The sequence below is a fragment of the Humulus lupulus genome, chromosome 4 (genome assembly GCF_963169125.1).
Source record: "Humulus lupulus chromosome 4, drHumLupu1.1, whole genome shotgun sequence".
Lineage (NCBI taxonomy): Eukaryota > Viridiplantae > Streptophyta > Magnoliopsida > Rosales > Cannabaceae > Humulus > Humulus lupulus.
Window position 1 is genome coordinate 204,071,072 of NC_084796.1, and position 72,089 is coordinate 204,143,160.

Genomic DNA, 72,089 nt, shown 5'->3' on the forward strand with positions numbered 1-72,089 from the left:
AAGTTCGACAAGCAAAGAGTGCTGGAACAATATGGATGAGGCACATTCAGGTTCGTTTGGGATGTGTTGATCTACTCCCCGGTTAGAAGCAAAATGCAGACGACTACTACACTGATGAAACTAAGACTAAAGTAGCAGGATCACAGGTAAGGCTCCAGAAGGTATCAGCTTCATTTCTTCAAGGGTATTCAAGGTCACTCTATAGGAAGAGAAGGGATCAGTCATGAAAAGATTCAATCAGAAGCCACAAAGAAATTACTGAAGAACATCTGAGGGATAAGAGGCACAATGAGATCATTGAACATGTCATCTACTACCTAAAGTATCTTCAAAGACAGCTACACCAGAGATTGGGTTGGTAGAAGAACCTAAAGTTGGACTGAATGGATAATCTTGTACTAGATTTTCAGAAGACAGAATAAGGATTGGTTAACATTCCATGGTATAGGAATCCATGTGTAATGGATGGATACCGAAGGGTAATTTGAAGGACGTTGTCTTTGTTTAAAACATGAAACTATAAGCGGTGCATCAAAGTCTGAGATGCGCCCAGTTATAGATTGAAGGGATGATGGTTTGAGCCTCTTGGTAGGTGAAAGAATGGGAACATGGTCAGTATACAAGGAATATTAAGTTGACGATGAATACATAGCGTAAGGGATTTGAGCACTTGGTCATTTGTAGTGGAATAACCTTGAGACCAAGATTCAGTGAGACTTAATGGGTGATTCATGTTAGAAACCCTTGATTTTACAAGGGGAAAATTAATCTGGAAGCTGATCTCCTATTTGGGAAGATTTGTGTTAGTTGGATATGACGTCATGGATTACAATAAGGTCAGACAAGGTAACGACTGAGATTGATATAACACCTATGATTGGTTGTGGATAGATATATATCTCTAAGGACAATGAAATTCAGAAAGAGGATCTTGTGAGAATGGTTAAGAATCCTACCATCGTAGTATGGATTAAGAGATGGAGATCAGATGAGTGATCCGATGGAACCCGGTGTTGAGATGGAGACCCTAAATGAACATTGTATTACCTCCTTAAGCATATTGTAACCAGGAAGTTTAAATGGATGATAAGATCTAATATTCTGATATTGGAAGGTAAAAAGGTATAGTGGGGGATCATAGGATTGGACTACACTAGACTATGAGTAAGATGATTGGATATGGAAGGTTGCGACTCAGCAGATTGAGTTAACACACTTGGGTTCGTGTGAATGGGTGACGTGGCATGGTAATTGGAAGTGCTGGGTTGAGACCCTTAAATTTTCCATGTTCTGGAAAGGAAATAGAGAACAAAGGGAGTAAGGTTGAAACCTAGAATTATTGGCTGACGACAGATGGAATGGAAACCTGAAGAAATAATGGTTATTTTAAAGAATTATGCATTGAATGTGCAAGTATTCGGGATATTAAGAAAAGTATAGTCCCTTGATGAACAGTCACATTGATGAGTGCTGGCTTACGGCTAAGGTGACACAACATAAGATATGGTAAGATAGAAAGCATGAAGTTCTGGTTCTAAGTAAGGAAATAAAAGACAATGAGTATTATGGCTCAGTATTGGTTCGGGGAAAAACCAATGAAGTTGTTAGAATTATTAGCGTAGAAGTATCTGCCTATCTGAAAGGACGTAAGAGTTCGTAAGTTTCAAGTACTGGAACATGAAGTTACAGGACATGAGATTTGTATTTATCCAAACATTGCAGACAAGAAAGAGTATGATACCTTGGGAAAGGAAGAAGGATATTTGGATTTTTTATTTGAGATCCCAAGATTGTACCAAGGATTAGGCCAAGGGCGTACAAGTTTTCCTTACCCTGGTATGGGTGGTGGCTTATGGGTATTACTAGTGTCAATGGCAAGACAGGAAAATGACCGCTGATGAGATAAGCAGACCTTGGGGTTTCAATAGAATTATTGAGTAAGGAAATGATAATAAGATTACAGTTATAAGATAAAATCTTATAGAACAAGAATGTCACTCTAGTAAGAGTGTTATGGTCACAGGTATGAGATTTGTTAGCTGGTGTGTTTGAATAAATTTCGACGATGAAATTATTATAAGGAGGGGATAGTTGTAGCGACCCAAAATTACTAATAAAACTTAAGGGCCTTGATTAGTGTGTCGGGAGGGCATAATTGGTATTTATGTGAATATATGATTTAATGCATGATTATATGATTACGTGGAAATGATTAAGTGCATGTTTATGAGTATTAAATATGCATGTGGGCCCTGTTTTTCTTATAAGAGCATATTTGTAATTTTGACCCGTAGAGGGCATAAAATCTAATTATATGTGATAAATTGTTGAGACCACATTATTATGTGGATATATTTGCAGCATGTGGCTCGAGACGGTCTTAGTGAGCGGATTGGCGAAATAGTCACGAAGGGGATTTATACCATGCTCGGGGGAGCCTGGGGGGTATTTTGGGAATTATTAAACATTGGGTAAATAATTGGTGATTAGCTGGATGACGGAATTTAATTGGTAAATTTTAGGAACATTCAAAGAATTAATGGGAATTGGGATCGAAGAATGACCTTTTTACCCCTAGGAGTCACTTGAGGACTAGTTAAACTAGAAGGGTAGCTTGGTCTTTTGTCTAAGTGATATACTCAGGAACTAACGAAAAACAAAAGAGAGGAAACTAGAAGTTAAAGAAAACTATTAGCTTTCTCTCTCTCTCTCTCTCTCTCTCTCTCTCTCTCTCTCTCTCTCTCTCTCAACCTCTCTCACGATTTCTTTCCCCTCTCTCTCTTACATTTGGAAATTTGACTGAGTTGCTGAAGGAATTTAAGGGTTGAGCGGCTTAGGCTTGAAGCTGGAACAAGGATGAATTGAAGCTAGAATTAGTGTGGTTTCAGCCATGGTTGAGGCAAGGTTTCAGACCTTTAAATTTGTTGAGTTTTAGTTGAGTTTGATTTCTGAATTTGGATTTTTGGATGGAAGTTTAAGGAATTAAAGCTTGGAATGACATTGAAGATAACCTAGGGTCGGATTCATCCAGCTGAGGTAGCAATTTCTGCCCTTGAATGTTCTGGGTTTTCTGGTTTTAAGTTGGCGTTCTTGAGCTTCAAGCTCAGTTTTGATGTTTGTGGTTGGTGAGGTTCCTAGATAGGTTTTTGGTGTTATTAGGTTGTTTTGGATGAGCTATAGTAGTTTATCGGCTCAATTTTGAGTTTGGATGGCGATTGGAGTGAGTTTTTGGAGCTTTGGCTCGGGAAAGTTCGAAGGGAGAAACCTAGAAATTTTCATTTCTGGTGCTAGCGCTGTAGTGCTAGGTTGCGTTTCTAGGGGGGCTTAAGTTTATGTTTGTAGCGCTGTAGCGCTTCTGGTAGCGCTGTATTGCTACCCTGCCTCCAGAACTTGGTTTTTAGGTACTTTTTAGGGTTTTGCTTGGGGGCTCGGGGGGGCGGTCACCACTTCGTTTGGTGGAATTAGAGGTCCCGAGAGCGTGAGTTTGGTCCCGGGATTGTCCTTTAGAATTTAAACTCATCAAAGTACCATTTATGGGTTGTGACTAGGTTTATCGCCAAAGCTTAAAGCTAAGGATCGTGCTCGGAACCATTTCACATTCTCCGCTCAGAATTGAAGGTAAGAAAACTGCACCCTTTTGTGTGGTTGTGATGGCACTAAGGGCTCCCTATATCTGAATACAATTGTTATATGATTATGATATGCCAAGTGAGCATGAAATAAATGGCCTAAGAGTGTCGGAACTGATATTTGCGCATAGGACGCGTCTCATCCACTGGTAACTGAGGTTAATTAAATAATCACTGAGCTTGGCCTAAGCGAGCCAGAGTCAGTGGGTTAAACGCTGGGCTCGGCCTAAGTGAGCCAGAGACAGTGGATTAAACAGAGGGTGCGGCCTAAGGGCGTCGACCCCGAATATTGTATGATATGTTTACTATTGTTAATCTGAAGATTATGGTATGTTGAATATTTGGATGATAGATTGTTGATTTGTCAATTGTTATCACTGATTATGTGAATGTTATGGACTGCTGAAGATCTGGTTAATGTTTTATGAATTATTTTATTGTCTGGATTGTTTATGCTATGTTATATGGTTTTCTTGCTGGGCCTTGGCTCACAGGTGCTACATGGTGCAGGTAATGGCAAGGGTAAGATGGTTCAACCATGAGTTGGAGAGCTCTAGGGGCGAAGTGTACATTGTTAGCTGCTTGTCCTCCACGGTCAAGGGAATGTACAGGGATGGAAACCTAAAATGTTTATTTTGTCATTAGAGTGGCCTTGATTATATTTAACTTTTGGAATTTTGTAAATTTATCCTATAAACCCTATTTTTGGGATCCCATGTACTAAATATTTATTTTTAATGAAAATTACCCGTTTATGACCAAAATATTTTAACCCTAACATGTTTATGATTTTAGGATCACATTTTCATTTAAATGACTTGATTAGTGAGTCTTGCACTATTTAAAACACACAGTATGACGATCTTGGTTATCCAGGGCGTTATAATAGGTCAATTCAATCTCAATTCTGAGTGGTTAGTATTCTAATTGATTGTATTATTCAAGTCCTTTGATTTGTTCGTTACCAGCTTACCCTTCGGTCTAGCCCATACTTACATCTTGGGGACTTGGTAGTATTATTGAATGGGAGTGTTAATCATAGATATAAACATCTATAGCTTTTTGCAAGAAGTGAAATGATGATCACCTTATAGCTTGGTTCAGCGAGTTAAATGATTGAGTACTCATTTATGTGATTAAAGTTCACGAAAATATCATTTACAAGGAAGATAGTGACGTTTAAGTATAAATTACAATGAGGGGTAAAATGGTAATTTGTACCCGACTAAGTTATAGATCGTCTATAGGATTGAATGATAAATTATGGTTGTAACAATGGATAACATATTTACTTTAAGTGTAAAGTGTTCTATGAGTTCAAGAGTCCAATTCCAAGTCTTTAGTGGAGTCACGAGGAATTAATAATGTAGTGAAATTATTCGATAATAATTTTACGGTAACGTATTGGAGCTTGAATTCATGGGTCCATGGTCCCCACAATTCCTTTGATTAAATAATCTAGATAGTCTCGATTAATTGATTTAATTATCAATTAGGATTGCCAAAATTGTTTTGTGTCAATTTTGGACAGTTTTACGAGGATGTGGAATTTATAGAAGAAAAGAGGAATTTGGGCAAATTTATTAATTATGACAAAATTGGTGTCAAATTGATAAATAGTATTAAATCAATATTCAAATTATAATTAGTTGATTTGAATAAATGATTTAATTATTGTTTAAATATATTTATAATTATATATATATCCTTTCTCTTCTTCTCTATAATTTATCTCATGTGTTGAGAATTTCCCACTCTAGTTTAGGTGATCAAAGAAAATTGTGGAAGAGTGGGTAGTTTGAAGATCTAGTCCACTCTCTTGTCATTACTCTGTGACAGAAAGGAACAAGGGTTTGAGAGAGTGAAGGAAGGAATCTCAATATCCGCTGCATAAAAGTAAGATTCTTAAACTCTGTTATTTGATTTACTTAATGAAATTATTAGAAATGTTTCTAGGTTGTTTTATATGTTAATTTGTTTAATAAATGAAACATACAAGAAAATATTTATGATCCTGTAAATTGTATTCCCAACAAGCTCTTCATCCAAACTCGGATCATACTCGAACAACCTGGGAACTGGGAAAAAGGTGCCTAAATCTAGAGGGTCCGAGGTAGGATATTCATCCCATACTGTTAAAAAGATTGATGCCTAATATATAATGTATTATCTACAACTATAGTCAATTTTGGAAGGCTAAAGTCATGGCAAAGGACCAAGAGATCGACACAGTGTTGCATAGTGACGTCCTTGTCTAGGTCCTCAGGATGCCTAATCACATCCTTCCTTGGATCATAGCAAGTTAGCTCAAATTTGGCAGAAGCACGATTAATGTAATTTTTCATTGTTACCTAGGCAAGAGGTGCTAGCTGCTGCCCCCGACTCCATACGACCTGAATTATTGTCTTGGTTGCCTCGGGTACCCCCATCTATGCACCAAGGGTGCGACCTCTTCCTCTTCCTCAACCTCTTCCATGGTGGCCAAGAGCCTTTTCCTGGGAGGACCTCAAGCTTTTAGAGCCATATATTGGCCTCCTTTATCAGACCATATGCCAACATGTTGGCATATGTTATCACTGCTCAATATTACTTTTCAGCGGTGGGAGTAAAAGAAATGGTCTGGTATTTGTTCAAATGGACCTAGGAAGTAGCAAACCTCTTGTAAATGGTTGCACAAGAAAGTAAAATGATTAGAATAAGAAAATATTTAAATAGATACGTTAATAAGGCTAACAAGACAATACTTATGAGGTCGGTTGAAATAACGGAAGTTGCAGGTTCGGAACCCATTCGACATAAAGAACTGGTCTTTATAGTCATTTGGATGGCTGGAGAGGTCGATGATGTTGTTTTTAAAAAAAAATATGGTGAGGTAGTAGAAGCCATCACCTCTGGTTCTAGTTTCCGGATCGGCCATAAGGCAAAAGAAATATAATATATCTTCAGGAGTGGGGTCCTCCCACTCGTTCTTAAGAAATAAATACTTAAGCCCTGTGAGGAGGCGATAAGTGTTGTGGGGAAGTTGAAATAGAGTTAGGTTCACAAAGTTTAAGAAGTCTGTAAAATACGAACTCAATGGGAGGAACACGCCTTCCTTCATGTGCTTGTCGCTCCATGCCCCAAAGTCGTCCTCTAGGTTTGCGCATTAAATTTAGAACTTGTCTCAATCCTGTGGTCCTTCAATATTTTATTCACCTTGAGCATCAAAATTATTCAAGAAAATATCCTCTCAGCCTCATAAAAAACTAATGGCGTTAACCTCGATCTCCCTCTCCACCATTGGTCCAAAGTGGGGGATGGGGGTTTCAGCAACTTGATGACCTTGGGAGGAGGAGCCTGCTATACCTCTTTCTGTTTGGTTGCTCATTTTACAATGGCTATGTTTGCTTGGGTACAAAACAGGGCTAACTATTAGAGGCGACCTAGGGACGTAACCTAGGAAAATGATCATGGGAGAACTCGACCTAAGGATTGAAAGCTACATTCCTTGAACTAAAGATTCTATGGGAAAAAGCATACTTACGACCCTCTTACATGTATCCATGCGTGCCCCTAAGTCACGCACCCTAATATTGTAAAATATTGTCTCCTCGGAAATTGTGTGTCAAAACCTTGGTTTTATGAGGCTGTTTTACTGCAAAAACATCCTGGAAACATGACTCTTAAGCTACCCACTTTCTAGACCAGAAACCTACATTTTTGGACTACATTCTTATTCAAACAGCCCTCAAAACCTAGAAAATGCCTAAAAAGGCTACTTATTTTTTCCACTCTTTCAAGCATTTGGGTTTAATAAAGGGGTCCTACTTATTCTAGTACATAAACCAAACCAAAGCCTACTTACAATACCCTAAGAATATAAGAAACTTCACAAATACATATAGAAATGTGTAAAAGAAGTTTAAGAAAGAGAAAATATGAACTTATAGTTTTTGATTGAAGGAATTTGGGAAGATTTTGCAGGTTGAAAATGAGAGGGAGCAATCCAGAGAATAAATCGCCAAAGGAAAGTTTGATGGTTTCAGAAATAAAAAAAAAAAAAAAAGAGAGAGAGAAACTTTGAAATGTAAAGGTGGTGAAAATCAAAATTTGTACCCAAATATATACGCAAAACTCAAGAAAGAATCAGAGCCACACAATGAAGGTAGTTTGAGATCGAAATGATAAGATTAAATTAACCAAATGGTGATAAAAAGTTGACAAGACAATTTTCAATGTACTTGAAAACCAAACAGACACCTGTCAGGGGTGATGTCATACACGAGCAAGGACTTGGGGGGCAATTCTTGTACCTAAAAAATATGATATCAATCGTCTTGTTCGAGGTATTGCTGGCAAGCAATAAATAAAGATTACTAAGCCCTGGGGACGCTATAATAGCTCCAAGATTAATAGATCAAGGTTAGCTATCAAGAGGCTCCCCAGATCCTTCTAGATAAGTGTAACAGAGGTCGAATAAATTATTCCTAGATCGCCCTCATCGGGTTATGAGCATCTCTCGAGTCAGGTCGTTGTAATGTACACTTCCAGTTCGAGGGAAGCATTTAGATTGCGGTAGTCTCATAAAGCGCACAAGATTGAATGCCAACCGACTTGGAGTCTTTATATACGTAATTAATGTATTGCAATACTTGCCTGATAGATGTACAATATAAGACAATCAATATATTTATGGAATTTATTTACAATTGGGAAGTTACTCATTCTTGTAAGTTACCAAATATTGAACGATTAACCAATGTTGTCCATCAGATCCCTATAAATAAAAGGGGAATAGACAGTAAAAAAGACTGAATTTTGTATGCAAAAACTCTAGTGTTCTTTATTTACAAAGAGAACCTAAGCAGAATAGCATAGACTCGTGCACTAGGTGAATTTTAATCACTGATCCACGTAAAAATTCTTGTGTTCTTTATTTACGGTTTCATAAAATCCTAATCATATATTTTTCAGATTTCTTAATCTACTATTGGTGAAAAATCGCGTCATCACTCATAAACCGCACGACAAAAATGCGGTGCGGTGCAGTGCAGTGTGGGCGGTTTATACGAATCACCAAATAGTTTAACAATTAAATATTATAATTAATAAAGATTCATAATAAAGCTCATAACTAAAGAGTGTTTAACAAAATAATAAATATACTACAAGCTAATAAACTTTTAGCGAAACAATAAAAATATAACAAACTAATAACACAGAAAAATAAAATGATGTAGAAGTACAGATTTTAATTTAGGAGGAATATCATTAGGTTGAAGTAAAATATGCGTTAGCATCCTATTAAACATAATAATTTTCTAGATATTGTGTATATTATACTATAGATATACATATGCATTAAGTTTAAATGTAGTAAAATTTAAAAAATATATATATAAAAAAATTAATATATATATAACGATGTCATAAGGTGTGGTTTGAACCACATTTATAAAATTAAAAATTGCAAATCGCACCATAGCGCACGATTTGGAAAAAATACAAATCGCAATCGCACCGCGAAGGGTTCCAAACCGCAAATTGTGGTGCAGTGTGGGGAGTTTGATGAACACCCCTAGTCAGGGAAGGTAAAACATTTACAAACATAATATTTCGGGAGCACAAGCAATAAAATTTCCTTGCTCCTTTAAATGCGGTGCCTAATGGGCCTAACAGACAATAAAAAGAAAACAAAATAAATCATTACAAAAGGTGAGCTAGGCCGTAGGGTTTCTCAAACTCGGGGGTGTAATCTCTTCTGTTAGGTCTATGGGATCCCCATTGTCGACCTCTAGCTTTGCTAGCTTTTCCTCGGCCCCTTTCAGCTTCTCCTCAACCTTGCCAAGCTACTCTGGATCGACTGTCGTTCATCAGAAATATGATTGAGAACTCCCGATGCCTTCTCCAGCTCACTCGGCAAGTTTGCCAACTGCTTGGAGGCCTTCCTGGCATTCCCTTGGAAGGGCCAGGTGATCACGATTGCCCTCCAACTCCTCAGTAAGAGAGCAAATTGACGCTTGCACGTTTTTAGCATCCCAAATCAGTGCCTTGACGACCACTGATTATTGAAGGGTCAAAAGATTTAGCTGCAATAGAAAGAGGAAAAGGTTTGAAAAAACATCATATCACAAGAATATGACAAGAAATAACCCTTACTGTTGTGGACAGGACTCGTTGGGTGTTGAATTTAAACCTTGTTCAAGTTGGTGATCCCCAGCCCTCTTCACTTAGGTTGTGTAAGTGAGAGTTTTCTTGTATTTCTGTTCTCCTTTCTATTGTATTGTTTTCTTCTTATTCTCTTGTTCTTTTTACTTGTATTTCTTGTTCAAGAGTTGTAATCTTTTCTTTTCTTTTGTTTCAAACAATTTACTTTATTTGTAACCTTTTGCTTAGAGGTGTATTTTGCTATTCTCTTCTTCTTCATCATCTTCTTCATTTTCTTTGTTTATTTGTAATTTTCAGTTATAGAGTTGTAACTCCTTTTAATCAATCATTATTATTTGTAATATATTGCATAGAGTTGTAATTTCTTACTATTTCCATTGAGGCAAATTTATATTTTCTTAACATTCAAAAGCTTAACCCTTTTTGTTTCAATGGAAGGGGATACCATCAAGATCATGAACCAAGACCTAGTTAGGTTGGATAGGTTTGATGGATCCAATTTTACTAGGTGGCAAGACAATGTCAGATTTCTTTTAACCACTCTCAAAATCGCCTACATCATTGAGTCATCCTTGGCACCTCTAGCCGAGCCAATGATGTAACTTTCAATGTTATCAATAAAAATGCTAATTCCGCCTATATTGTTGAGTATGATTCTTTATTTTTGTGGCATCTTAGACTATCGCATATAGGTTTTTCAGCCATGAAAAGAGTAGTAAAATGTGGTATGATTGCATGCAATATTACAAACTATGGTAAATGTGAAACATGCGTTAAGGCGAAAATGATTCAGAAACCATTTCCTAGTGTAGAAAGATCATCTAATTTACTAGATTTAATCCATAGTAATGTTTGTGAATTAAATGGTGTTTTAACTAGAGGTGGTAAAAGGTGTTTTCTTACTTTTATAGATGATTTTAGTAGATATGCCTATGTGTTCCTTTTAAAGCATAAAGATGAAACTTTTGATGCTTTTAAATTGTATAAATTAGAAGTTGAAAATCAACTAAATAAAAAGATTAAGGTGCTAAGAAGTGATAGAGGAGGAGAGTACTTCTCTAATGAATTCAATACATTTTGTGAAGAAAATGGTATAATTCATGAATGCACCGCACCTTATACACCACAACACAATGGTGTTGCCAAATGGAAAAATAAGACTTATCTAGAGATGATAAATTCTATGTTGGTGTTTTCTAAGTTGAACTTCAACTTATGGGGTGAAGCACTTTTAACTGCTTGTCACATTCTTAATCGAATACCAATGAAGAAAAATGAGATATCTCCATATGAGTTATGGAAAGGAAGAAAACCCAACATAGGGTACTTCAAAGTGTGGGGGTGTCTTAAATATTGCAAGAAAAACAAACCTAATAAAAAAAATTAGGTTCAAGGGCCATAAAGTGTGCTTTTGTTGGTTATGCCAACAATAGTAAAGCTTATAGGCTATTAGACTTAGAGTCTAATATTGTGATTGAATCTAGAGAAGTTGAATTTTTTGAGAATATGTTATGTGAAAACAATTCTCAAGCTTCAACATCTCTAAAGGAGAATTTGTTATATGAGAACAATTCTCAAGCTTCTATATCCAAAGTTGATTCTCAAGAGGAGAATCCTCAAAAGGATGTAAAGCAACCCTTTGAACCTAGAAGAAGTCAAAGGCTTAAAAATCAGAAAAGTCTAGTAGTGGATGAGATAGATTCTCAACGAATTTCATTCTACATGGTAGAAGGAAATAGAGAGGAAGTCATTAGGAAAATTCCTATTGTACTTCTCGTTCAGGATGATCCTAAGACTTATAGAGAAGCTATGCAATCGAGAGATAGTGCATTTTTTAAAGAAGCCATCAATGATGAGATGGATTCCATTCTTTCCAATAACACTTGGGAATTGGTAGACCTCCCACCGGGGTCTAAGCCAATTGGGTGTAAGTGGGTATTTAGGAGAAAATACCACACTGACGATACTATCCAAACCTTTAAAGCTAGATTAGTAGCTAAAGGGTTTAGGCAAAAGGAGGGTATCGATTATTTCGATACTTATGCGCCTGTTGCAAGAACAACTTCTATAAGAATTTTGTTCGCTTTAGTTTCTATACACAACTTGTATGTTCATCAAATGGATGTCAAAACGACATTCCTTAATGGTGACCTCAATGAGGAGGTCTATATGGAACAACCTGAAGGGTTTGTCCTACCAAAATATGAACATAAATTTTGTAGACTTGTAAAATCCTTATATGGATTGAAACAAGCTCCTAAGCAATGGCATGAGAAATTTGATCAAGCCATCATGTCTAATGGGTTTAGACATAACAATGGAGACAAGTGTTTGTATTCCAAAACTTATAAGGGATATGTGATCATTGTTTGCTTATATGTGGATGACATGCTTATTCTAAGTAATAGCATGAAAAGGATAGAAGAAACAAAGAGGTTTCTATCATTAACCTTCAAGATGAAAGATCTTGGAGAAGTTGATACCATACTCGGTATCAAAGTAAAGAAACATAGTGGGGGTTTTGCGTTAGGGCAAGCCCACTATGTTGAGAAAGTATAGAACAAATTTAACCATCTCAAGGTTAAAGTTGCCAATACTCCATTCGATCATAGTGTAAAACTAGAGAAGAATGAAGGAAGAGCGGTGGCTCAATTAGAGTACGCTAGTGCTATAGGGAGTTTAATGTACGCTGCCTAGTGTACTAGACCTGATATAGCATTTGCGGTAAGTAAACTTAGTAGGTTTACAAGTAATCCAAGTATGGATCACTGAAAGGAAATTGGAAGAGTCCTAGGTTATCTCAAGAAAACCAAAGGACTAAGCCTTCACTACTCCAAATTTCCTTCGATATTAGAAGGATATACAGATGCAAGTTGGATATCCAATCTTGGGGACAACTTGTCCACAACTGGTTGGGTATTTACACTTGGCGGAGGTGCAATTTCTTGGGGTTCCAAGAAACAAACCTGTATATCTCATTCCACTATGGAAGCAGAGTTCATAGCTCTAGCTGCTACCGGCAAAGAGGTCGAATGGTTAAGGGATCTGTTGACAGAGATTCCCCTAATCAAAGATAATGTATCTACTATATCGATACATTGTGATAGCCAAGCGACATTGGCTAAAGCATACAGCGGAGTGTATAATGGGAAGTCTAGACATATTATTCTAAGACATGGATATGTAAGAGAATTGATTCAAAGAGGAGTCATCTCAATATCCTATGTGAGAACAAGTGAAAATCTGGAGGATCCTTTCACTAAGCCACTAACGAGGGATTTAGTGGTTGCATCATCTCGAGGGATGGGACTTAAACTCCCTAAAGAGATTCATGATTGATGGTAACCTATCTTAACACTAGTTATTCAACTAGTGTTAGGTTCAATAGGTAATAACAAGTCAATCAAGTGAATATTAGTTGTACTCAAAACAAGTCCCATCTGAGATATTGAGTACTTGTGTGTTACCAAGTTGAGGGTTAAAACCGAAAGGTTTTTTAATAGAATTCAGTCTTGTAAAGACAAGTATTTTTGGTAACAAAATACTGTAAGAATTCTACCTATATGGACCTAGGGGTGGTGCCGCCTCTCATGAGAATTGGGAGTATTCTCAAGAACGTCCATGAATGGAAAGTGCACATGGCCATTAACGATGCAAAGCGAGACATAGAGGTCTCAAGTGAACATCGCAAAGGTGTGTGTGTTATCACCGATTTGTTATCATGAAAAGATGGTTCAATGCTTAGTGCAACCAAATTTTCCACAAATTTTGTGATAATAACACTATAGTAAAGTTCAAGTTGAAAAACACTTTGCTTTATGCACTAATGCAATGACTCCTATAAGAGAGAGTTCTTATTTAATCAAGTGGGGGATATGTTATATTTTAAAATATAATGATTGATTAAATAAGTGTTACAATAGATAACCATGTAATCTAGTGGGGGAATGTTATATTATTTTATAATATAATATTATATTATAATACAATGTTTTAGATTAAATAAATGTGACAAAGAGTGTCACATATTGTAACATATAATAAAGAGTTACAATATTTAGATATATGAGATATATCCAATTAATGTAACATATTTGGTGTTACAAATTTGTAACTTCCAAATATTACCCTTTATTGTGTAAATTTGTTGTTACACAATATTGAGATGAATTTAATAAATCCATATGTGATATGGCTGTTAGAGATATGATTTTAACCCCAATAATGTGTTTTGGGAGTTACAAAATCATTTGGGAGGGTTTGGAACCGTTTGGAAAAACAGCACATCTTTTAGTGCTGAAAATGGTCAGTGGCCGCGACTACTAATGTCTCTAGCCGCAGCCACAGGCCAAAAACTGACCAATTTTTCAGTTTTTTCAATCTTTGTTGAACGGCTCAAAAATCTCAAATAACTCTCAAATCTCATTTTTAATTCCATATTAATCCAATTAAACATTGGTAACAGCCATGGGGGTTGGTGGAACTTGAAATTCAAAGGGTGTCTCTAAACTCTATAAATAGGAGCCTATAGCTCACTTGCAAGACACAACATTTCTATCCATTATACACTTGGCTATAAACACCTTGAGGCTTGATAATTCCAGAAAGCTTTTCCAATATCTGAGAGAGATCCCTTAATGCTTGAGTTAGGGATAAATAAGCTTTTGGCCAAAGGTTTTATACCTTGTTCAAGTATGTGATCCCCAACCCTCTTCACTTAGGTTGTGTAAGTGAGAGTTTTCTTGTATTTCTGTTCTCCTTTCTATTGTATTGCTTTATTCTTATTCTCTTGTTCATTTTACTTGTATTTCTTGTTCAAGAGTTGTAATCTTTTCTTTTCTTTTGTTTCAAACACTTTACTTTATTTGTAACCTTTTGCTTAGAGGTGTATTTTGCTATTCTCTTCTTCTTCATCATCTTCTTCATTTTCTTTGGTTATTTGTAATTTTCAATTATATAGTTGTAACTCATTTTAATCAATCATTATTATTTGTAATATATTGCATAGAGTTGTAATTTCTTGTAAGAAATAGTAAGAAATTACAAATATATGCAATATATTACAAATAATAATGATTGATTAAAAGGAGTTACAACTCTATAACTGAAAATTACAAATAAACAAAGAAAATGAAGAAGAAGAGAATAGCAAAATACACCTTTAAGCAAAATGTTACAAATAAAGTAAAGTGTTTGAAACAAAAGAAAAGAAAAGATTACAATTCTTGAACAAGAAATACAAGTAAAATGAACAAGAGAATTAGAAGAAAACAATACAATAGAAAGGAGAACAGAAATGCAAGAAAACTCTCACTTACACAACCTAAGTGAAGAGGGTTGGGGATCACCAACTTGAATAAGGTTTAAAACCTTTGCCCAAAAGCTTATTTCCCCCTAACTCAAGCACTAAGGGATCTCTCTCAGATATTGGAAAAGCTTTATGGAATTATCAAGCCTTAATGTGTTTCTATCTAAGTGCTCTAATGGATAGAAATGTTGTGTCTTTCAAGTGAGGTATAGGTTCCTATTTATAGAGTTTAGAGACACCCTTTGAATTTCAAATTCCACCAACCCCCATGGCTGTTACCAATGTTTAATTGGATTAATATGGAATTAAAAATGAGATTTTGGAGTTATTTGGGATTTTTGAGCCGTTCAACAAAGATTTAAAAAACTGAAAAATTGGTGAGTTTTTGGCCTGTGGCCGCGGCAAGAGACATTAGTGGCCACGGCCACTAGCCTCTGTCCCACAGGCCACGGCCACCAACATTAAGTGGCCGCAGCCACTGACCATTTTCAGCACTAAAAAATGTGTTGTTTTTCCAAACGGTTCCAAACCCTCCCAAATGATTTTGTAACTCCCAAAACACATTATTAGTGTTAAAATCATATCTCTAATAACTGAAAATTAAAAATCCATTTATTATTTTTAAATTGCATAGAAAATGACAAAAGCTTGAAACTACACTACAACATAAGGCAGTATTACCGGTGGAGGCTTCCATCGGTAATAATAGAGCATTCCGCTGGTAATACTCTGCCAGTAATACTTGGTCGGTGATTAGGGGTATTACCGACGGACTGAAACCCCACCGATATTTTATTAATATTGGCGGATTAATAGGGGCAGAACTCCGCCGATGTAAAAGAATAGTCAACCTCGTTTGACTCATTTAATACTAACGGGTCCTACCCCTATTAATCCGCCGGTAATAAATTAATAATATTAAAATATAATAATTCGTTTGATTCTATTTAATAATAAATATACATATAATGCTTATTTAAAGATAGTAAAATTTAACAGAAATTAAAATTAATTATTAATAACACAATTAATATTCATCAAACAAAATTACATGTAAATTAATCATAAAATTAACATAATAAAAATATCAGTTGTCTTAATTTAATTACATATAAACTAATCATAAAATAAACATAATAAAATATAAATTGTCTTAATTTAATTAAAAACACGTAAACTAATTATTATTGTTTGGATCAGGCCAACCAGGAGAGAAATATTCATTAACATTCAGGTCAATATCTTGATCACCAATGTTAGGGTGCGACAATGGTGGTGTAGAAAACTGTGGTGCTGGTGGTGAAGGGTAATAAGCTTTTGAAGACTGTTGCTGCGAAGATGATCCAAATTGTCGAGTATGTGGTCGTGTCGAGGGAGACTGATTGTAACGCCCTACTTCCTTAGAGCCGTTACCAAGTGATTTATAAATGTGTGGTTAGCTCGCTAATCAAGGTTTAAGATTCGAAAGTGTGTTCGAATAAAAATAAAGACTCATTTAATAAACATTAAGTATAAAAGTTAGTCTTTTATTGAAATTCATAAAAGTATTTCATTGGGATCCCAAAACGCTGTTTTGAAATACCTTTGCAATCCAAAGGTACAATACAGTCGACCTAAGCGACAAAACCGAACGTTTACCACGTGTTCCTCAAAATAACCCTAGTCATGGTGGCCAGGTAGGCCAAACATGTACACACCGCTCCATGCCCTCCAACTCATGGTTGTAAGATCCAACTTCCTTGCTCTTACCTGCACCACAGAGCACTCGTGAGCCGAGGCCCAGCAAGATAACTTCAAGCACAAAATACATTAAAAATATATCTCACAACTCATATTTAATTAGAGCAACAAACAGATATCAGATCTTACTAGCATGCTTAACAACACAACATCTAGACCAGCTCAAAAGCACAATGGCATAACAGCCTAATAGTACAACAGTGCAATCACACATTAGCACTATAACACGACAACATAATAATACAACAGTATATTCACACAACAGCTCAATACTACAACAGCATATAAAAAAGAAGCCAACAGGCTAAACACATAGCGGTCATGTCGTCCCAAGCACTTTACTATGCCCTGGGTTCGCGGTCTGCACCAAAAGGATGACTCCATCATCCTAGGAGGATCTCGCCCTAACGGCTTGCACTCCACGTGCTCAACGCCGTTTCCGACCCCTTCCCGTTCTCGGCTTTGCACTTCGCGTGCTTAACACCGATCCTAGCCCCTTGCCACTTTCGGTCCTTGCCTCTCTCGACTTTTGCCAATTTCAGCTATTCCCGCTCCCAGCCCTTGCCTCTCCTGGCTTTTGCTGCTCCCGGCCCTTGCCTCTCCTGGCTTTTGGCGATTCCGACTCTTGTCGATCAGTCATAATCACATGTATGACATAACAAACATAAAAAAATACATACAGTACAACACACCACATAGCTCTACAAGTACAAACAGTTCTCTTACCTGGTGTCCCGAGCTGACAATCCAAAGCGATCCTGAGCACGATCCTATTCCCAAGCCTGAGCGGTAAGACCTAGTCACAACGCATCAACAATAGCCATACATCAAGCTCTAATCCATTAAATAACTTTGGGTTACATTTCTTGTCTTCAGGACCTTGGATTCTACCAATCCGGGTGGTAAAATCATTCCTGAGCCTTAACATTTGAGTTCCTAAACCCAAAACCCTCAAATGGCCAACAATGAGAGCTTGGGTTGCGGCCCAGCCCCTTAAGGGTCATGGCGCGCCCCAAATCAGAGGCATAAAGCCTCCCTGCCAAGGGACACGAGCCGTGGCATGCTATACCCTATGTCGCGGTATGCCTCAAGAACAGAGGCCTCCCCAGGCCCTCACGCACACACGGGTCGCAGCATACCCTTCCTAGGGTCGCCGCTCGAACCTCCATTTTTCTCAAGTTTTCTTCAAGCTTATACCTAAATTCTCATATCCAAGCACCAATTAAATCCATAATTAATCTTGGATTACTTATCTACACAACCAAGGCATCACATCCACCTAAGAACAACTCCTTAATCCTTACTAACACTATAATTCAGATCAAACCTCATACAAGCTTGAGTTCATAAGAAAACTAGCAGAATTTAGTAGCTTAATTCAAATAAGAGGCTTACCTCTACACTTAAATCAGTTCCTGAACTGATTCCATGAGCTTAAAGCTTCCCAGTCCTCCAATTCACCAGTCCACTTCTTCAAGATTTCTTTCAAAGCTTCAACACCCCAAGAGAGAGAATCGGCAGAGAGAGAGAGAGCCAAAGAGACTGAGTATCCTTATATTCCTTTCTTTCTTTTTTTGTTCCAGTACGTTCCCCAGATCTACCCCTAAGCTTATCCACTTACAAGAAAAGACCAATCTGCCCTTAAGCTTATCTTAAATCCTCAAGTGTCACCAAGGCCAATTCAACCATTTGCCAAATCCTGTTAAGTACCCAAGTATTCCTACAAATCCCCGTTTAATCCCAACATATCCAAATCATTACTAAATTACTACCTGTTACTCAATAAATCTCAAACTCATATTATATCCCCAAAATACCTCTAGACTCCTCCCGAGTCGGATATCCGACCCTGTTGTGACCTTCTAGCTAAACTACTCCCTAGGATCGTCTCAGATCACACATCTCGAATATATCCCCATAACACTAGGATCTCACTCAAAGCACATACATATTTACATTTATGCCCGCCAACAACCAAAGTTACACGCCCCTGTTCACAGAAATGGGCCCACATGCATATTTCATACAAACAATCATGCATGTCCAATCACATAATTACCAAATTCATATAATATGATAATTAATTCAATTATTGCACTCCCGACGCACTAATCAAGGCCCTAAGCCTTATTAGCAAATTTTGGGATGCTACACTGATGCAATAAACTCTCAAACTGACCATACCTCTGCTACTACGACGAACTCATAAATTGACCATATCTCTGCTACGGTTGTTGCTACTGTGATGAATCCCCAAAGTCATGGTGCCTAGGATGTGACATCTGAGATCCTGCAGGGACGTCGGGGTAATAAATAGGAGGGGACTGGAAGGAGCGTCCATACATGTACTGAAATTGTTGTGATGTACCTCCATACATGTTAGGAGAATTTTGTTGAGGTGGATGAAAATGTTGTTGTTGTTGTGGCATCGACCAAGGAGGTGGACTTTGAGAAGATATACCACCTTCAGGTTGTGATGGTAAATACCGTTGCAGAAGGTTGTCAAACCGTGACTCAGTCTCTGAACTGGTATGATGAGGATTACTAGATGGACCTTGTTGAGATCTCAACATCTGGATCTCTTCACGCATTGACTTCATCATCTCTGCCATAGTAGCCATGTCATCTTGAGGCGTATGAGCAGGTTGGGCTTGTGACTGACTTTGGCTTGTGGAGCTGGAAGCTGATTTTTTCCCTTTCCCTTGTTGTAACCCACTCCTCTTTGAAAGTCAGACCTCTCCCCAAGTACTTTACTCATAATCTCGTACTGATCGATCGACGAGGAATCAACAGCAGATCCAGTTTCAGATCCCTCTGTCAGTCCTTGAGACTGGCTTTGAAGTCGTGCCCTCTCAAGCTCTTCCGTCATTTTTTCCTGTTCATAAAAAGTGTTAGAAACACAACAGTAACATATTTTAATGAAAATAATAACACAAAAGTTTAAACTTACAAAAGTTTCTCGAGCTGCGTCGTTGACAAAAGCTTTTGTCGATTTCCTCAAATGGCTATCTTTCCAAGTATCAATAACATGTTCATCAAGGTTCGCCTATACAAATGTAGAGATAGTATGTTAGAATGTATAATTTTGTTAAATTAAATTAATATTTTTACTTACAAATTGGTGATGCATAGCTGCCAACGATTTTGTGCCTTGCGTCGATGTATACTTCATTTCTTTTCTATTTTTATTGTTTTGGTTGGATCGCGCAATAAATTTTGGGCTCCACTATGGGAATCATCTCATCAACTTCATCATCATCAATCACCTCATCAACAACATCTAGTTCTGCTTCCTCATGATAAATCCACCTCTCATAACCTTGATAAAAACCCTTATCGAATACGTGTGCTTCGACAATAGGTAAAATTTCAAGCCTATTATTTATGCATTTGACACACGAACACCTAATTCTTCCATCAATATCCTTATGCTCCGAGGCCATCGTCAAAAAAGATTGTATACCATTCCAATATTCTTGATAAGCACGATTTCTCAATGTTGTCCAAGTCTTGTCAATCGCCATCTAAAATGTTATAAGAGTATGTGAGTTTTAGTAATGTGAATAAGAATGGATAACAAAAAAATTGTTATCATTTTTGAAATCTTATGCAATATTATAATATCTTATGTTATTTTATGATGTTATATTAGATAATGTTATTCAAATTCATATTTGTTCTTAAAATAATTTATTATTGATTTAATTAATCATTTTTAATTTTTAAAACTTTTATTAAATAAAATTATCAATTTCTATATTCAAATAATTTAATACTAGTTAATATTGGATAATGTTATTTAATAAACAAATTAATAATGTTTCTTAAAATAATTTATTATTTATTTATTTAATCATTATTAATTTTTAAAACTTTTATTAAATAAAATTATCAATTTCTATATTCAAATAATTTAATACTAGTTAACATTAGATAATAATATTTAATAAACAAATTAATAATTTTTCTTAAAATAATTTATTATTTATTACTAATTTTTCAAACTTTCATTAAATTAAATTAAACTATTTAATTAGATAATGTTATTTAATAACAAAATTAAATTAAATTAAATTATTTAATTAGATAATGTTATATTAAACTTTTATTATTTATTTAATTAAATTAATTAAAAAATAAATTATTATTTATTTAATTCTTTATTCACAATTTTTTAATTTATAATAATAATAATAATAATAATAATTTTACAAATGAATTATTATTCAACTTTTAGACTAATTTATTTTTTTAAATAATTGGATAAATTTTATTAATCTTTTTCATTCATTATTTTATTATTAATATTTTAAACTTATCATTTATGTGTCGATATCTCTATAATTTATTGTTGTAGTCAACAACCATCAATCACAAGCATACCAGGACAGAAAAAATAAATTAACTTCTAATTAAATACTAATTAATTTTTTAATAATTATAATAATACTAATTAACTAAATTAAATAATATTTATGACAATTTTCATTATGTTCACATAACATATAACAAAATAAAAATTAAAACTACTTTACTGAATAAAATTTCACAAAAAATTTGACAACATAACAGTTTAATACGATCATTTCAAAAAATTTTAAATCCTGCACTTAGAAAATCCCAGAATATTTATTATAAGATATATAGTTTTTTTTTTAAATTTTGACAACATAACAACTTAATAATCAAATCTTATTCTTTTAACAATAAATTAAATACAATGTAATACAACACATAAATCTATTTTTTTAATAAGACCAGAACAATGTTTTTTAATAAATATTATGAAACCAATATCATCAAAAAAAATACATACATCGGTGGTGGTCCGAAAATCCGGCGTGGGGTCCAAAATTCCAGCGTGGTATGGGGGGTTCTAAAACTAAATACAAACAATCAAAATTAAAAAAAAAACTACATACAAACAATTAAAATTAAAAAATTAATACATACAAAATTAATACACTCCGGAGGGGTGGTGGTGGTGCTTGGACAGAGGGGCAGACTGAGAGAGGGTGGTGGTGGTGGTGCTCGGACAGAGAGGGAGGAGGAGAAATGAGCGTTTGAGAGAGGGAAAGGAGAAATGAGTGTCTGAGAGAGGGAGAGGACAAATGAGAGTGACGGACGAAACAATGTGCAAAATTTTCAATATGTAAGATTATTACCGCCGGGGACCCGCCGCTATTAATATTTCCCCGCCGATAATAAACTATTAGCTATGGGACCTGCCGCTATTAATATATCCCACTGGTAATAGTCTTATTACCGACAAATATTTACCTACCGCTAATACTATTAGCGGCAGATAGTCCGCTTCTACTAAAGGAAAATACCCGCCGCTAATAATTTTGAAATTGAAAACCCCCTTCGTTTCCCGGGTAGTGTATTAGCGGCGGACTATCCGCAGCTAATAATTGGTAAGTCCACCACTAATAAAAAAATTAATTTTTTTTATTAATTTCAACATTATTAGCGGCGAACCCAGTAGTCCACCGCTAATAAACCGTACATTACCGGCAGACTAAGTCCGCCTCTAATTGTTCTGCGTGTAAAAATGTTTTTTCTTGTAGTGCTATCTAAAGTACTTACAAATATCCTGTTTCTTTTAGAAAATAACAATTTTATTTAAATTAATAAAATTACAAAATTGATGTGAGAAAAATATAATTTTAGGTGTAAGAAAATTTTATTTTGCTTGCATTATTTAAGATTTTATTTTATATAGTATAAATTCATTTGTGATAATCAAATAATTATTTTTAATTTATTAAACTAAACTTTCAGCAACCATTTAATTTGTTTAAAAAATCACAAGTGAATTTAATCTCAACATTTTTCTTAATTAAAATAAAGAAAATCATATACTCATTAAAATGTTAACATTTAAGGTTACATTTAAAATACCATTTTTAATATTTACATAGTTTAGAGTGTTATATTATTTCAACAAACACAAACTTTCTTTCATTAAAAGAGTTTTCATAATTTTTACCAAAAATTCCAGCAACAAAATAAGCCCTCAAAAATCACCATCTTGAAATTAAAACTCATATTTTCTCTAAAAATATATAAAAAAAAATTGTAGGTATTTATTTGAGTAAAAATATCATTTTAATGTAAATTAAAATATCCTTTTAATTTTATAAAATCATCATAGCACTTGCAAAAATATTTATGCATGCAAATCATTATTTTCATGTTTCATACAATTTATACACAAAATCAGCAAGCAATATTCATCATCAAATTCATTTCAAACTCATGATTTCAAAACTCAAATGTGAATTTTCATGTATTACCAATACATCAATTTATACAAGATTTAAGACAATTCCTTTCATTTTCCAAATATTCCTAACATGTTTCTAATGAGTGTAGGTGACATCAACAAATTAACCAACATGCATCAATAATCTCCCCTAGGCCGAAACTCTCTAGAACATTAACATAAAAATCCAAAAATCCTCATTTACTTTCACACGAAACCTAGCATGTTTCTATCATCATTCATGCATACATTAACCTATTGATACATCATAATCTCATAAACATATTCATCAAATTTCATGGATTCAAAAATAAGAGTCCAAATTAATTATCATGCCAAAATTTACATAGGATCCTAGAACACAGATCTAACATAAAATTTAAATAACAAAAAAAAATACAAAGAGGATCCCTATACTTCCATAGGCCGAAACCTATATGTTCCAACAACAAAAAATCCCTTGCATGTTTCTAAAAAAAATATAAAAGACAATCATCAACATATATTAGTAGGCAAACCAAAACCCAAACCTAGCATGCATCTATGAAAACTATAACATCAAAACTACATTGAGAACATGTTTCGTAGATCTTAAAATCTAAGGCAACCATAGAAAATATTCATGCCCAAAACAACTACAAACATTCAACAAGCCAAAAACAAGAGATCAAATCATCAAAACAACATAAACAATATGCTATAGTCTGTTGGGAAAACTTATACAAGATCTTTATTTATTTTTATGTAGATCTAATATTAAACAAATTAATATGAGATAACCTAGAATATGTTTCTAAAATTGAATTTAAAGAGAAATAATGATTAGAATACTTACATTATACGCAGCTGAATAATAGAGTCCTTCCTTCAGTTTCTCCAACCCTTGTATCCTTTCTATCACAGAGTATACCAAGAAACTGAACCGATCTTCAATTTTCTTCAGTCTTCCAAAGTATCCTTGGAATCACCTAGACTAGAGTGGGAAATTCTCAATACATGAGATAGATATAGAGAGAAGAAGAGAAAAGAACAATAAGGCTTAGAAAAGGACTTATGTTTAGAGAGAATCTAAAACCTATCAGAAACTTGTGTCTATCATCTTGTGACTTATGTTTTCAACTCTCTCTTAACGTTCCATTTATAGACTCAATTAGATCATTTATTTAATTAAAAAATCAATAAAATAATAGCCAATTAACAGGCCTAGGTCAAAATTATCATGGGCTTTAGGCCCGTGAAATTTCCCATTTAATTATAAGCCCGTTGGACTTAAAATCAAGGCCTGTATTATTTTCTATTGATTTAATTAATTAAATAATTATTTAAATCCTTTATCAAATTAATTATTTATAATTTCAACCTTGATTTAAACTTATTTATTAATTTAAATACCAATTTATCTTAATTAATAAATCTGCCATAATTTCTCTTTTCTTCTCAAAATTACATAACTTTGATAATTAAATCAATTAATTGAGAATATCTAGATGATTTTATCCAAGGTACAGTGGGGACCATGGGCCTATGAAATCAAGCTCCAATAAGTTATAATAAATCTAACAAATAAATTTACTAACTTATTAATTCCTCTTTTGCTTATTTTCTTTTATTTCACTTTTATTTGATTGAACAAAATAAATGAGCATAAAATATTCCCTTTCCCAACTATGCCGCCCACCTCTCTTCCTTTCCCTTTCTTTTTATTCCTTTTAATTAAATAAAAAAATAAATCTAATAAAAGAAAACAATAAAATGTGTAGAAAATTCTATACAAGTGCACCATGCAACCATGCACATGCACACACTCAATCACTATGCACCATGGTGCATTCAACCAAAGCTCAATTATTCACAAAGTAAATAAATAAACAATTAACAATTAAATTCACAAAATTCTCTCAAACAATTCTAACAATTTAAAAATAAAGATTCACAACACTTAACAATTAAATAAAACAAAATATAAAATTAAATAATAAAAAAAATTGGTGGATTTAATTTATGAATTTTTAATCATTCAAAACATTAAAAAAATTGAATTATTAAATGTCACCGTTAATGGTGGATGGGTACTTCAATGGTGACATTGACATGAGTTCGCGGTATATTATTGTCGACAGTAGGTTGAATTCAGTGGCAGATTCATAGTCATTGTGGGGTATTTCCGTGTAAAGCGCGCCCTAATCTACTACTTTTATAAAAACGTCGTTCAACTCATAGTTATTAGAAAAATACCACTTTAAGGAAAAACTCAGTGGGGTCTTGATAAAACATGCAAATTGGGCCTAATAGTTAAAAAATAAAATATTGTGTCTTTATGCAATATTCAGAAATGAAATAAAATTTTAAGTCCCATTGACGTATTTGAAATAAAAATCATAACATAAGTTCTTTTATTCTTGGAGCTCAAATTGATCGTTGTTCGTTCATAGGACACCATACGCCATACATACTTAGACGTCGGAACTCCCCATATCACTATGTGTATCAAGGAGAAACCCTATTGTTTACCTGAAAGGGAGAAAGTAAGGGGTGAGCTAAAAGCCCAGTAAGGAAGTACAAAAAATACAACAATATCAAAGAAAATGCAAGAAAAAAAGCATGTATCGTAACTCAAGGCAAAGCATATCATCTTCATACTCATAGTTTATAATCATAATCATAATCATAGTCATACATAACAATCACACATCATAATCATACTCTTTGTGATCATGGCACCACTATTGTCCATGTCACATCTTGAGGTAACCAATAAAAACATAAGCTGGCGAGACCCCTCTATGAGGTAAATCCTTGAATAACCTCGGCGCGTCCGCCCTTTGAATTACGTCATATCCTTAATAACTCATTTGTTGTGTCACGCAACACGCTAGCAACCTTTTCTTTTTATTCATTAGACAAGCGAATGTGTCACAGTTCACATCAAAACATAGAAATTACACATTCCATAGCACTTAACTTATGATAACACATCAAAACATAGAATTTATACTTTTCATAACACTTAACTTATCATGACATATCAAAACATAGGATTTACACTTTCCATAACACTTTATTCCTTGCAAAATAACAAGTCATACCTTTCATAACATAATACATAGAAAATTCTATCTAACTTCCTTACCATAGGTCCAAGCAAAGTAAAGTGCGAATACGTCACAACGATCCTATAATCATAATCAAACGTTCATTTTTAAAATCACGTAAGAAGACACATGCCCAACATACACACCCCACGTATGCATGGGTCATGCACACATGACACAAGTTGCACTACAATTATAAACATATAATAATTCCACATAAAATTACAAAAGAATAATGCTAATTCTACCAATCAATCATTTATGGTTACAAAATAGAAATCATATGTTTGAATAATAGGCTATTTGAACTTAAAAATACAGTTGCATGTAACATGCATACATGTGAGTGTTCTAAAAATTTAACGTTTAAAGTCGATAATTTTTACATGCTCATTTCATTGTCTTTTCTTAAAAATTCAGCAAGCATAAATAAGTTACCACTTAATTATTACTTCATCATTCCTTTTAACCACATATTTTTCATTTATAAACTTTATTACAAAAATTTATTTTACTAAAATAATTCATTAGCTTCTAATTTCTCATAAAATAATAATCTCAATTATTATTAAATAACAATTAAAAGAATGTGACAAAATTTGTAGTTACTTATACTTACTAAATGAATTTCTTAATCACTTTTAGAAAAATAGTTTTACTTATCATAAAAATAACTGCATAATTATAAATGAGAAAATACATATTTAAAGTGTGGAAAATACATATTTGAGCATATGTTTTACTTGTCTTTTTTAAAAGACATTTTCTCTTAATAAAACAAAAATTTCAGCAAGCATTTATTAATTAAATTCAAATAATTGAATTAAAACCATATTTTCTTTCACAAAATAAATATAAAAAAAATTGCATGTTCTTATTTTGAATAAAAGTTTATTATCATGTGAAATAAAATGCCTTTTGTTTATATAAAATAAAAACATCATTTTGAAGCTTCTCTTGTGACTTTTAAAATCATTTAATATCATCACCACCAAATAAATAAATAAAATACAGCAATCTTATATTTATCAAAATTGCATTTTTAATCATGCTAACACATAACCTAACATGTCTCTACACTTGAACAATTCAAGAATACATTTAATCATGCAAAACCATCATCAAAATCAAAACAAACTTACACCATAATGCTCATGCTGAATCCTATACAACCTAATAACATGAAATATCACAATTAACAATATGCTCATTAATCCAAAATAGTAGACTTAAGTTAAGAAATCAAACAAAGTTCATAATCCTTTTATTAAAGTACTAGGTTGAAACCTCCAACATGCTTCTATCTCTTGTTGTTTCTAAATCCAAAACAAAATGTAGCATGCTCCTATGCTCACCAACGACATCATGTAATTCAATAAGATAAAAAAAAAAAAAAACCCAACATGCAAAAGGACCCCTACGCCGAAACCCTATACTCATGGTCGAACAACTCAAATCTTTTTGCATTCTTACAAATATAAAAGAAAACAACATAAGCCCCATAACACACACTTAAACCGAAACATACATCAATCTCATTCTTGTTTCCATTTTTCAATTTAAAACCCAAGATGCCTCTATTTAAAATATCTTACCAATACATGTATTCCTCATAGTAACAACAATAAAATAATGCCATAAGCCACAACTACACAACAAAACAACAATCCAACATTCATAAAAAAAAATATCATCATGAAAACAAAACAACAAGAACCAAAATGACAAGAACAACAACCATAAGAAAAAGTTTCCCATTACCTCTCTTGCTAGCACTCAAGGACCCAAAACAATGGTCTCCACCTTTGATCAAATCCCTAGGATTTTCGAATACACCACAAAAGAAGAGAAAAATAACATTCTTAAAGATTCAAGAAGAAGAAGTAGAAACTAACAAAATCACCATGAATCAAGTACTTACCCTAGGGATTTCGAACCCTAATCCCTTTCTTCTTCCTTCTTCTGTTCCTCTTCTCCTAGCCTCAGGAGTCCTTCTCTCCTCATCTCTCTTTAGGGTTCGATAGCCACCTCAAATGAGCCTCCCAAACCTCACTTGTTTCATCTTCTTAACCTAACCGAACCCCTTGAATCGCTTGCCCAAAATTAAGCCTCAATCTTCCCTTAATTCCCTCTCCCCAATCCACGTGATTGCCATCTATGGACTAATTGATTTGTATACAAAATGGAAACTCTCCCTATGCACTCACACCATCCTTGACTAACCCCATCACTGTAACGACCCTCAAAACATACAAGACTAAAACATGCGGAAATCTAAACTTTTACTTTAAATCATTGTACCAAAAATCCATATAAAATACTCTTAGTTTAGCAAACAAAAATACAACTTCTCTTCCACAGAGTTATAACAAAACAATTATCCCAAAACATACAATTTGGATAACCATATCCAAACAATAACTTTGGTTGTTTCTAACAACCAACACTACAAGAAAAAGCTTCATTAATAGCATTGCATTTGGACATTATTAAAAAAACGCTATTAAAATGTTACATAATCTATACAGCACACTGTTCATTTAATTGGCGGGAGTAATATTTCATTGGCGCTTATTGTTTTTATTTTTTTTTGTCAAAGCAGCTTAATTGAAAAAGGAAAAGACAAAGAAAACCCATTTCCCCTCCCTCATTCCCGTCTCTCTCTCTCTTCCCACGTTACCCGTCTCTCCCATTTTCTCCATTTTCACTCCATAGCATAATCCATCTCACTCTCAGAGGAACCCAGACGAACTCGCCTCTCCCACCCACTCACTGTGAATCTCTCTCTCAGAGGAACCCAGACGAACCCAGTGCCTCTCCCACTCGCTCACTGTAAATCACTCTCAGAGGAACCCAGACGAACCCAGCGCCGACGAACCCAGTGCCTCTCCCACCCGCTCACTGTGAATCTCTCTCAGAGGAACCCAGACGAACCCAGCGCCTCTCCCACCCGCATCTCGGTTCTCTCAGTCAGCACAGCCAAGGGTCTCTCTCGGTTCTCTCAGTCGGTGCCTCTCCCGTCCGATCACTCTCTCTCTGTTAATCAAGCAGCTCCGAAGTACACCTCTACCCAGCAAGTAAGTGCATGCATTTTTGTTTCTTCTAATTGTATACATTAAACTCATTTTTAAAAACAATTCTCTGTCTTTCCTCTAACTCCTTGATGAATAACTTGTTTTCTTCAATAATTTGAGCTTGTTTCTCTGTAAGACTCTGCAATCGGTGTCTGACCTGGGCATAGTGCTGATGTTAAGTAATAGAAAACACCAAAAAGAAACTCCAAGGGGCATAGAAAGATGTGAACAGATAGAATTGTTTTTAAAAATGTTGTAGTTTTCTCTTTAGTAATTGAATGGTAAAGGGTATACCTAGATTCTTCCAAAGATCGCCGCAACTTAGTTATCTCAAGCCGTAAATTCTTCATTATCCTCTCCACAGTTGATGCCTAATAAGAAAATTTCAAAATGACAGTAATTAGATAGTTTTAACATTTGTCCGATTCTCAAAGGTCAATCATCTAGTTCCAGTTTCAGGCTAATAATGAAATTGGTGTTGGCCATTCTTAATCAACTAAAGTAAGGTAATCTTAGTACAGACATACCAGGCTTTTATCCGTGGAGAGGATAGAAAATTTACAACCTTATATCACTAACAAGCTCAACTGGGCACCACAACGCACAGGTCAAGTAATTTCTATAAAATTTGAAATGAACCCACAGCTAAAATTCCCAATTACTAGAAGAGCCACACCCTTATACCTCATCAAAATCCTGGAAACTTCTATATATTTTCAACAACCCCACTATCTTAATTACATATATGTCTAGATCTCCAATCCACCTAAAATTTAAAAAGTAAAAATTCACCTATTTTCTACTTCAGAGTATGAGTTTACATACAAATAAGTAAATCATCCTGTCAGAATTTCGAAATCAAGTCCAGATTTTAGACCCAATAAAATAAATTCTGAACCAAAATTCTCTCGGGTATGATTTGGTGAGACAGACCATGGGGAATGGGGAGCCAGATCTATATAAATTTTATTAACTACCCAATTAAGTCAATTGTAGAATACAAACCAAAAATCAGCAAAATCTAATACTTACGAATAAAAACAGTTACGAAATATTGCATCCTCTTCACACTCACTGCTATCTGACTTGGTTCCTGAAAAAATCTCTAGTGATTGCTCAGTGTTCCCACTTCCCATCATAAACCCAAAACCAACTCTCTGCAAACCTCGCTCCGCAATCTGCAAAAGGGCAACTCTCTTCTGCTCGCTATTCACCTTCAACCTCTTCTCCACAGCTTCGTTCTCCAACAAGGCTGCTCTCAGCAAATTGTTGGTATCTCTATTCTCCTCTGTCAAACTCACCACACTATTCTCCAACTCCCTCTTCTCCTTCTTCCTCAATTATTTGTACTCATTCACCTTCTCTTCAGCCTCAGAAGCAAGTCTTGTAACTACCAATAGCTCTTCAGTCAATTCCAATTCCAAACGCATTGAATCACTCTTTTCTATGCCTTTAATGAACTTGACATCATCATCATCATCAGTTTTTTCTACAGCCACATTTTTTATGATCCTTTCCAAGCTCACATTTGCTGATGAAAGAGACTCCAAGCATTTAGACAAAATCTCATTGCTTTGCTCTCTCTTCATTTCCATGTCTTCAATTCTCTCCCTGAAAATTTCAACTTCCTTTTCAAGTTTTTTCCAATTGTGCCCTAATGATTTGTCTCCCAAGCATCTTTTGAGTTGGCTTTGCTCAAAAAAAGAAGAAAAATTGGCCTCTTTTACTTGTCGATCTTCAACCCAAATACAGTGCTTGCTCTTCATACTCTTTTTTTTTCCCCTGAATTCTCAGGAAAAAAGGAAAGGAAAAACGGAAAGGAAAGAAAGAAAGAAAACTTCACCCCCTAAATTCTCTTCATTGGTTCTCCGCATTTCATCTCTATCAGGTATCTAATGTTACTCTTTAATTTCCATATCTATGTTTTGATTAATCTAATTTATGTATATCAGCATTTGGGTTTTCAAGAAATTTTAATAATGTATTGAGCTGAGATTCTCGTAGGTGAAATGAAATTAAGTCAATTTTTGGTGGAGTTAGTTTCTTAGAGGTTTCTCTCGTGATGAAATGATGGGATTATTTATTTGTTCTCAATTATTTTTTATCAAATAGACAATTTCTGGGCTGTTGAAAAATATTTTACTTGTTTTTTGTTCTTTTGATTTTGATTTATACATTTATAAGCCAATACTTTGTATGTAAACTAACTAAAACAATATTGGCATATTATCTACTTTCTTATATGAGTTTGCTCTATTTTTGTCATATACTCTATGATGAGTTCTATTTAATATCCAAATATAAAGGTAAAGTGAGCTATTTCATTCTACTTGGAGTGAATTATATGGTACTAATTAAAGAAAACAAATCAAAACTATGATTGGATTCAGAAAACTTAAAGTTGTACTTCCATCTTAAAGTTATCTACCAACTTTGATACAAGAACACTTGATGGGCACTAAATTGTTTCTCTCTCTCTTTACTGTTTTCTGGCTGGAATTGAATTCTGGGTTGATTGGTCTGGATTTTATTGCTGTTTTTTTCTCTGAATTACTGGGTTAGCAATTGTTTGAAGCAGGAAGATCTTATCAGTTTTTCCTAATGATAAAAGCAGTTTATATGAGTTCTGTTTCAATCATTTCAGGACCACAAGAGTACAATAAAAGCAATTTACACGGGTTCTGAATTTCTGGAGAGTGTTTTTGCTGGTGTTGAAGTTGGTATAGTGTTTCTGTACTTGGCGTTTTTTGTTCATACTAGTTCGTAACTGTCCTTTATGCCTTAACAAGCTTAAATGATCATTTATTCAGCTGGACTAATCCTGAATATTGATGCACAGGCTCGATGCTTATTTGTTTCCTCGATTTCAGTTATTCAGGATTCACTCCACGAACATAAACAACGGGTGGACTTGCCAAAAAGTAAGTGTTATGTTTATGGATAGTTTCCCTTGATATCAATGTACAAAATGTGTCTGTGCATGCATGTTTTCATGTCACTCAAACTACATCAACATCAAGAACAAGAATATTCACAAGCTCATTCCCTCCCTCCCAATACTATTACAATTTTTTATGGTCACTGTTGTATATGCAAAAACAATCAATAGAATATTCTTTAGATATTTTAATTAATTTCTTCTTTTTGTAGAGAAAGAAAGAAAGATAAAACTTGTTCTAATTGTAGCTTAAATATTAGGATATTAATGTTTATGCATTTTTGTTGAGTGTTCTACAATTCTAACATCTACTAGTCTTCCTAAAAAAAATAGTTGTTGGGTTTATTATATTTGTGTATTTATATGTATTGAAAGAATGTTAGCTACTTGTTGTCTTTGGTTGATTTGTGTTGAATTTCATTTTCTTATCTATAGTATTTACAAGTTATATTAAATATAAGAAAGTGAAACTAATTTTCATTTCCATTAAAGATATTTGGTTTCGTTTGTCTATTAATTGTTTTAATGTTTGCACAATAACTCTCTCCTTTGCTCATTATTGTATTCTCTCAAACTTGTTCCTCATATTTTTTTTAATCCTATTGAAACATATTGTGCATTGTTACAGGTACTTTTCCTTCGGATAAAGAGAGAAGACATTTCTACCTTAGGTTAAAGAGAGAGAGAGAGAAGACATTTCTGTAGAGCATCAGGTTTAATCCTTAATGGGCTTATATGCTTATAGAGATTGAATGATCTTATTTGTTTGTTATTCTGTTTAAATCAAACTTGAACTAAATTTATTGTTTGTATTGGTATTATCTCTTGTTCTAAATGTTATACTCATGATCAAATAACGAAGTCAGTAGTTAAAAGGAAACTCTTTCTCAAAACTAGAACAACATATTCAATGGCACATTTAAATAAATGTGTAGAGTGCAGAATGTAATGTTAGTAAAAACAGAAGTGAACCAAAATGAATATAGCCCAGAAAACTAAATAGAGAAGAAGAAAAGAAATAATGAAACTAACACAAGAATTATATTGGTTGAAGAACAAAGATCACTGTGATCTTTGTCTCTACTCCAGTTTTGAACTTGATCTCATATTCTTTATTGAACAATTGATAAAGTATGAATCCTATAAGGCAAATAAATTTATAAACAACTAAATATCTTTGTCCTTTTTTCTCTTGATCTGAATTTTTTTTTTTTTTTTTTATTATGAAGAAGACTAGGACTTATATAGCTAGCTTAGATAGCAGCTAAGTGAAGAAAATGTTGAACAAAAATTGGGTGAAACTAAACAGGTATTATTTCAAAAATAACTTTAAATTTCAAGTAATATTGAAGGCCTAAGAAAATATATTAAGGTTAATCTCTTTTTTTTTTAAAAATATGTAGAGCTACAAAAGAGTACACGGATGCGGCATGGGACTTTGTGAAAATGGTAGAAAGAAATTATGGTTTTCCAAATAAAATTATCTGTCCTTATAAGAAGTGTCGAAACTTAAATCATCATTGTGTTGATGATGTTTTTGAGCACTTAGTTATAACCAGAATGGATCCAACTTATCGTATTTGGGTTCACCATGGAGAGCAACCCATTGATACTCAAGTTGATGAAGTTTCGAATGATATGGATGCATTTGATTTATACACGACTGCTGCCATGGATGATGTGGACAATAATATAGGTTGTGGAGGTGGTGAAGACGATGAATTTGTTAACGAAGATCTTCAAAAGAACTTGGAGGATGCGGAAACTCCTTTATATGAAGGGAGTGAGAAATACACAAAACTTTCATCAATTGTAGCTTTATATAGGTTGAAGAATCTGAATGGTTGGACAGACAAAAGTTTTACAAAGCTTTTAGAACTCCTTTGTGATATGTTTCCCAAAAACAATGTACTTCCTGATTCCATGTACTCAGTTAGGAAATTTTTGAGAAATTTCGATTTGAAATATGAAAAGATTGATGCTTGTATTAATGATTGTTGCTTATTTAGAAGGGAGAAGGCTAAAATGGATGTTTGTCCAAAGTGTAGTGTTTCTAGATGGAAAGTTGATAAACACACAAAGAATGTTAAAGTTGGTGAGGCTGCCAAAGTTTTGAGGTATTTTCCGATAATACCCCGATTGAAAAGATTGTTTAGATCAAAAGAAATGGCTGAAAACTTAAGGTGGCATTTCACTCATAAAAGTATTGATGGGAAGATGCGACATCCAGTTGATACACCTGCTTGGGATTCCATTAATGAAAGATGGCCAGAGTTTAATCTTGAACCACGCAACCTTAGGCTCGGACTAGCTGCTGATGGAATTAACCCCTATAAAAGTCTAAGCTCCACTTATAGTTGTTGGCCAGTGATGCTTGTTATCTATAATTTACCACCTTGGTTGTGCATGAGGGACGAAAATACATTTTTGTCATTATTGATTCCAGGTCGTAAACAACCTGGAAACGATATTGATATTTATTTGGAGCCTCTTATTGAAGACTTAAACAAGTTGTGGAATAATGGAGTGCATACTTATGATGCATTCGACAAAAGCTTCTTCAATTTGAAGGCAATGTTGTTGTGGACAATAAATGATTTTCCTGCATATGGAAATCTTGCTGGGTGTACAACCAAAGGAAAGACAGCTTGCCCGATTTGTGGTAATGATACATGTGCAACTAGGCTGAAACATAGTAAAAAAATTTCATACCAAAATACTAGGAGATTTCTCCCGTTTGATCATCCATATCGGTCTAAGAAAGCATGGTTCAATGGAGCTACAGAAGAAAGGGGCCCCCCTAAAGTTTTGAGTGGTAGTGAAATTGTTGAAGAACTAAATCAAAATACCAACGATTTTGGAAAAAATATGAATCCCAAAAAAAGGAGTCGGGATAATAAGGTGGAAGGAATGTGGAAGAAGAAATCTATATTTTTCAATCTACCATATTGGGAGGTTAGTTTAATATATTTTGAAGTTATTTAAAATTGAAAGTTTAAGCTTATAAAATGTAACTTCAATTTGTTGATGATGTGTCTTTAATCTTTGTAGGTTTTGTTAGTTCTTCATAATTTGGATGTTATGCATATAGAAAAAAATGTGTGTGATAGTATTATTAGCACATTGTTGGGCTTGAATGGAAAATCCAAAGATCATCTTAATGCTCGATTGGATTTAAAGGATTTGGGTATCAAGAAGGCCTTGCATCCGGTGGAGAAAGATGGGATTATACGACTTCCAGCAGCATCTTACACACTTTCTAGATCAGAGAAGACAATGTTTTGCCAAAGGTTATTTGATTTAAAGTTACCTGATGGTTATAGCTCAAACATTAGTAACTGTGTAGTAGTTGAGGAACGTAAGTTGATGGGGCTTAAGTCTCATGATTTCCATGTCTTAATGCAACAATTGCTGGTAGTGGCCATTCGAGGATTGATGGAGGATGGTCCAAGAGAGGCAATTATAAGACTTAGCAAATTTTTTAATGGAATATGCCAACATGTGGTTGACGAAAAAGAAATCATAGAATTGGAAGCAGAAGTAGTTGAAACAATTTGTATGTTTGAAAGATATTTTCCTCCTTCATTCTTCGACTCTATGGTACATTTAGTTGTTCACCTTGGACGAGAAGTGTTATTATGTGGTCCTGTTCAATTTCGATGGATGTATCACTTTGAAAGGTAAATATTTTTAGTAACCTTTCAATAGTATAACATGAATTTCCCTTAACTAATGAGGAAGGTTCCTTCTTTATTTGTAGATATATGAAGTTACTTAAAGGGTATGTGATGCAACCTACACATCCCGAAGCATCTATTGCTGAACGTTACATTGCAGATGAGTCAATGCGCTTTTGTGCATCATTTTTTAAACAATCTAATGACGAAGGTTCCTTCATTGGACGTAACGAATATAATGATAGTGATGTGATACTTGAAGGTCATCCACTTCATCGTGGTGTAACTGTTACACTAAATGATAAGGATCTAGCTAGTGCACATCGCTATGTATTATTCAATTTAGCTGTGACAGAGCAATATTTAGAGTGAGTGGATAAACTTATTATCTTCTAATTTCACTGTCGCTTAATTATTGATGGTGATTAATTTTTTTTTAAAATATAGGATGCATCTACAAGAACTAAAAAAGAATAACAATACTTTAAGAACCAATCACACTCTACTTTGGAAACAACATACTGAGCTTTTTCCCTTGTGGTTAGAAGAAAAGGTATGGGCCAATAATTTTTAACATAGCATCAAATTTGTATTAATCTGAAAGTACGATTAAATTATGTGATAAAAATGTTTCCTTCTGTAGTTTTCTACTGCAGAATTTGATGCTATGTTATCAAGATTGGCACATGGTCCTCGTAAAGCAGTCATATCCTATAAGGGATATGTTATTAATGGGCAGCAATTTCATACTAAGGATGCAGAGAGAACGACACAAAATAGTGGTGTTTATATGGAAGCAACAACAATGTGTAGATCTAGTGCTAAAGATGATGCACAATTGGCTGATGTTGTAGGATATTATGGGTTAATTAATCAGATTATACTCTTGGACTATTACAGTTTTCATATCCCTTTATTTAGGTGCAATTGGGCACATGTTGGCAAGGGTGTAAAGAAGGTTGATTGGTATACTCTTGTAAACCTACACCAAGGACAAAAAGAGTTTATTAGAGAACCATTCATACTTGCTTCACAAGCTAAACAGATATTTTACGCAAGGGAGAATGAAAATTCAAATTGGTATATTGTGTTAAAGGCTCCACCAAGAGGACACTACGAATCAGAAATATATGATGACCAACATGATGAGAATTCGATTGCTCAAAGTTAAAAAGTAAAACATTTTCTTATTAATCATAAAATGTATAGTCATTAATTTTTTATGATTTTTTTTTATTATTGTACTTATTAAGTTTCTTGAACTGCTTTAAAAAAAATTTCCTTAACTTGAGCATTGTGATTGGCATATTTCAAATTACTTTTAACTAAATCTCTTAATCTCTTAATCTTATACAGGTACAATATGGAGACTAGAAAAAAGAAGCAGGATGGAAGTGTAGTCAATGAAAAGGATGGAGGTTTAGTCAATGAAAAGGAGGTTGGATCACCTTCAACTCAAGTTCACTTGCAACTTGGTGCTTTGAAAGCAATTGTGGCAGAAAAGAGGAGGCAATTAGCAGCTAAGTTTGGAAAGTTGGCAGAGAAGAAGAAATCGAAGCTTCGTTTTGCATCCTCTACTAAAGTTGTAATGGATTCACCACCTGCTTCTAAAAGATCTTATGAAGCAGCGTTTGGTATAAATCCAACAAATGAGGATGACAACGAAGATGAAAACATGTCCCCACAACGAGCAACTGCGTTAGGTAGAACCCAAGCAACATCTCCACTCCACAACCTGAACAAAACAAGAAGATCTCTGCGCCATTTTGTTGACAATGATTTTGAAGATGATTTTAACACTCCACAAAAGAATTCAGAAACTATGATGAACGAGTCACCCAAGTCTAGGTTGATTAGGCCATCAACCAAAGGTTCTCCTGCTGCTAATACAAGGTCCTCCCATCGCCAATCTATTGCTCATGAAGAAGATGTGCCTCTCAATAATAATCAGGAAGAATTTCTAGTTAACTCTACAGAGCATGTCACTCAAAACAAAAGGAAAAGAGGCCCAACAAAGCTGAAAGGTATTGCTCTCCAACCTGATGGTCGTATTACTGTAAGGTTTAATGCAAGAGGGCAAGCTGTAGGGGAAGGCTCGGTTAGTCTTTCATCATTTATAGGTCCTCTTGTAAGGGAACTTGTACCATACACAATAGCTGATTGGCGAAAGGTTCCAAAATCAATGAAAGATATTTTGTGGTCAACAATCCAGGTTCTAAACTTATATTTATTCATGTGTTAAAAGATAAAAATTTTAGGTGAATACTCATAAATTAATATTTAATGTGAATGCAGACAAGGTATAAGGTGGACAAAGATTGGGAACGAGACTGGTGTATGAAAGTAATGGGAGACCTGTGGAGATCTTCCAAGTCCAGGCTAGTTACTAAGCTGAACGAGCTACCAAATGAACAAGAACGACTAAAATTAAAGCCTGATAATATCAAATCAGAAACTGAATGGAGAGTATTTATGCGTGAAAAAACCAGTAAACAATTTCAGGTAACCAAAATTTCGATATATGTATTATATAGATTCTGCTTATTACAAATAAATTGGGTACCATACTTATTTCAGTTTGGTTTATTATCAGGAGAAAGATTGAAAAAAAAAACACTCATTGCTTACTTAGCTGTTACATCTCTGATATTGATGAATTATAGTTTTAATGCTTTTGGTATCTATAATCATGGTGTTCACTATAAACAGTAGCAGGTTTAATTTTCATTAAAGTTGTATTTAGCAAAAGAAGTTCATTATTCTTTTGCACTTGCTGCTAAGGTTGTTTATAGTACACATTAAGTTATGCTTTCCCTTGTATTTAAAACTTGAACTGAATATATATATTCTATTTAATATATATAGAAAATTTTGAGTGCATAAATAGAATAAACAATAAGAAGACATGTCTGGCTACAGAGAAGAAATGACACAGAGGTTATAGGCATCACTAGCCTATAAATTAACACAGAGTCAATTTTATTAAGGGGCAAAAAAAAATCTTACCATAGAAGTGTTACCATTTAAATATTCTCTTTTTTTTTTCTAGTTTGTCAACCCTCAAGGATTTTGTTGGTATAATAAATATAATGAGGTCAGTCAAGTCAGGTTATGCATTACTTGAGGGCATAAATTTTGCAGTTAGAAATTGACTTACCACTGTTGGTCTTTTTTTTTTTTTTTTTTATGCTACTCCACTCCATCTTATTGTATATAAGTCATAGGGACGTTGGATTGGGATTACTTCTTAAATTCCTTGAGAGATTCGATCCATTTACATCTTCTATTACATAATCACTCATTTCACACATTTAAACTTAATTTAACAAAAACAGAAAAAGAGATACCATATGAGGCCTGTTAACAGTTTCATTTAACATATAAATCATTTATGTACAGAGAAAATATAGAATATACACAGGGTTTCTTGTTTACATATAATGTAACGTATCTACCACATTCACAAGAGCTGCATTGAGACTACAATTATGGTTAGTTTTTAGAATATCTTTATGCTCTAAATTTGAACTCTTGCAACCACAAACAAATTTCAGATTCCAAATTTACAATTGGCTTAATTGTATTCAAATTATGTGAGCAGTTGCTGCCCTGTTTTCATGAAACTTTTGTACTTTAAATGATTTATTTTTTTCCAATTCTCTTCTTGAAAATGTGTTTCTAAATTTATTTGACAAAGCTATTCAAGAGACACTATTATCACCATTCACAGTCCACCAACCATCCCATCCCTGTTCAGGAGGAGTTGTACTGTGTTTACTATTTCATTGCTAGAATACTGGTTCTGTATGTTTCTTTTGCTGCTGGAGTGTTTACTGTTGGAGTGTTTATTACATACTCTTTTCTTTGCTGCCATAGTTACTGTTTTATTGTTGAAAAACTATTATGTGTACTGTGTTTACTGTTTTATTGCTAGAATACTGGTTTAGTTTTTTTGTTTTACTGCTGGAGTGTTTGGTATTCTGTATGTTCAATCGCTGGTTCATTTCTTATTTATTTTAGGCGATTAGCAATAAGTTTAAAGAGATGAGGAAGAAACAACTCCCACATACATGCAGCAGGAGAGGATATGCTCAAACAATGGATGACATGGTAAAAATTAAATAGATATTTTTGGTAGCTAAACATAAGAAAATATATGTTCTCTTTCTGAAAAATGCACTTGGATACAGAGTAGGGAAAGCTCAAAACCTGTAACAAGAGTTCAAGCTTTCTTAAAGACACACACAAAAAAGAATGGTGAACCTGTGAATGCACAAGCTGCTGAAGTTATTGTAAGTAATTTACCCTTTGTTTGTAGAAACATATGTATTTGTATGCACATAGACTTATTTAACAGTCAACTTGAAATGATTTATAGGAGAAGCTACAAGTTCTTGCAAATGAAAAACCAGATTCATGCACAACACAGAATACTGTACAAGATGCTCTCACTATCATATTTGGTCCTGACAAGAATGGTAGATCATTAGCTAATGGGAGGGGAGTAACTAATACAAAGTTAGCTATTCTAAGAGCAAGAGATGACCATATTTCACAATTGGAATCAAGTCAATGTGAGATGAAGAATAAAATGTCTGAGATGATGAATCTTATTAATACTATTGCAAAAAGTGTAAACATTCAGGTAAATTAAATTAATTGACTTCTGTTTATTTTACTCTATTCATTGAAAATTATAAATGACTAAATTATTCTCAAACTTGTAGGGGTTTACTCAACCAAGTGAAGCGGAGTCACACATGCCTTCTCCTATGGTAACTACAATTTTAATTACTACCTATCATTTCACTTTTAATTTTTTAAGTATCAATATTATCTATAAATAAATATATGTTTTATCATGTAACAGAGTGTTAATAATCTGAAGTTCACTCCTGAAAACAATGCTTGCAATTTACTTGATTGGAATGGAAGTGGAGAAATTGTTGCAGAAGGTCGATGGTCTTCTAGTGATCCTTTATGTGAGGTGCATCATCTTTGTCTTGGGCCTAATGCAATGAGAGTTTGGGTTGATGTTGCTAAGAAACCTACTGCATATTTATGGAGACCAACATCACATATGAGTACAATTGAAGAAGCGGTTGGTTGCACTGTTGCTTCGCCTTCTAATAAAGTTACAATGAGGTAAAATTTCATGCAACTTAAAAATGATTTATAAATAGTACAACAAATCAGCTGTAGTAACTAATTATATCATCAAAATATATAGGAAATGAACATAATGGATGAAATTCAATTGTTTCTTGGTAGATATCTTTGGTACGTATCTTTGCATAAAATTAACTAATGAATGAACATGTGTTTTCAACTATTTTGGCTACATTTGTTTTCTTAATTTTATATATTTTTCACTCTTACAGGTGCACAACTAATGAATGAAGTGTAATATTTTGGAGGGACGCCCATGATCAACAAACTATGAATCAGTTTGTTTTAAAACTTTTGCTTATGTATTTTGTCTTGCAATATACTCGTACTTTTGGGATATTGATATTTTAGCTTTATGTAGCGAACATATTAAGAATATTTGAATTTATGTTAAGGTATAATTTTTAACGTGTTATATGTTTATTATTTGTTGCAATTATTCATATGTTAAAAGATAAAAAAATATAAAAGTTTTTGTTATGCCATGAAATTGTTCATATGACAATTAATAAATGTTAGGAAAATGATTAATGATAACAATAAAGAAACGCTATTAAAAGTAAGGATGATTATAAACAAAAAACGCTATGTCTGATTACTAATTACATTTTCAAAATGCTATAACATATCTTTACATAACATTTGGAAAATGCTATTAAAAGTAAGGATAATTACAAACATAAAACGCTACGACTGATAACTAATTACATTCTTAAAACGCTATTGTATATCTTTACATAACAATTTAAAAACGCTATTCACAGTAAGTACGACCACAAACATAAAACGCTACGACTTATAATTAATTGCATTTTAAAAACGCTATTGCATATATTCACATAGCGTTTTCAAAACGCTATTAAAAGTAAATAATACTACAAACAAAAAACACTATGGTTGATAACTAATTACATTTTAAAAACGCTATTGTATACCTTTCAATATCATTTCTGCATAACGTTTGAAAAACGCTATTAAAAGTAAGTATTTTCAATTTAACATAATCAATGACTACATACATAAAACGCTATGACTGACATCTAATTATATTTTTAAAACGCTATTATATATCTTTCAATAGCATTTTTACATCACAATTTAAAAACGCTAAGAAAAGGTCCAGACTTTTAATAACATGGGATAATATAGCGTTTGTAATAACGCTATCATTTGTTAAAGATAGCGTTTTAAAAACACTATGGAATGCAGTTTTTCTTGTAGTGCAAGTTCACACATAACATGATAACCTGCACTTAGAAAATTCCCAGAACATACAATATATCACTCATATTGTAATATCCTGCACTCAGAAGATTCTCAGAATATTGAAATATATTTAACACACCTCATGAATAAGCAATTAAATCATCAACAAGGGATGCGGGCCGAAACCCGGTTCCACTGTTAATGTCCTGGTTCCAACTCGGACTTTATTAATATTGTCCTGGCTCTAACCCAAACTATATATTCACCATGTCTTGGCTTCTACCCAGACTATATATTCTTGTCGTGCCCTGACTTCAACCTGGACTATATTTTCTTACCGTGTCCTGGCTCCAACCCGGACTATATTATGCTAAGGTTCTGGCTTCAACCCGAACCTACTTACCATTTAGTCGCAGAATGCAAGAGCATTGCAAGAGCAGGTATTAAGCATACCCTGGTATTAATGACCCAAACAAAACTAATGTAATCTAATACTATGAGCACACACTAGTATATTCATGTTGTATCAAAGAAAGAGAAATGCTAACTTACTTAGAGTCCTTAGCTCACAGCTGGATCTTTAACACCGCTATTTGTTTTCCCTTTTGCGGTTACTGTAATTAATACAGTGTACCCGGATTAAACTATGACATACTCTTATAGCTAATATTTTGTGATAGCTACATGCAATAAAGCTCTCTTAGAGACTCTATACTATAGCCTCTTATACACCTTAAAGTGTATAAGGCCACATTTTGTTTTAGTCTTTACAGTAGCATGAGAAAAGCGGCCTCACCGCAACACGCTTCTCGTGTCGTGCATCTTAATATTCTTTAACTATGGAATTCTCTTATCGAATAACTCGTATTTTGGTTTTAGAAAAATGAGTTTTACTCAACTCCTATCTTTAGAAAAATACCAACTTGTCGTCCTCTTATGAAATTTTACCGTTTTCTGTCATTTACCAACATACCACTTTTTAACCCTTTACAAATAATATATGACAAAATTATCCCGTTCTCTTAAATATTCTACAAAACCCAACTCTCATTCTTACCATTTTTATCTATAACCTAGGATCTCTTTTTTTTACGATATTTTTTAAAGGAAGGGCAATTGGACCCTTAACTTAAAAATGGTAAAAATGAACTTTTAAATTAACTCAAGCTGATTTGGAATTGGTTAAGTATCCAAATCCATAGTTCTTTGCAAGGAACTATATTTTTTTTAATTTCCAAGACTTTACTTCCACTATTTAACTTAAGGTGGACTTTTGCCCTAAGTTGAGTATTGGGCAAAAAACCTTAAGCTATCATTCACATATTCTATGTCATAAGGAAGGGAACTAGGCAAAAGCCTCATGTTAAAAACTTATTTTAGGTTGAGAGAAATAACCTTCCAAAAATCATTTTTTGTTATTAATACTTTTCAGATTTTAGGGAAAACTTAGAAAAATTATTTCTCTTAAACCGTGACACATTTTTCTCTAAAACGTTTCTAGAGTCCTTATAAACATATTAACTAATTCTCCTTAAAATATCATAATTTTTGGGATGGAAAAACCCATTCAATTTTTTAAAGAAATATGGGCAATGCCTGCTGCCCAGAAGTTTTCCTCAGATTTTAAGGTAAGTTTGAAAATTTACTTCTCTTACACCGTAGCCCAGTTCTTTCTAAAATTTTACAGAGGTCTTTATACATGTCTAAATTAGCTTCCTTAAAAATTTCATAATTTTTGGAAAAATAAAACTCATCAAAATGTTTAAAACAATTTGGGCAGTGCTTGCTTCCGAGAAGTTTTGTTTCCAGATTCCAGGGCAAACTTTGAAAAATCATCTCTTATAATTTAACACATTTTCCTCTAAACTTTTATAGTGACCCTTATACATGTTCAGAATAACACCCTACCAAATTTCATAGCTTTTTCATTATTAAAACTCGTTCAAAGTCAAAACAATTTGGGCAGTGCATGCTGCTCATAAATTTTTCAGATTTACATCAAAATGCCAAAACGTTCATAACTTGGGTTTAAAAATACCTTTTTACAAATTTTCAAAGCCTAACATCAATTAATCACAAAGAACTATGAAACTAAATAAATATTTTTCACAGACAGAGGCAGTAGAATGTGATCTGACCCGTTGGAAGCCAGACCACAAAATTTCGGCAGGATGCATTTTTTTTTACACAACCTAACATCAATAAGAATTTCTAGCATAACCCTAGCCACATGAATGCATGAAAATCATCATACCCCACATAAATCTCAACCTTAAGCATAAAATAAGCTCAAAAAATATTGAAACACCCTATACATATAGATCTACAAGAATCACCACAAAACATAAAGAACTCAACCATACATTCTACCTTTTGAAGCCCTAGCTTGGAGATGTGTTTCTGAGCTATTCAACACCTTCCCTTAGTGCTCTAAACTCTCAAAACCGAGCCCCAAGTTCCACATGCATATTTTTAAGAAAAGGATTAGGGTAGAAAAGTTAGATGAGGAAGAAAACATGCAAACTGCCAAGATTTCTTACCTTGCTTCCACTAGATCACCAAAGTGCTAACTCCTTGAGGTACTACCCGCACAAGCCTCTCTTAAACCCTAGAACACAAGATCAAAGCCATGGATGGCTATTAGATCAGATGCATGCAACATAAACCCTTAGTGTTTGGGGTTTGAAGAGGAAGAGAGGAGAAAAAATATAGTAGGATTCTGTTACACCCAAATTACGAGGATGAATAAATGAGTCGAAATGTAGGCTCATAAAGCATAAGCTCAAAAATAACAGGCAGTGGCTGAACATTTGTATAAATATGTATGATTCCTTACATGCTCTTGTTGGTGATCGAGCATAAGTTTAAAAGGCTCGAGCTTAAGGTTCAAGCTCAAAAGAAAGACTCTTCCCCGATGCATATGGGTGTTATTCGAGCATTAGTTGTAAGCTCAAAGATATCAGTCTCCAAAGATTGAGCTCGATGAAACCACTAGCTGGGGAGGAGGTTGAGTGGAATAACGAGCTCAAAGGGTTGATCTCAAAAGCGAGTTAACCCTGCATTCGAGGTTAGCAATGCATTTTGCACACAACAGCTGTTAGGAGATTCCTATTCCTTAGGGATTTGTTGTTATCTGATATTAAATCCCAATTATCATGGGATATTATTCCAGATTTGGATAATTAGATGTGACTTCCCTGAATCAGGGGAAGATATTCTCCTGACCAGGCTTATAAATAGCCTGGTAATTTTCATTTGTATTCATGCACAAACTGGTACTGAGAATTCTCTGTAAAAAAATTTCTGGGAAAGCTTTGAGAGAGTTAAGATCAAGAATATAGAATCGTGGACTAGGCAGATTTAAACTGCTAAACCACGTAAAAATTCAACTGTTCTTTTCTTCTTTTCTGAAATATAGTTTAGTGTTCTTCAAATTTAAGTTCACAAAAAACAACGTCAACAGGTTCGAAACTTACGCTTCCTCAGTGTGCTCTTCAGCTTCTCCCTCCTTCGATGGGGGAATGAGTGTTCTTGGCTCTTGGAGAGAATTTTTCAGCAATGGAGAGTAGAGAGAGACTAGGTTTTGGTTTTGGGAAGAGAGAATGGAAGAGGTTGTTTTTGTTGGTTTTTATTGATCAAATTAGAGATTATACGCAGCAGAACAACAATCAAATTGTCAGTTTAATCCCAAAAGATTTCTAGATCTACTTCTTCACATACATATATATATATATATTGAATCAAAGACAAGAATAGAAAAAAATTACCTCAGGTCCTTCCTTGCTACTATCTTTTTGTATGGCTAAATCCTTGAGATCTCACACCAAGATCTTCCAAAATGTTCTCAGGACACAAAGAACGAGTATGGGCTCGCTATACAAACAATAGGCAAAAGCTATTTATCAGATGTTCTCAACACATGAGAATTGATAAAATTTGGACCTAGGTTTTGTGAAGAACAATGACTTTTGTTTATGTCACTGTTCTCTTTCTCTGAGAGAGATTTCTAGATATTTTTCTATCCCTGAAAAGTTACGTTCTATAAAACTGATATCCTATATTTAATATATCCAATATATTAAAATATTTGTTATTTTAAACAAATTCAAAATAACTGATCAGTTATCAGATTTTTGTTTAAATAATAATATTTTAATCATATTAAAATATCTCATTATTTATTTAATATTTAAATAACTAAAATTGTGGAATCAAGAAACTAAACACACTCTCTTATACGTGTAGCACAGTGACTGTGCACTGTGCTACACGTGTACCACATGCCTGTGATAGCATGTGATTTTTCCCAATTTTTATTATTATTTAAATACTGAAAATCCCAAAAATAAATTAATTCAAAATTAATTATATTTTTGTTAAATCAAATAATTAATTAATTCTCAATTAATTAATTACACATAATTAAGCAATAATTATGTTTGATACATAGAAAAATATTTTACTTATCACATAAGTCATTTTTGCCCATTTTTGTGTTTACCTTTGTTAGTGATTGTTTGAGCCATTTCGGGGACCATGGACCTATAACATTAAGCTCCAATAAATAAACTAAATAATTAAACTCTTTAATTATAATAGTTAATTTATTAATTCTGATATTACTCCACTATAAATTCAGAATTGCACTCTTTATGTTATAGATATACTTTTACATAAATCTTATCTTAAGTCGTCCATTATTATAACCATCTTACAATAGTTCAACCCTCTAATTAATTAGTTCATAAATTAGAATGGAAGAATTACCATTTTACCTTTCTAATTTACTTCTTATTCCTTAAGTACCATTAATTCACTAGTGAATAATTAATCTAAATTCTAATTATAGATTTGAGCTCAAAATCATTCAGTTCCAGAATTAACCCTTAAGGGAACTAATATACGATCCGTTAGGAAAGATTAGATTTCGTATTGTTGATACATGTTCCCTGCCATCCATGATATTAAATCTCCAAAACAAAAGTCATTAGCATAATTCTTTGAAGAGACCTTAACGGATGAATCAAAAGATTTAATAAACATGAACAGGAGTTCATGAACACTCAGGATTTAGGTTGATCTATAAATGATCATTAGTTATGATATGAATTACAAGTCTTTATTGTTAAATGGTTTTTGGATAAAGACTTTAATTCATATCGGTCCATGTCATATATAATCATATTATATAAAGCACATTTACTGAGATGTCTTTCCACATCAATAATCCGAATCTAGATTATTTGTATCATTATGATACTCAGTAAACCGTACTTACAACTCCAATTATTGAATTCCATAACTTTAATTTGTTGTTGTTGACTATTTTTATTCATTCATGTGATCTTAATTCTCTCGTGCTAATACAATATCACATCCTCAATAATGAATATGGAATTTTTTATGATATTTACAAAATTATTCAAACAATAATTTAACAATCTAAATATGACAATAATAATAAACTATTGTATTTATTTATTTATAGAAAAACAAATGTCTTTACATGCTTTTAGGACACACTCCTAACAATCTCCCACCTGTACTTAAAGCAAGTGAGGCATCTCTCAATCCCATATTACGTACATGACCCTCGAATTGCTTTGCTAAAAGCGTCTTCATGAATGGGTCCGCCAGGTTGTGTTCTGATGCGATTTTCAGAATGGTCACATCTCCTCTATGTAGGATTTCTCTGACTAAGTAGTATTTGTGCTCTATATGCTTTCCCCTCTTGTGGCTTCTTGGTTCTTTAGAATTAGCCACTGCTCCACTGTTGTCACAGTAAAGAACAAGTGGTTTCTCCACTTCTGGAACTACTTCCAAATCTGTGTAGAACTTTTTCAGCCAAACTGCTTCCTTAGCTGCTACACAAGCTGCTATGTATTCAGCTTCCATGATTGAATCAACTATATTGGATTGCTTAATGCTTCTCCAGACAACTACTCCACCACCAAGAGTGAATACTGACCCAGAAGTAGACTTTCTACTATCCTTGTCAGATTGAAAATCTGAGTCAGTGTATCCAGTAGGTTCAAGGTCACTACCCGAATATACTAGCATATAGTCTCTCGTTATCTTGAGATACTTGAGAACATGTTTCACCGCAATCCAGTGTTCCAAACATGGATTTAATTGATAACGATTGACAATCCCTACTGCATAACATATGTCAGGTCTAGTACATAACATTGCATACATTAGGCTCCCTACAGCTGATGCATAGGGATACTTTCTCATATCCTCTTGCTCTTGTGGTGTCTTTGGACACTAATCTTTGCAAAGAGTAATTCCATGTCTGGTCGGCAATTGACCCTTTTTGGAATTCTCCATAGAGAATCTTTCAAGCACTTTATCAATATAATTTTCTTGTGAAAGTGCTAGGAGCTTGTTCTTTCTATCTCTTAGAATTTTAATGCCTAGAACATAGCTCGCTTCTCCCAAATCTTTCATTTGGAATTTGTTAGCCAACCATTTCTTTACATTTGATAATGTCTCTACATCATTCCCAATGAGTAGGATATTGTTATCCCAAAATTTGAAAATGATGATGTGGCAATAGAAATGACAAGTGGCATGGAATAGTTGGGTGATCTGGCTTAGCAGTAGCCCAATACATCAGTGAAGAGTTTGGACTGCTTGAGAGATGTCATGACCAAGCCAAGAGCACCCGAGGAGAGTACTTGGGCTAGGGTGTGCCCAGTCGGACTTTGGTCCGAGGGGCGCTCCAAGAGGTCCGGTCAGACCTTAGTCCAAGGAGCCCCAAGTGGTGTGATCGAACCTTAGTCCGAGGAGAGCCAAGTGGTGTGATCGGACCTTAGTCCGAGGAGAGCCAAGAGGTGTGTTCGGACCTTAGTCCGAGGAGAGCCAAGAAGTCCGGTCCGACCTTGGTTCGAGGAGAGCCAATGAGAGTGTGATCGGACCTTGGTCCAAGGAGAACCTAGAGGTGTGGTCGGACCTTAGTCCGAGGAGGCCCCCAGGGCTGTGGTCCGAGGTGAGCCCAAAAGGTGACTGGTCGGACTTTGGTCCGAGGAGAGTCTAAGGGGTATGGTCCGTATGCAGGTGTCCAGCATGCATATGTCCGACCAGCACTTGTGTGTGTCCAGCATGCACGTGTTCAACCCAGAAGACGATATTCATCAACCAAATAGACTAGACTGCGTCAAATTCCCAGAAACGGCTTCAGCAAGAATCGGTCTGGGCATCGCGGGAATCTCTCATTCCTCACTCAAATTGAGGATTCTGTTGCATTTTTGAATATTTTGTGTAATTTAAATATAATATGAGTAATAGAATATCCCGATACTAGGGGGGTATCAGTTTCTGATCCCAAGCCTATAAATAGAGGGTTGATGGGATCAGAAAAGGACTTTTGGAAATTTTGAATTTTGGGTCTGAGTTTTCTAGAGAGAGAAAGTGTGTTTTCTTGAGAGAGAACTCTTTTGTATTATGAGAATTTACACTAAAGAAACTCAGTTGACACTGGATCATCTGATCTTGAGTGTAGATAAAGTAATCAAATCTCTAAGTGGATTGGGATATTACCGACTGATCGGGGCTGAACCACTATAAAAATCTTGTGTGTTATTTACTTTTCTTGATTAAACTGTCTGTGTCATTTGAATTCTCTTGAAGGTTTTTCGTTTTTGACGTTCTCACGTCGTTGGCTAAAAATACAGTCAACATTTTGGTGCTTTCATTGAGAGCCTGAAGAGAAGAACGGACGGTCCTTGAGGCAATATGGCGCCTAAGAACACCAATGCAGCCTCCAAGAAGACGAGCTCCTTTGAAGAGCATGCTAGATCAGAAGGTCCTAGCGTTCAAGATCGTGAAACTGAGCCCAGAGTCGTGCTCGATGACGTATCACCAGAAGTTGAAGAGCTCCAGGAAGCCATGAGCGCCTTCCAGAAGGAGATGGCTCAGTTCAACGCCAGGCAAGAGGCGTTCACTGAGGAAATGGCTAGGCAGAACGCCGCATTCGAGCAGCAGAAACGGGAGATGGACGCTAGGAGTGAGGAGATCCATCGACAGCAGGAGGAGGCCGACAGGCGACATCACGAAGCTGCACTCGCTCTGGAGGCAGATACGCAGCTGACTCGAGCCAATGCCCAGGTTGCACCTGGGGTGGCAGCCACCACAGAGGCAAGGACCACAGAAGCTGGTCGCAAGAAAACTGATAGACCAGGCAGGGGTGGTAGTAACCCACCTGGTCATGAGGAGGACGAAGCCCGATCGCGCACTGCCTCAACTCAAAGGGGGAACTCCAAAATCCCCTCAAGGAGCCACCGATCAGAGACTTCCAGATCAGGGAGTCACAAGTTAGGCAGCAAGAAAACACCTCCTGAGCAGGAGCACAATAAAGCTCCTCGTGGCAATGAGACTTTCCACTTCAAAGATGGGCATGGGCGTGATGAAGCTGACAGTCATCACACTGACCATTCTAAGGAAAATATGAGTCTCTCAAGAACTACATTCAAAGCTTCATGAGAGAAGCTAACCGAGCTACTGCGGTTGGAGATGAGGGGAAGATGGTGGCGATCTGTTCCGGCATTATCTATCGAAGTCCTTTGTGGGATAGCATCCACCGTCATCCAATTTCAACATTACAACAATTTTTAGACCGAGCAGATAAGTATATGAAGTTGGATGATGCAATTGAGAAGGGAGAAAATGGATTGAACAATCCGAGCGGATCGAATGATCCCCCCAAGAATGGTGGGAATGATCAGAATGGCGGTAAGAAACACGGGAATAACGGGTCTGACCGCCACAATGAGAAGAAGGCTAAGTCGGGACCAAACGACAAGCCAACGAAGTATGAACCTCGATTCACAAACTACACCACTCTATCGGCGAGCTAAGCAAAGATCTATTTGGCTAGTCATCAAGAGGTCCCTTACCGAAAACCCCCACCAATCAAGAAGGAGATGAGTAAGAGAGATATGAACAAGTTATGTCGCTTCCATGGAGACTATGGTCACGACACGAATGAGTGTAATCATCTCAAAGATGAGATAGAGTTTCTCCTCCGGTCGGGGAAGCTAAAAAAGTATCGAGCAGAGAAGACCCAAGGAGAGGGAAGCAACAACAATCCTGGGTTCAAGCGGCAACAGTCCCCACCTTTGCAACCCGAACCTGTGGACTTCACGCTAGATACTATATGTGGAGGACCACATCTTGCTGGAGATAGGACCAAGGCGAGGGAGAGGTATGCCCGCACCCTTCGTCATGAGTTGGGTACGGCATCCACCTCCGAAGTTATGACAGTGGAGGAGCGGCCACCAAAGAACCCAAGATATGAAAGTGAGTCCCTCACTTTCACTGAAGAAGATGCTCGACACGTGAGGTATCCTCACAATGACCCTCTTGTTGTGACAGTCCAAATAGCTAATATGAAAGTGAAGAGATGTCTGGTCGATACAGGGAGCTCTGTAAACATTATTTATAAGTCCTCCTTCAAGAAAATGAAGCTATCTATCAATGACTTGAAGCCGTGCTCTCAAGTCATTTATGGGTTTACTGGAGAAGGATTGTCACCAGCCGGGACAATCAAGCTGGCAGTCACGACAGGGGAAGCTCCCAAGCATGAAACCATAATGACCAAGTTCTTGATTGTTGACTGCCCGTCCGCCTACAATGTGGTTATTGGTCGACCACTACTCACAAACTTGCATGCGGTAGTTTCAATCTGGCACCTTTCCATGAAGTTCCCGACCAGTGCTGGCATAGGTTGTGTCCAAGGAGACCAAAGGGAAGCTAGGGAGTGCTATAATGCCTCGGTATCTAAGGCAAAGAAAGGGGCCAAGGAGAACAACATGATTGTATGTGTTGAGAGAGAGGTGGATGAGATGGATGTCAATCGGAGTCTTGCAGTTGTAACCGATGAAGAGATGTTAGAGGAGTTTGGCCAGGAGAGCACTATTGGTATAGGAGAGCAGAAGACCCCATCCGGTGATGAAGTCACCAAATAGGGCGTTGCCCAAAGCGAGGGAAGGGATTTTGATCCTCGCTTTGGGGATTATGAAAGTGATGTGGGACCGTCCGAGGAGTTAGAGGAGGTCCCTATAGATGAGAATGACCCGACGAGAGGGGTCAAAATTGGGAAAAAGTTGAAAGCAGAGATGAGAGCACAGCTGATAGAATTCTTGCGAAGGAATCAAGATATCTTCGCCTGGTCTCACAAGGATATGGTGGGTATCTCACCAACTGTGATCAGCCACGTGCTCAACGTGGATGAAAGCTATCCAACAGTGCAACAGAAGAGGAGATTGCTTGACAAGGATCGAGCAAAAGCTCTTAAGGAGGAGGTAGAGCGATTAAAGGAGAATGGGTTTATCAGAGAAGCATACTACCCTGCCTGGGTTTCAAACCCAGTGTTGGTGCCCGAACCCAATGGAAAGTGGAGGACTTGTGTAGATTTTACTGATCTGAACAAAGCATGCCCAAAGGATTGCTTTCCTTTACCAAAATAGACCAGTTGGTAGATGCAACCTCTGGTCATGAGACCTTGTCCTTCATGGATGCATATTCCGGGTACAACCAGATCAGCATGCATCCACCTGATGAAGAGCATACCAGCTTCCGAACAGATATAGGGTTGTACTACTATAGAGTCATGCCCTTCGGACTGAAGAATGCAAGGGCTACCTATCAGCGCTTGGTGAATGGTATGTTTCGTGACTTAATTGGCAAGAGCATGGAGGTGTACGTAGACGATATGTTGGTGAAGTCAAAGGAAGCTGAAGGGCACGTGCGAGACTTGGAGGAGTGCTTCGCAATACTGAGAAAGTACCGCATGAAGTTAAACACGCTCAAGTGCTCATTTGGGGTGGGTTCTAGAAAATTTCTTGGGTTTATTGTGAACTCCCGAGGCAAACCCAGAAAAGATAAAGGCCCTCATAGAAATGAAGTCCCCAGCTAGAATAAAGGATGTGCAAAGCTTGACTGGGCGGATTGCAGCTCTAAGCAGGTTCGTTTCGAAATCAACGGACAAGTGCGTCCCATTTTTCAACCTGCTTAGGGGAGGCAAGAAGTTTGAGTGGACTGCAGAATGTGAACAAGCTTTCCAGGCCATAAAGGAGCATTTGGCCCAACCTCCTGTTCTTTCTAAGCCAGTTGATGGAGAAGACCTATTTCTGTACCTAGCAGTCACGGAACATGCTGTTAGTGCTACCTTAGTACGGGAGGAGGATAGAGTGCAGCACCCGGTGTACTATGTTAGCAAGCGATTGATAGGAGCAGAGTCCTGGTATCCCGTGATCGAGAAGTTAGCTTACTGCTTGGTACTTGCATCACGAAAATTGCGGCCATACTTTCAGGCACACCCCATTAAGGTCCTTACTGACCAGCCTCTACGCCAAGTCTTACAGAAGCCGGAGTCGTCTGGTCGGCTACTTAAATGGGCAGTTGAATTAGGCCAATTCAAAATCAAGTACCAGCTGAGGACTGCTATTAAGGGTCAAGCGTTGGCAGATTTTATTGCTGAATGTACCGGAATCACTGATGTTCTCGACCAGCAAGAGAGCGTAATTGGGCAGAAAGAAGAACTTCCTACTTGGCAACTTTTTGTTGATGGGTCGTCGAATGAGCATCATTCAGGAGCTGGAATTATATTGGTCACACCAGAGAAGCACCGAATTCATTGTGCACTGAGATTCGGATTCAATGCTTCTAACAATGAGGCGGAGTATGAAGCCCTCCTAGCAGGCTTGCGGCTGGCTAGAGATGTACGTGCCTGGTCGGTGGAGGTAAATAGTGATTCCCAATTGGTGGTCTACCAAGTCTTGGGGGAGTACCAGGCAAGGGGCCTATGCATGGTGGCATACTTAAACGAGACCAAAGATCTGCTAGCACAGTTCGAGGAGTATACCATCAAGCTAGTACCACGGGAGCATAATTCTAATGCAGATGCTCTAGCAAAGCTAGCTAGTGCAAAAGATGCCAAAACTCTGAATATAGTACCGGTAGAATACTTGGCGGAGTCGAGCATTGATAAACAAGAGGCCATGCCGATCACGATAGCTGACACCTGGATGACTCCCATCTTTGCTTACCTTGAGCAAGGGACCCTCCCAGATGATCGTAATGAAGCAAGGAAGGTTATGAGGCAAGCTGCTAGGTACACCATGATGGATGGGGTGTTGTATAAAAGAGGGTATTCCCTACCTCTACTCAGGTGCATAACACCTGACCAGTCGAAGAATTTATTAGCTGAGGTGCATGAAGGGTTCTGTGGAGATCATGCTGGGGGGCAGAGTCTATCTAAAAAAATCTTGCGGCAAGGATTTATCTGGCCTACCATGAACGAGGACTCTATGGAATACGTGAAGAGGTGTGACAAATGCCAAAGATTTTCCAAAGTGCCCAGAGCGCCCCCAAATGTCTTGAAGCAAATGCAAAGTCCATGGCCTTTTGCAGTGTGGGGTATTGATCTGATCGGGAAGTTGCCCAAAGGAAAAGGAGGAGTACAGTTTGCGGTGGTTGCAGTAGATTATTTCACTAAGTGGACTGAGGCCAAACCATTAGCCACAATCACATCGAAGAAAGTGTTGGACTTTGTGGTTAAGAACATAATATGTCGCTATGGTTTGCCTAAAAAGATAGTGTCTGACAACGGCACCCAATTTGATAGCGACATATTTACCGATTTTTGCACTCGGCATGGCATCACAAAAAGTTTCTCCTCGGTAGCCCATCCGCAAGCCAATGGGCAAGTTGAAGCGGTAAACAAGACACTGAAGGACACTCTGAAAAAATGCCTGGAGCGAGCTAAGGGTGCTTGGGCAGAGGAATTACCAGAAGTCCTTTGGTCGTACAGGACTACTGCTCGGACAGCAACTGGACATACCCCATTTTCTTTGGCATATGGGTATGAGGCCATGATACCTGTGGAGATAGACCCTCCATCTCATAGAAGGACCATGTATAACCAAGAGGAGAATGATCAGTTGCTAGCAGAATCCTTAGACTTCCTCGAGGAGAGAAGAGAGGAGGCAAACCTAAGAGTTGCTGCTCACCAGCAAAAAGTGGCGCGCTACTTCAATTCCAAAGTCCGAGATCGAAAGCTCCAGGTCGGAGATTTGGTCCTCAGAAATGTGTTTGTCAGAGACCCAGCAGCTGGTGTGCTAGGACCAAACTGGGAAGGACCATATCAAATTGAGCAAGTCTTGCCACCCGGCACCTACAAGCTGGCTCGGTTGAATGGAGAGCTGATCAGAAATTACTGGAACGGTGAGCACTTGAGGAAATATTATCAATAAATACTGCTTACAGAGTAGTGGCTTTGTATCAAGTGCTTAACTTGTTATTTAAGTTTTTGTTTGTAGTCTGGCTATTTGCTAACCAGTCATGTTATTTTGAACAATGTTATTTTGTTTGAAACTCATTGTTAGACACGTTTTGTCATTTATTATTACGAGTAATAAAAGAGATCACGTGCAACGTGGTCGGATCTTGCTACAAATTTTGCATATGTGTTGATTATTCTTGCTTGGCAGTGTTCAACTGTCATTATGATTTAAAAAAAACAGGTCTTCTAAAAAACTGAAAATACATATATACCGGACAGTGTTCAACTGGTCGGTATCATGAGATGAAAGACCAACATTTAAATAGTTGCATGTTTTTGTAGTGGTTAACTGCTAAAATATGTTTGTATATTCTATGTGTTTCACGAGTAGTCACTGCTCGAACAAATTCGGTCAAGTAGCAAGTGATCAAGGATTTTTTAACCCTCAATCACTTGGGGGGCACATAGAGTATACTGGTGTGTACTTCAACACAGGCAATGAGAGCACGAGCAAAGATATCTGTTTTTGGGCTGACTTGTAAATTTGGAAGTCTAAAAAGGCCATTAAGCTAACTTGTTTGACAAAACTTAAGTAACTTAGAATTTTTAAAATTTTAAGTTAGAAACAGATATTCGTGTGATAATAAAAGTTATGCTCGTAAAATGTTAGAGCAATAAGAGCATAAGGAAGTATATTTAGTATGGACTTATGAAATGTTTAGAATTTCTAAGTTAGAAAACTAAGTACTCATGTGAAATTTAAGGCATATAGGAACTTTACTATTCACAATAAACTTGTAAAAGACTTAAAAGTTTAAAGCCAGTCAAAAAAGAAAAAAAAAGTAAAGTTCAAATGTCAAGCTGCTCAGTCATACGAGCAAAAGTATAAAAATAAAACAAACTACGATAAAAACTGGTAAGACTACAGCTGATCATGCAGGAGCGCTCTGGTAAGATGAGGAGTCACTGGCGTGCTGCTCTGGTGGGTTGATCAACCCCCTCCTCGGCTTCAGCTACTCCTCTCGCTCGGAATGATAATGTAGAGGAGGCGGGTGTAGGACCAGGAGGATTGGCAGCTTCCTCAGGAGCCCTTGCTTCACATCTGGCAAGCTCCTCTGCCTGAACCTCATCGGTGAAAAAATCGAGTTTGAGAGGTTTATTCAGTTTCCATACCTGATAAAAGCACTTGAAGCAAGCCTCCTCATAACGGGTTAAATCAGCTTCCTTCTCTTGCTTCAACTCTTCATTCTCGCTGATTAGTCCCTCATTCTCATGAGCTAAGTCCTCGTTCTCATGGATCAGCTTCTCCAGTTGAGCGTTCAAGGACTTGTTAGTTTGAACTTGCTGCTGATTCTCATCAAATAGTTTCCTAAAAGACTCATCCCGTTCAGCCACGGTCTTCTCTACCTGCTCCAACTTGGATTTAGAGTCTTTATCCGAGGCAGTTAGAGTCTCTACTTTTGCTTGGGCCTCCACGAGTTGATCATTTAGTACCTTGATCAACTCCTTGTAATCTACTGATCGCTGATGGGCATGACAGAAGGTCATAAGCGTCTGCATGAAAAACAAAAAGTTACTACAAAGCATTAACGTAAGTAACAATCTATCTTGTGGTAAAGTACTTACATTTGTCAGCTGAGCAATCCCTCTATCTAAGACAGCATCGACACTGAGTCGAGGAAAAGATTCAAAGCCTTGAATCGTTGATGAGTCATGGAGGGTCTGATCAGCTGCCCCCCTGAGCTTGGTTTCAGCAGCTTGGAGTGCCTCGCTCGGGCTAGACGGGCCTGGGGGAGTTAGGCTCGCTGATGGAGGAACTGACGAAGGAGTCAATGGTGGGAGTGTAGTCGACCCCTCGGGTTGTCTCCCTCGACTGGGTAGCACTGCCTTCGGAATCTTCCTCGGGGGCGTGGAGCCACTTCCATCGCCAGCTTTCCTCTTTGGAGCAGAAGGAGCGATGCATTGCCTGAACATATCTGGATCTACAAAAGAGGAAAACACAAAATTGTTAGAAATATAAACATAATAAAATGTAGATAAGTATATTACTACTACAACTTTTTTAGTCTCGAATCACCAAGTTATTAAACTATTCCTATGATTACTAGACATGAGTTGAGAATCTGATCGATGAACTCATCCTCGTCGTCCGAAGATGAGCTGAGTTCTCTCTCAATCTGGATGGCCTTTCCTTTCCCGGACCGAGCAGGAATAGCAGATCTACGCTGACACTGAGGCTCCCTAATGACAAGGTCACCAGGTCTATGAGAAAGCGGCGAGGGTCCAGGAGAAAATTGGTCAGTCACTATCTCCGTGCTCGCATTGGATTGATCAGTTGTGTTGTTCCCCCCAGTGGTACTTTCCACCGCCATATCTTGGTCACACGGTATTAGGCCCACCATTTGAAGGTAGTCTACAGTGAACAATCTTTTCACGTCTTTCTCCTTAGTACTCATGCTGGCCAACGCCTTCGCTCGTTTGAACATCCCTTCAGTAGGCAAGGGTCGCTGGAATGGACCCGCGTGTGTAAAGGCCAAGTTGTTGGCCTTGATATCTGATGTGAGGAAATATTCCCTATAATATTTCCCGGGGTTCGACTTGTGGGAGATACCGCTAAGGTATGTAATCCCCCTTTGCCTGTGATAGAGGTGAAAGAAGCCTGTGTTGTTGTGGGTGGGATTGGTCCTGAAGTCGAACAAATAGTGCACCTCATGAGGGGTGGGCTCATCCCAACCTTGTAGAAAATAGAGAATATACAATGCGGACAATGCATGGATCCCATTCGATGCGATCTGGAATGGGGAGACATTGAAATAATTCGCTGTAGACTGGAAGTAGGGATGTAAGGGAAGTGTCGCTCCTGTGTGGACATGATGCCTGGACCAAGCACAGTACACTCCACCAGGCCTATTGGCTCTCTGATGAGAGCCTGGGCATATCACGTTCGCCCCACTCAAACCTAAAGCCTCGATGTGTTTGTGGAACGACCCGGGATTTAGCTTTGAAGGCTGGGCGGTGAACCAGGAAGGTTCTTCTTCTCTCCCCTTCCATGGCTTTTGAATGGCCAAGTTCTGGATCACGGTGGCAAACTTCTGAGAAGGTGATCCTGAAGGAGTTGCAGTGCGGGCATCACTGCGTTCTACCACCTTCTGCACCGCTTTGCGGGCAACTTGTGGGTCTTGGTCCTGGGGAAGTCTGTTAGATTTCTTCACCCTCATCGTCGACTGTGAATCTTGTTGAAGAAACTGTTCCTCGTGGAGAAGGTACAAGGCTGAGCGGGGAAGGATCCGCTTGAAGTGACGAAGGCGATCCTCGGGAGTGCAACTGGTGGAAGATTTTGATGAGGAATCGCTGTTTTGAGGAGTCTCGATTGACTGCGGGATGGATGTATCGGAGTCCGTATGGTTGTTACCTCCCCTATAATCAGACCGATTCATCTACAAAAATAAATAAAAAATGGGGAGGTGAATAACCATACAGAAAAAATTCAACAGGAATAAAATTTATTTTTACACTTAGAAAAAGTTATCTAAGTGGAAAAAGTATAGCATGCATGGAAAAAATGATTTTTAGTGCTTAAAGGTGCCTAAGAAATGTTTGAAAGATATAGCATGAAGAATGCCATAATTAGTCTAAAAATTGTGCCTAGTGCGAAGGCCAGGCGTGTATGTCTGATCGGACACCAAAGGCCTGAGGAGAGGTATGCCCTAGCCACATACATCCAGGCGTGAACCTGGGCTAAAGGCATGTCCGAGGAAACGCTTGGCCAGCATGTGCGAAGGGTCATCAGGTATCCGATCGGATACCATGTGACCGGGGAGGAGCCAAGGAGTGCCTAGTGTCGATTGGTGCGTCTAGTGCCTTAGGCGTGTGTGTCTGAGCGGTTGTGCTTGGATGTCCGAGTGCTGATGCCGAAGCATCCGACCAGCAGCAGCTCCAGGTGTGTGAAGGGCCAAGGCATCCGAGCGGAGAGGCGTCCAAGCGAAGAAGAGTCCGAGGAGTGTACATGTGGTCCGATTGGACCACATGTTTGCCCAGAAAAATAAGTGGCCGATCGGCCACTTCCTTAAAAATACCCATTTTTCATGCCCCAAAATCTCACCAAAAACTCTAACCATACAACCCAATTCGAGAAAGCAAGGCCCTAGATTCCCTAACATAAACACATTTCTTCATCCAAACATACAAACACAAGATCAAAAAAGGGAAGTTGAAAAGTTCATCAATGTTCTTGAAACTTTCTATGCTATCGAAAACCCCAAAACCCATATTCATGGGTTATACCAAATTGACCTATTTTTCTTGAAATTCCTATGAAATTAAGGGTAATGTTGGGTTACCCATAGCATAAACATCCTCAAAACTCAGCAAACCAACACATTATACAAACATTCCTATGAGATTTATGAGCAAATTCAAGAAAAAAAAACACTCAAGGGGATTTCGGCCATAGCATGGGTTTTTCATGAAATTTTTTAAAAAATAACAACAATGTAAAGGCATGGAGAAGAAGACTTACTCAACTTTGGAGAACCTTTGACTTGCTTGAAGAAATGAAGAACTTCCCTTGAAGTCCCTTGAAGATTCGGCCAGAGGAAGGAGAAGATAAGGGTTCGGCCAAGAGAGAAGAAAGAAAAGGAGGGTTTTTAAAATGTGATTTTCTTGTGTAAGGAAAAATGTGTAAGAGTAGGGGTTATTTAAAGAAAAAAAAAGTGGGGCTTATTGTTTATTTTTGGACCCTTGGCATTCCAGGGCTATTTTTTTTCCCATGATCATGGATAGTTTTTTGCAGTGATCGTGGCCTATAAGTTGTGGTCTGCTGCATGGCGGGAAGATGAACAGTTATTTTTTATATAATGCCGTCAACTGTGTAGAAAAAAGTTTATTATGTGAAAGTATCATATAATAAACTTGGGGGGCAAATGTTATCCCAAAATTTGAAAATGATGATGTGGCAATAGAAATGACAAGTGGCGTGGAATAGTTGAGTGATCTGGCTTAGCAGTAGCCCAAAACATCAGTGAAGAGTTTGGACTGCTTGAGAGATGTCATGACCAAGCCAAGAGCACCCGAGGAGAGTACTTGGGCTAGGGTGTGCCCGGTCGGACTTTGGTCCGAGGGGCACTCCAAGAGGTCCGGTCGGACCTTAGTCCAAGGAGCCCCAAGTGGTGTGATCGGACCTTATTTTGAGGAGAGCCAAGTGGTGTGATCGGACCTTAGTCCGAGGAGAGCCAAGAGGTGTGTTCGGACCTTAGTTCGAGGAGAGCCAAGAGGTCTGGTCGGACCTTGGCTCGAGGAGAGCCAATGAGAGTGTGATCGAACCTTGGTCCGAGGAGAACCTAAAGGTGTGGTCGGACCTTGGTCCGAGGAGGCCCCTAGGGCTGTGGTCCGAGGTAAGCCCAAAAGGTGACTGGTCGGACTTTGGTCCGAGGAGAGTCTAAGGGGTATGGTCTGTATGCAGGTGTCTAGCATGCATATGTCCGACCAGCACTTGTGTGTGTCCAGCATGCACGTGTTCGACCAGAAGACGATATTCATCAACCAAATAGACTAGACTACGTCAAATTCCCAGAAACGGCTTCAGCAAGAATCGGTCTGGGCATCGCGGGAATCTCTCATTCCTCACTCAAATTGAGGATTCTGTTGCATTTTTGAATATTTTGTGTAATTTAAATATAATATGAGTAATAGAATATCCCGATACTAGGGGAATATCAGTTTCTAATCCCAAGCCTATAAATAGAGGGTTGATGGGATCAGAAAAGGACTTTGGAAATTTTGAATTTTGGGTTTGAGTTTTCTAGAGAGAGAAAGTGTGTTTTCTTGAGAGAGAACTGTTTTGTATTATGAGAATTTACACTGAAGAAACTCAGTTGACACTGGTTCATCTAATCTTGAGTGTAGATAAAGTAATCAAATCTCTAAGTGGATTAGGCTATTACCGACTGATCGGGGCTGAACCACTATAAAAATCTTGTGTGTTATTTACTTTTCTTGATTAAACTTTCTGTGTCGTTTGAATTCTCTTGAAGGTTTGTCATTTTTGACGTTCTCACGTCGTTGGCTAAAAACACAGTCAACAGATATCATCAACATAAAGAACTAAGAAAACCACAATTTTTCCTTTGATGTATTTATAAACACATGCTTCGTCAACATTTTGTTCGAAACCATATGTTTTAATAGTTTCATCAAACGTTAAGTTCCAAGATCTTGATGCTTGTTTTAATCCATATATGGATTTCAACAATTTGCATACATTTTGATCTTGATCCTTCTTTATAAACCCTTCTGGTTGTTCCATATAAATGGTTTCATCAAGGTGGCCATTCAGAAAAGCTGTCTTGACTTCTATTTGCCATATCTCATAATTATAGATGGCAGCTATGGATAAGAGTATGTGAATGGACTTAAACATGGCCACAGGAGAAAATGTTTCTTCATAGTGCACACCCTCTCTCTGTGTGTAGCCTTTGGCCAAAAGCCTTGCTTTATAGGTCTCTACCTTTCCATCTGCACCCCTTTTCTTCTTGTAGATCCATTTGCATCCAATGGCATTAACATTGTCAGGCAGATCTACAAGTTCCCAGACTGAATTGGAATACATTGATTCCATTTCTTGATTCATGGCATCTTGCTACTTATCAACATCAGGGTCTTCCATTGCTTCTTTAAAAGTCAATGGATCGTCCTTTTCAGTATCTGATACAAGAACATGTGCCTCATGTTCGTAACGAATAGGTTGTCTCACAATCCTCCCACTACGACATTGCACTGGTTTTTCCTTTTCAGGAATTGTGATTTCTTTGGTTGTTTTATCATTAATTGCACTTTGTGACTTTATTTGAGACCATCTCCTCCAGTAAAACCTTACTGCGAGGTTTGTGGTTATTAACATAGTCATATTCAAGAAAAGTTGCATTTGTCAATAAAAATGTTTTATTTTCTTTTGGACTATAGAAAATTCCACCTCTAGTCTCTTTGGAATATCCCACAAACATACACACTTCAGAGCACGTTTCCAACTTCCCGGTCTTCCTTTTGAGCACGTATGCATGACACCCCCAAATTCTAAAATGGTGTAAACTAAGTTTACAACCATTCCATAATTCTATGGATGTCTTTTGGATAGACTTAGGTGGAACATCATTCAATGTGTATAGAACACATTGAATCGTATAACCCCTGAATGACAGTGATAATGATGAGAAACTCATCATTCATCTAACCATATCTAACAACATTCTATTCCGACTTTCTGAAACATCATTTTACTCTGTTGTTTCAGGTGAAGTGAGTTGGAATTGAATACCATGCTCACGTTAATGGTTCTTGAATTCACAGTCCAAGTACTCTCTTCCTCGATCAGATCGAAGTGCTTTTTAGTGATTTACCTAATTGCTTTTTAGCCTCTGCTTGAAATTCTTTGAACTTTCCAAAAGTTTCAGATTTTCTTTGCATTAAGTATAGGTAACCATATCTTGAATAATCGTCAATTAAAGTGACGAAATATTCACAACCATCTCTTGCTTGTACATTAAGTGGATCGCTAGCATCCATGTGTACTAGCTGAAGTGGTTCTGTGGCTCTTGAACCTTTAGCAGAGAAAGGCCTCTTGGTCATTTTGTCTTCTAGACAGAATTCATAAATAGGGAGAGATCCAATAAATGGTTCTCTTAAAGGAATATCCTTTACAAGCCTATTTATTATGTCTAGACCAATATGGTCCAATCTCAAGTGTCACAGATATGTTTCACTATTGGAATCAGTTTAATAGATCTAGGATTAGTTGTTTTTAAATAATTTAAAATATAAAAATTTGTCATTCCTTATAAGTATGTAAACTTTGTTTATCTCAAAGCATTTGCATAACAAGTAAATAGAGAATTTCTTTAAATAATAACTACTTTATTAATAAAAGAAATAAATGTTATGCAAAAATAGAAATAAGTTTCCAAACATTAATAATCAAAATTACTAACAATAAACAAAATTTCTAGACTTGTAATATTCTTTGTTTAAAGAAATCTAAAATTTCTAAAACAAAATAAAGAAATTTAAATTGTTCAACTAACAATAAAATTACTACAAAAAAACTGCTTTCCAACTTCTCCAGCTCCTTACTTGCTACCAAAATCCTCATCAGTCTCCTCCTCCTTTTTAGGGTTCTGATTCTGCAAAAGGAAAGACAAAAGAAAAATAGATTAGTGGCATATATTTTTTAATCTACTATCCAAAAATTTAAATCTTATATTCATAGTGTTTGAATCTACTATTCATAGTTGAAAAATATATGTAAATCTTATTTACCTTTTTCGTTTGATATAAATGATGACACTCAGCATAGACTTCCTCTGTCATTGCTCACCACATCTCATGTGCTGAGTCATAGTGTATATATTTTTCCTTTGTTTCGTCAGGAATGGTTGAAAGCATGCAATAACGTGCCAACCGATCGGATTTCATCCAATTCGCATATTTTTCTTCTGCTTCATAGCTAGTAGCCAGAGGTGGTTCTGTTGGAGGTTTTTCACAGACAGTTGACGTCATCCTTTTATAATAAAAAATAGTCAACATGCCTCAAAACCAGTGTTGCATATTTTCAGGTTCAAAAACCAAGGATTTGAGAAAGGCATCGGTGTGTAATTCACCAATAGACATTTTTGCTGGCAATAAATACAAATAATATTATTATATTTAGAAAAATAAATATCAAAACTTTCGGAAATTAAACGTGATGCATGAGCACAATTAAAACACATAAAATAAAGATTAATTTCCACGATAAAATTTTCTAACAATTAAAGTGCCGCCTTAGAGTCGGTCAAATTAATTTTAGAGAATTTATAAGACATTCTTATCTTTATTGTTTAAAACTTAAAATAACTCTTTATTTTCTCTTTTAAACATTAAAGTGGCGCTTAGCTTGGCCAAGTTATGATTATCCACTGCACGAGCTTAATCATAACTTTGTGAGTGTAACCCATTATTTCGGAGTTCATGACTTAACTTAGGACATGCCGCCTTAAGGTCGGTCAAGCCTAAAATACATCATTAGTTCCTATCTATATAAGAAATACAACCTTGCTATTGATATGTCCAGACACCTTCCTTAGGGGGACGAAAACAAAGCAGTCGCGAGGCGCTATTCATATCTCACGGTGTTATATTAATAATGGAGACCATGAGTTATGTTTGAGATATCAACCCTCTCCCACTCACTATTTTGAAATAAGTGTTTTTAACCTAATTAATTCCAAATTAATTATAATATCTTTAAACCTTGTGAACATAATTAAAATTGGAAAGAAAGCGAGTTTCTAGGTCCATATCCAATTTTAAATTACCAATCATGTTCATCTAAACTTTACTAAAAAAAAACATTTAAAATAAAGTTGGTTTAAAGAAATTAAGTCATAAAGACTTAAAAATTGGTGTGATATTTTACCAAGTTTTCAAAATAAAACTAAGTAATTTACATGCAACTGATTTCACAAAACAATTCATATAAACATATAGGACAATCCTAATAATCATGTTTCTACTAATGAGATGCATGATTATGACTGTGTGGGTTTTCATGTATGGCATACAATGTATGAACATGTTATCAATCACATGAAAATAATTATTTAAATAAATAAACAATAAATATTGAACCGGGTGCTTTTGGGTATTTCTAATTTTACAACCACTTTATAAAATTAAAATAAATCCGCCTTGATCTCCATCGGGCTTCTTTACTTTTTCGGAAGGATATGTGTCGTTGTTGGTCCAGAATAATAATAAGAAAACAATTTTTATAATTATTTTGATTAATTAAAACAAACTTTTAAATAATCATTATTTTTATTTTTCTTTTTAATTAAAACAACTTTTAATTAAAACTGAAATGATTTTAAATTAAAATCTGCTATTAAAAAAAAAAATTTGAATAAGATATTCAAAAAAATAGTTTGTTAAGATAACAAAAATATCTCATTATTTAAATATCAAATTTCAAAAATAGGATATTTGAACATTTTAAAATTTTAAAAAAATAACAGATTAATTTCAGAAAAAAAAATAAAAAAAATTATGAACCAGTCAGGCGGGGACACGTGGTGTCAAAACGGGGTGCCGAGGCTAGACTGTACGGATCCGTACAGACGTCTGTACGATGTCCCGGCATCGGCTCGGAGGTCAGCCTCGGAGGATCGGTGGCTGAATTCTAAATCCCGAGCTTCGTTCTGACTTTTGTGTGATCCAAATTATAATTTTATGGTGTCAAAAACCAAATAAAATTACATAAATCCTATGCCCTTTAATGGCTTACACAATTATCTGATCATAAACAAATCCTAACCCAAAAACACCATACAATTAACGATTCAACATTCGCATTCATTCAATCACATTAAGCCATCCATCCATTCATCAAAATAAATAAATGCATAAAATTAAACCCACACAGATTCAATACATATATATGTGAAGATGGCTCTGGTACCATTTGTTGGTTTTTATTGATCAAATTAGAGATTATACACAGCGGAACAACAATCAAATTGTCAGTTTAATCCCAAAAGATTTCTAGATCTACTTCTTCAAGTACATATATATATTGAATCAAAGATAAGAATAGAAAAAATTACCTCAGGTCCTTCCTTGCTGCTATCTTTTTGTATGGCTAAATCCTTGAGATCTCACACCAAGATCTTCCAAAATGTTCTCAGCACACAAAGAACGAGTGTGGGCTCACTATACAAATAATAGGCAAAAACTATTTATCAGATGTTCTCAACACATGAGATCTGATAAAATTTGGACCTAGGTTTTGTGAAGAACAACGACTTTTGTTTATGTCACTATTCTCTTTCTCTGAGAGAGATTTCTAGATATTTTTCTATCCCTGAAAAGTTACGTTCTATAAAACTGATATCCTATATTTAATATATCCAATATATTAACATATTTGTTATTTTAAACAAATTCAAAATAACTGATAAGTTATCAGATTTTTGTTTAAATAATAATATTTTAATCATATTAAAATATCTCATTATTTATTTACTATTTAAATAACAAAAATTGTGGAATCAAGAAACTGAACACACTCTCTTATGCGTGTAGCACAGTGCACAGTCACTGTGCACTGTGCTACACGTGTACCACATGCCTGTGATGGCATGTGATTTTTCCCAATTTTTATTATTATTTAAATACCAAAAATCCCAAAAATAAATCAATTCAAAATTAATTATATTTTTGTTAAATCAAATAATTAATTAATTACATATAATTAAGCAATAATTATGTTTGATACATAGAAAAATATTTTACTTATCACATAAGTCATTTTTGCCAATTTTTGTGTTTACCTTTGTTAGTGATTGTTTGAGTCATTTCGGGGACCATGGACCTATAACATTAAGCTCCAATAAATAAAATAAATAATTAAACTCTTTAATTATAATAGTTAATTTATTAATTCTGATATTACTCCACTATAAATTTATAATTGCACTCTTTATGTTATAGATATACTTTTACATAAATCTTACTTAAGTCGTCCATTGATATAATCATCTTACAATAGTTCAACCCTCTAATTAGTCAGTTCATAAATTAGAATGGAAGAATTACCATTTTACCTTTCTAATTTACTTCTTATTCCTTAAGTACCATTAATTCACTAGTGAATAATTAATCTATAATCTAATTATAGATTTGAGCTCAAAATCATTCAGTTCCATAATTAACCCTTAAGGGAACTAATATACGATTCGTTAGGAAAGATTAGATTCCGTATTGTTGATACATTTTCCCAGCCATCCATCATATTAAATCTCCAAAACAAAAGTCATTAGCCTCATTCTTTGAAGAGACCTTAACGAATGAATCAAAAGATTTAATAAACATGAACAGGAGTTCATGAACACTCAGGATTTAGGTTGATCTATAAATGATCATCAGTTATGATATGAATTACAAGTCTTTATTGTTAAATGGTTTTTGGATAAAGACTTTAATTCATATCGGTCCATGTCATATATAATCATATTATATAAAGCACCTTTACCAAGATGTCTTTCCACATCAATAATCTGAATCTAGATTATTTGTATCATTATGATACTCAGTAAACCATACTTACAACTCCAATTAAAGAATTCCATAACTTTAATTTATTGTTGTTGACTATTTTTATTCATTCATGTGATCTTAATTCTCTCGTACTAATACAAGATCACATCCTCAATAATGAATATGGAATTTTTTCTAATATTTACAAAATTATTCAAACAATAATTTAACAATCTAAATATGACAATAATAATAAACTATTGTATTTATTTATTTACAGAAAAACAAATGTTTTTACATGCTTTTAGGACACACTCCTAACAGTTTTTTTTTTCTTAAGGGAAAAGGAAATTAAAAAAATGATTAGATGTATAAGAGGGATATGATTGGGGTTTAGCCAATGAGGGGGGTAAGGCTCTTACTCTTCCTAGGGTAGATGTCCTAGGCTCTTGAGAGCCCTAGGCATAGCCTTGCCACCCACCCCTCTCTCTTTCTTCTCCCTTGAAAAAGACATTTATGACATTGCTCATCTTTACCTCTCTCCTTAGGCACTCAAGGGCCCTTTGGTAATTTTACTTATCTAAAATTCCCTAAATTTTACCCTATAGTTTTTTAATATCTCCAAACTTAATTAATTAAATGTGACCCAAAAATAAGATTTGTCACATCTTACATAATTTTAGTAATTTTATCAAATTGACCAAAATGCCCTTAGAGGCCAGAGCGAGAAATTCTCATTCTTAAGCCCAGTTGATTGGAATTCAAACCTCAATCAATTTTTCTTAAACATATTGGCTTGACTATAAAGTCCTAGTTGCCAGACAACAAAATTAATATTTTATGCCATAGTATTTCCTATTTTATTTAATCCGATATTTTTCTCCTATTTGGGTTTATTCCTTGGTTCGATACCAATCTTTCTTTGCATAAAGTTAGATCATTTACTAGATCATCACATCAGCTATAAAGTTCACTAATCATCGCAAATTCATATAATATCATTTATCAAAATAATATTTTATATAATTCTTCACCGGCTCCAACCGGCTACTAACGAGTGTTCAAAATACGAGATGTTACAATCACCCTCTCTCTTTCTATACTAAGCTTAAGAAGGCTTTTCACACTCCATAAATTCTCATTTACTTACCCAAATAATAATAAGACAACTATATTTTCATTTTCCTTAATGTAATCAATTCAATTTTTTTTTTAAATATATTGGTTTTTCTATAATCTTAAATTGGAGAAAAGATGACAAATGATGAAAAATGAAAGTTTGCACTTTTCCATTCTTGATCATTCACACTACATGCCCCTCTCCTTATTTCCTTCCTTTTCTTTTTCGTCTTAATTACTTAAATAAATAAAAAAATAAAAAATAATAATGCACAGGAAATACTATTGCATGCTCACCATGCAACCATGCACATGCACACACACAAGTACTCAAGTGCATCTCTACAAACCATGCACATTGGTGCACATAACCAAATCTCATGAACTTACAAATTAAAATAATTAACAAATTAAATTAAGATAATTTCTACCGAGCAATTCAAACAATTAAAAATAAATTTATAACACTTAACAATTAATAATCAAATAAAATAAAGCACACAAATTAATTAAAATAAAATTTTGAATTTGAATTTGAATTTATATTTATATTTATATAATTATTAAATATGTAATTTTATATTAAATATTATTATAATAACGATATTTTATAGTATTTAAATTTATATTAATATAAATAATAAATATCTATTTTTAATTAATTTTAAATGAATTATTAAATGTGTAATCTTATATTAAATATTATTATAATAGTGATATTTTGTAATATTTGAATTTATTTTTAAAAAATATATTATATAATACAATAACATTTTAGATCACAAACTACCATAATTAAGGTACAAAACATTCATGATACTATTCAAATTACATTATATATTATTATAATAATGATATTTTATAATATTTGAATTTGAATTTGAATTCATATTAATATAATTATTAAATATGTAATTTTATATTCAATATTATTATAATAATAATATTTTTATAATATTTGAATTTATATTGATATAATTAATAAATATTTATTTTTAATTGATTTTAAAGGAATTATTAAATATGCAATCTTATATTATGTATTATTATAATAATGATATTTTATAATGTTTGAATTTATATTAATATAATTAATAAATATCTATTTTTAATTGGTTTTAAAAGTATATTCCGTTAAATATTTAGAATAAAGTTAACAAAAGAAACCGTTAAAACCAATAATTTATGTTATCTACACATTTTTTTATATAAACTAGATACAAGCAATGTGCAATGTAGGTTTGCTTAGTTTTATTTATAGAATTTATTAATTATTTTTATTAAATTTATATTATTGTCATATAAATTTCAAATAAATAAATAATATTATATAAAATAATAACATAACAATATTAAATAAAAAATTAAATCAAAACATTGTTTATGATTTCTTAAAATATATAGAATATGATAACCTTTTTAAATATAAATGATATTTTTTTAATAAAAATTTAGATTATGTATATTTAATAAAAATATATGTATTATTAGAATTTTTTTAACGACTACAACGCATCACCTTGTTTTGCAACACCGGTGCATTCTTTTTCTATTTTTGACACCTAGATAGATATAATCCCAATTTTTTTTATATGACGGTGTACATTGTAAGTATTTAGAATATCTGACAAATTTTCAAGAAATTCTGAATAGTTTACGAAGCCGAAAACAGAGTTCAAACTGTCAAATTTTACACTCGTACACAAAAAAAAGGCACGTGTGCAACAAACAGTTTAGACCCTATTTCGATACTATAATTTATTCAGAATTTTTTGAAAATTTGTAGGATGTTCTAGATAGCTATAATGTACACCATCATATAAATTTTTTTAGGATTATAACTATTTAGGTGCCGAAATAGAAAAAGGATGCACCGGTGTTGCAAAAAAAGAGGATGCGTTGTAGTCGCTCCCTATATATATTATTATAATGATATTTATAAAATTTAAATTTATATTCATATAAGTATTAAATATCTAGTGTTCTATTAAATATTTTTATACTAATAATATTGTATAATATTTGAATTCATAATAATATAATTAGTAAAAAAAGATAGGATTATATATTATTATCATAATAATACTTTATAACATTTAAATTTTTATTAATATAATTATTAAATATTTAATTTCGTATTATATATATATTTGGAGAAATTGTGTAATATATTATTATATAAATGGGAAGTTCTTTAGTCCCTCAGTTGCCATTTTCAGAACTTAGTCCAACAATTGTTGTGAGCCATAGGATATGTTAGTTTTTAGAGTGAATGGTTGGATTTGAATTTGTTGATTAAATTATACAAAAATACACATATACCCTTGGGGACCCCCTTTAACCGGGTACCGATCGCCATTTACCCTTTAGTTTGTTTTTAATTTGTTTAAGCAAACAAGATAAAAAAAAAAAGCTTCTTCCTCTTCAACCGAGTTTTACTGAGTAACGTTCTGGTTCTTTCTGCCATTGTTATATCGTTGGAGTGGGTTGTGGGTGGAGCGTGGTTACCTACTGTTTAAAGTGTTCGGCTACGTGAGTTTCGCCTTTTGTAGTGTCGGAGTTGGAGAAAAGAGTTGTTCTGTTACTGGTAAGTTGTTATCTCTCTTGGTGTTGTTTTTATTTTTAGAAAAAATCCTCATTTTGTAATTACTAGTTAGGATATTTGCATGAATCTTGAGTTTGGGTAGTTATGAAACTTCTGATGTTTGGAATTTATTGGGGCAATTTTTTTTCTTGAAATGTAGAAATTAGTGAAATTTGCAGTGGGCATTGCTTCAATTTATGAAATTTTTTAAGTTGTGAAGTTTGAGATGCATTTTCAGAGTTCGATAATGCTAAGATTGTAGGGCTCAATTAAGAAGTTCACCACAGAAAACCAACCTCCAAGAATCACAACTAAAAAACCAAGTTAAAAGACACAATGACTCACAAACCAATCAGTAAAACAGAGGTGGAAAAACACAATGCAAAACACAGTCTTTTACGTGGTTAGAATTAGAGCCAAGACAACTCTAACCTACATCCAGGGGCAGTCACTTTTATTAGAACTTGATCTTCAACTTTATTTGAGTACAGATGTCACTACTCTCTCTTCTAGTATAGAATGTCTCAAATTACAAGCTTTTTCTCTGTTTCTGGAAATCATATAAAACTATACAATAAAAGCTATATATATATAGTAGTAGCAACCGACTATTAACTGTCAAAAAAGATTTACAAATGATAGAAGGCTGTTATAACAGAATGTTGAGTGAGCCAAATAACTAACAAATCTCCACCTTGGATCAGTAACACTTCCAGATTTAGGTACTGCACTTCAAGCCCCCTAAAGGGCTTAATCTCCTTTCAGCTGAATCAGATCCAAGTAGTGA

General features: G+C 35.2%; 2 protein-coding genes and 1 long non-coding RNA gene across 3 annotated transcripts; 2 read left to right on the plus strand and 1 right to left on the minus strand.

Moving 5' to 3' along the window:
• Positions 1-9,520: 9,520 nt before the first annotated feature.
• Positions 9,521-30,853, minus strand: LOC133832815 (uncharacterized). The gene is made up of 9 exons (XM_062263107.1): positions 30,653-30,853; positions 30,291-30,586; positions 29,943-30,024; positions 29,553-29,629; positions 20,052-20,199; positions 19,775-19,870; positions 19,579-19,699; positions 19,286-19,429; positions 9,521-9,669 (listed from the first exon to the last, which is right to left on the minus strand). Exons 1-9 carry the CDS (start codon positions 30,851-30,853, stop codon positions 9,521-9,523), a joined length of 1,314 nt encoding a protein of 437 aa, XP_062119091.1.
• Positions 30,854-32,127: 1,274 nt separating this feature from the next.
• On the plus strand, positions 32,128-33,017 carry LOC133829369 (uncharacterized). Its single transcript, XR_009891720.1, has 2 exons — positions 32,128-32,179; positions 32,825-33,017. It is a non-coding gene; the product is annotated as an uncharacterized LOC133829369 (long non-coding RNA).
• A 456-nt stretch (positions 33,018-33,473) lies between these two features.
• Positions 33,474-37,837, plus strand: LOC133832817 (uncharacterized). Its single transcript, XM_062263108.1, has 9 exons — positions 33,474-33,505; positions 33,600-35,151; positions 35,248-35,876; positions 35,957-36,241; positions 36,321-36,426; positions 36,517-36,737; positions 36,795-36,953; positions 37,230-37,766; positions 37,825-37,837. Exons 1-9 carry the CDS (start codon positions 33,474-33,476, stop codon positions 37,835-37,837), a joined length of 3,534 nt encoding a protein of 1,177 aa, XP_062119092.1.
• The last annotated feature ends 34,252 nt before the right edge of the window (positions 37,838-72,089 follow it).

Bases quoted from the DNA above. Each gene is read 5' to 3' on its own strand.
- LOC133832815 (XM_062263107.1), bottom strand. From the start codon at position 30,853: ATGGAAATGAAGAGAGAGCAAAGCAATGAGATTTTGTCTAAATGCTTG. The intron at 30,025-30,290 runs GTAAGTATTAGA...TTTAAATTTTAG, and splicing joins TTTCGTAACTGTTTTTATTC to GTGGATTGGAGATCTAGACA. The intron at 29,630-29,942 runs GTATAAGGGTGT...TTTTCTTATTAG, and splicing joins GTTTCCAGGATTTTGATGAG to GCATCAACTGTGGAGAGGAT.
- LOC133832817 (XM_062263108.1), top strand. From the start codon at position 33,474: ATGTTGAACAAAAATTGGGTGAAACTAAACAG. The intron at 35,152-35,247 runs GTTAGTTTAATA...TAATCTTTGTAG, and splicing joins TCAATCTACCATATTGGGAG to GTTTTGTTAGTTCTTCATAA. The intron at 36,738-36,794 runs GTTAATTAATCA...CCCTTTATTTAG, and splicing joins GATGTTGTAGGATATTATGG to GTGCAATTGGGCACATGTTG.